Raw genomic sequence first — 56,771 nt, 5'->3', positions numbered from 1 at the left:
ACATCCTGTGCTACCAGATTCCCACACCCTTCTGCAGGACCTGACATACAAACTTGCAGCAACACATCCAAGATTTCTCTATTCAATGACCCTAAATGCAGCTGTTTTGGGTGAGAGATATGGAAGACCCCAAAACAAAGGAGAGGAAAGACACTGCCAGGAATCTGCCACTAGCAGTCTTTAACTTGAAAAATCTTACAGGAAAACTGGGACCTGCTACCAACCTCTCAGGATGGTGCCCTCCCCCCAGTTCAAGGCTGTCACAAGATCCAAATGGACTCAAAGACAAGGCACCATATGGCATTTGAAATTTTTCGATGAAAATTTGGCCTTTCTCCAGAGTCTCATCAGGTAATAAGCTGGAGTGGACACGGACTCCAGGGCTGCTCTTGTGATGAAAAGACAATAGTGCAACATTAAAACACTCTACTTTACCTGTACTCAGTAAAGTGAGATCTCACTCAATTCAATACTCACAAATTTACAAAAGTTTTTATTGCACATCCTCGAGTTAATTTACAATAAAAGGAACTGCAAGCTTTGATTTTCCCCATTTCTGCGGAACAAACATCTGCAAATAAACACAACTCAGCAAGACATATGCCAATAGGTGTATAAACAATATAGTTCTTAAATAGCTCTTTTATCCTGCTGGATCCTTCCCAGAAGTTTAACAGAAATAATTAAAAAGAACACAGCATTGAAATATCTTTTTTCTAGTATTTTGGCTTATAGGAAAAAGGGGTCTGTGCTTGGAAGAACAACTCAGGAGACCAGCCACTCCGCCTTTCCAATATATCTCCTGAATAATTTCCACTTGAAAGGCGATTCTTGCATTCTGAAGGGGAACAAGTTTCCAGGACTGTATCTTTCAAAAACAAGGCATTGGTGACACCTGCAGATAAAGGAGTTCTTACAATACTAGCTGTGTCCCCAGGGTTTAGTCTCTCATTTTGGGCAAGATTTTCATAATCTTCACTGTTCCCTCTGCTTTCAGGAACAGGGTCCCTGCCAGTGTGCCCACAGGTAGATTGCAAGTCAGTAGCCCAGCACATTCTTTTTAAATTTAAAGGCACAGTTGGATTATGCCTTTTGTTTGAAGAGGGAGGGATCCACTCCTCAAAGTTGGCAGGCAGTTGGCTGTTAAGGAACTGCTGTGAAGCAGAGCTACTACTTTCTTTCTCTTCCCTGCTACTTGGCCTCCCACGTTTCACTAACTTACCAGTAAGCTGCTGTAGCAGAGTGTTTTGAAAGGAAGACCTAGATCGCTTGCATTTGGAATGCACTTTAGTGGGATTTTTAGGGGTGAAGAGGGTGACAAAAGAGCTTCCTTCCCCCCCTGGCCACACTTTCTGTAGAGGTTTTGTCACAGGAGTTGACTGTGAATAAGGAACAAAGTCTTGAGCACTAACTGAACTGCATTCTGAGTCATGAAAGGAGCAAGCTATGGGCGTACTGTGCTTACTAAAAGCATGAGGGGACCTGTGTAGGGATGAGCTCAGTTTTGAACTGTTACAAGGAACACCTCCAGGACAAAGCACCAACTCAGGAGCTGTGACCTTCTCTGTCAAAGTATCTTCCTGTATTAAAGAATTACATGATTTATTTAGAAATTCTACAGGTTTTGATACCTCTCTTGCACTTGCATCAAAGAGATCAGCAGAAGCATTGTAGCTGCCTTCAGGGAAGACATTGCTCCATTGCACTTCCCGCCTTCTAACACTTTTGAAGGTATTATCTGACAGTATTGTCAATGGTTTTAATTCTCTTCTATATATCCTACTTGTATTGTGCGGAGTTGGTGGATCAGAGTCCCAGGCTCCTGTGAATGTAAGATCTGGTTTTTGGCTTGGTGTAGAAGAATAATTTTCTTTATTTTCACAAGCAGCTAAACAGCTATCATGTGCAGAATGCACACAGGTAGCTGCCTTGCTCCTTTTTAAAGAGGAGGTTTCTCCATGCAGGCTAATAAAAGACCAAGATGAATCTGAAGTGTCATTATCTGCTTCTTTGGACTGCACACATCCGCTCTCAGAAACAGAAGGCTCTGATGTAACTGGTGAGGACAGTGACACAAGAGGTAGATGGGGATTAGATATAAAGCAAGGTGATCCACATTCCTTAATGGTTGAAGAAAATACACCAGAGGAAGACTCACATTGTGACACCTCATCACTTGGAGGATTTGCATTCGACTGAAGACAAGCCAACAGTGTGTTCTCCCAACTATCCCAACTATCATTCTCTGCTGGTGGCAAGAACCTCCCTGAGATGCTCCTTGGCAAATCACCAGCCACTGGGGTTTGCCTGGGACATGATTTGTTAAGATTTACACTCAACTTTCTATGTTCAAGAAGGACATATCTGCCTGCATCAAGGCTGGGTGATGTTACAATATCCTTATTGTCTTCTATTCTGGCTAACAAATCATTTAGGCTTTCTGAGAATGGGAGCTCTTCCCAAAGCATAGAGTCCATCTGAGACACTCCAGCTATGGTTACATGATTAGGAGCTGAGGTACCTTTCTTGTAAACAAAGGAGTTGTGGAATTTTTCTGGGTAACAATAATTTCTACTATTAGTCTTCAGGCAAATGTGTTTTACCTCAGATTCCAAGGGATGTTGTAACAACCTGGAATACTTTCCTTGTGAACATTCACTCCTTGGAGAGGGTACTCTCTCCAATTTACCAGTTACAGAGATACTGTCAATCCAACTAAGCTGAGAACTTAATTCATTATCCTTCTCTTTATCTCCTTCCTTCACGGAAGACCTGCAAAACTGTGAATCCCAAAGAGTTTGATTGCTGAGGCTTACACTGCACAATTCTGCAGAGACAGGCCTCGCCTCTTCTGCATGCTGTTCACTCACCAGCTTTCCCACTTCCAGAGTGGGAAAGTCTTCCGCTGTTACCCAAGCAACAGATGAAGTCAGGCTGAAGGATTGTTGCCAGGACCCTAAAAAACTTTCTCTGCCACTAGACTGAACAAAACAGGAGTTTCTGTTCAGGCTAGACAAGCTGCTGAGCTCACTGAGAGGTTCATCCATTGGAGCTGATGATGCATCAGGTAAATATGAGGTGTTATTACCACTCCTGAGTTTTGCTGACTGCACGAGATGATCTAAGTAGCTGATAACAGTAAAGCCAGTAACAGCAGCATTTGGCAGGAAGATCTGGCAAGCTGTAAGGTTTTTCGTACTTCTATTAGTTCTGGAACAGTTTTGCAAGATGCTGCTGGCAGCAGAACACCCTCCATCTTCCCTTGCACAACTCTGGGGGGAAAAGAAAACAAAAAACCAACCAACTTAGAAAAAAAAAATTAACATGCCTTTTAAGTCAGGCTTAAATTTAGGTCTCACTTTTTCTCAGGATCTGCAGGGAAGAGAATACAAAACAGTCTGTCACACAACGCAGTCCCTGGGAAATAAGCACTGGCAAGGGCTATAAAGGGCATCACAGTGAGAGGTTCTTTGCTTGTTGCAATTACACAAAGTTTTGGAGCTGGAAAAAAACCCCAAGAATTGTAAGAAAGGACTTCACAGAAAACTTTTTCCTCCCTTTAGGGCACTGGATGCTTCCGGGCTTCTTCCAGCGCAGTTCAGTGCCAACAGCTCGCTGCCTCAGGCCAATGCTTTTATCCAGGAGGCACTGGGCAGCACTTGAAGCAAAGCACTCTTGTGCCAGATACTTGACTTGGCAGCTCAGCTATCAAAGCCAGCACAATATTTTCTATGCACTACCCCTGTGAAAGAGAAGTAAGCTATAATCTTTATCTTCTCAGATTTTTATGGAGAGTAGTGTTCCAGAGGAGCTTCAGCTGCAATACTTTATAAAACCTGCTTCTCTCTACACAGAAACTACAGATGGAAAATTACATTTAAAACAGAGGTAATTATCTAATATTTTAAGCGGATAAACCCTTTCTCATCTACCCCTCAAGGTCTGGCAAAGCCAGAGGCCAAAAAGCAAAACCAGTTATCTCCAACAACCCTCCTCCTCCCTGAATCTGTGTAAGGGTTGAGGCTGAAGGCTGTTAGCCAAGGACAACACCCTTCCAAGGCAAGTCTTAAAAAAGTGTGGTAAGCTGATTGAGTTTTATCTGAGAGGGTACAACTGTAGGCATAACTGAACACAACTACACAGAAATGTCTACAAACAAGGGCTGAGCAAATGGTCTTTGAATGTGTGTTCAGCCATTTGATATGGCTGTTGATATGTAAGATTTGTAAAGGCATCACATACAGAGACCTGGTGAAGGGTTCCAGGCAAGTAAAGTTAATCCATTAACTCCTCCAACTTCCACTAATTAAGATGCTGTGCATTAGGAAAATCTAAGTTCAGATACAAATCTCATGATACCTGTGGGAGAGGAAAAACCCCTGCCAGGTAGTATTTAGTTGACAGATTTCATAAAACGAATGACTCACACCAGCACCACTTGAAGAGAACTCAAAAGACTGTTTCTGTGGAAGGATTACTAAGAACTAATATTTCAAAGTCTGTTAAACACATAGAAGAGCCACACACGCAGATGTTGAACAGCTGTACTTTATCAACAATTTGAAACATGCTCTTAAATCCAAAAATATTAAAAGGGTGCAGGGGGATGTGTTTCTCCTTACATTTCAGACACTAGGAGACCACACAGCATGGGAAAGGTAGGGCAGTGCTTGGAAAGACAGTCTTGTTTCTTGCTCAAACCATACATGGTTTTTTACAGACTCCAAGCTGTTACTGATATGCACAGGATCTGGCACTGCTCAGGCTCTCTGAAAAGCACCCTGACAAGCTGTCAAGCTGACTACTGCCATTCAAGATGACTTTTAGATGTGACTCATCTGAAATAACACAGGAGTCTTGGGGAAAAGAAGCAGAAACCTTCTCATGTCCTAGCCTTAAATCTTCTCAAATTCCCAAGAGATGTTGTACATGATTCATTGATAACTCAGTCTATACTCCTCATTGGCTACAAAACATGGTGAAAAAAACTCATTAAAAGAGAGTAACATGGATTAAAATTACCTTCAATCCAAATATAAATCTTTTCCCAATGAAACAGGTTTCCACTGCTTGAACTAATAATCCTGTAGATGCCTCTGCATTTGTTTCTCCTGACAGCTGACTGAAGTCTTGAATATACCTTGAGTAAAAACATACAGAAGTATTGGACTGACAGAGGAAGCCTTACATAGCATTTGAGCTGTACTATAGTGCTAAAGAGGACACATATTAAGGAGAAAATTTTGTGGTATTTTAAAATAAACACGGAATAAAAACAGGAACCTATGAATTCGACTGCTTAGTTCACTCAAATTGTTAGTGAAATAGAAGCAAACAAAACAACCACTCTGAGTAGGTTTAATACACTCACAATTTTTGGGTGTTCCCTGCGTGGTTGTGATTTTTTGATGAACACAGTGACTGTATAAGGCTGTCAATATTCTGCTATTGTTTACACATCCTTCCTGCCCAGACCTTTACAGCACAGCAGTATCCATACATGGAAAAAACTGCTTTTCATGGCTGACAACAGTACAGTAGTGCAGGGCAGAATGCCTGCCATGAGTACGTTATTAATGCTGCTAATATGGGATTAAAAAAGCATTCGTCTTTGAGCCAGTGATAAAACAAGGCATTGGAAAATAACAAACTACAGAAAGAAGCAGGGAACGCATCTGAATATCCTATCCCAGCAGTTTCACATTTCAGAAAATCTGAAGCCTATAATGTGCATTGTCAGGCTCTGAGGACTAACAGGCTTTTTTAGAAATCCCCTCTCTCTAAAGGAAGATCTGATCATACTAAAGAAAAGTCACAAATGCATCCAAACTGTTAAAAAACCAAAACCCAGAGGCTCTATCTCAAATAAAGAAGAAAGGACACAAGGAAGAAGTCAAACCAACCAAACCGTGAAGCTCACTTAGCAGGTGGTAGCTGCCTACAACAGACAAGTGGAGGATTTCTTCTACTACCTAGAAGCAATCCATCTCAAGATGCAAAGGTTTTAGGGAAAAAAAATAAAATCAAATTTCAGCATTTTCTCAAGGTGATTGGTACTAAGGAAATGCTGGAACACTTCAGCAGCTTTTTCCCACTCGTCTCCCCACTATCTAGGCTCATCTCAATTTTTTTAGGCTGAATAAAAAAGCAGCAGCTATATGGTCAGACAGAATCCATTCCTTACCTCTGCAGATTTTCTGCGGTGACTCCAAAGAATGGATCTAAGCAACTTCCAAAAACAGTGATGTCAAACAAATCACTAGTGTCAGCAATCTTTAGGGACAATCTATATCTGTAGCTTGCATCTTTAGCTTCACCTGCGCAGCCACATTTTAGACAATTAAACCTGACAAAAGACAGTAAAAGGATAAAAAAGATTGAATACATGAACTTCTGTTAATTACTGCTGAGGTAAGAAGTTACCTGCAGTAGTACTACTATAATGTATCAAATATTCCATCAAAAGCTGTAAGATGTTTTTTCTTCTTCTGTACTTCTTGAGGCATTAATCTTACCAAAGGCTCAGAGCAAGGTGTCCGTATCATGACAGAATGCCTCTGGCTTCTTTTACTAATGTATTAAATGCTACCCTCTTGTGAAATTGGAGAGTCGGTGGGCTTTGAGTGACTGTTGGAGTGTAATTTTCAATTCCCTGCACTCTGATTTTTCAAGGTTCATTCTGGGTTGGGATTTTTCATCCTGCAGCATTAGTATAAATACCTAGGTTTAAAAAAAATCATCAGGACCCAGCACTGTTACCTTGTACATCAGCATTTGAAACAAGAGATATCCCTGCTTTACAAAGTCAGCTCCTTCCACTCAGTGCTGACATTCATTGATTTACTGTTCTTCACCCAACACTGCAATTAGAAAGGAAAGCTCACACATTTCTGGACACACAGTCAGCGGAAGAGTCATACAGGACTACCTGGTGGGTTGCACATATAGAATGAGATGAAAAAAACCAAATCAGAATTTCATTTAGAGGGGCTTTCAGTCAATGCTTTCCAACTTAAGAACAGCATAGAGGGACTGGACAGACTGTAGGAGATGCACTTGGAATCCATTAACACACATCATTTATTCTGCTAAACTGTTCTTTGATACTGCATGGCACTGAATGCAATAGAATTCTCAGTCCACAATGATCTCCAAGGTGCTACTGGAATACAAAGAGATTCAAATAGTGATAAGCAACATAAATATCTGAAATCAGCACTTTTTTCTACAACAGCTGGATTTTCATCAATTTCTTTCAACTTGTGTTCAGCTAACAGAGATTCCCAAGTTAATGGAAAACAGTTAATGATCCCCAAAACAGGACATACCTCCTAGAATCCAGTACCAGCCTAGATAAGCAGTTTTGACAGGCAGGATAGATGAAGCAGGAATTTTGGATGGAAATCACAGAGGCAGCCAAAAGTCCCTTCACACTACTCATGTTCTCACAGCATCACCTGAAATGAGTAAGTCAAAATGATTTGAAGAGTTCTCATTTTATGAGATGTTAATATTAACTGCTTTGAGTTGGGTTGCTCGAACACTTTGAAAAGCAGCCCTCAGGAAAAAAATGACCATTGTTTGAATAATAACTCAATTAAAGTAACATCTATTATTACCCCTAATTAACTCTTTAAAAAGAGAAAAAAAAAAAAAGGATGAAGCTATGTAATAAGAAGGAAGCGTTCACGGTGTTGCACACTATTGCAGACAGATCATCCAAACTCTCATTCGTATTTAGGGAATCTTTAGTCTAACTAACCTTGAATGCAGCACTACAGCAAATCATTTTCCGATTTTTTTCCTTAATTTAGAGTGAAGTCACAACATGAGGTTAAAAACTGAAATGATTCTACACTTGTAATTCTGCAAACACTGGTTTTCAAGTCAGAACTAGAGAAACAAAGCCTACATTTTTTTTTTACCTGCACTTTTAAAAGGCATTAGAAAAAACCAAAAACGCATCCCAAAAAGCAGAAAACACTGCAAATATTCCATTGAAATACGAGGGATATAACGCAGCGTGTAAGTGCTCGCGCAGGTTCTGGCAAGGGCAAAGAGACTCAAGATCTGTAGCTCTATTCCTCTTTGGAAGAAATACAAAACTCGTTGTCTGGACACAAGTTAAAAGAGCACAGTACAAACAGATCTGTTTTACTTTAATTTTTTGTAATAAACAAACCAACCCAAACCTCAGCGCTCGGCCGGGGAACCACGAGCCCTCCAGGTGCTCCCGCCGCGCTCGCTGCCTCTCGGCAGCCCGGCTCTCCCCGCGGCTCCCGCCGGTGCCTGGTGCCCTCTAGTGATCCTGCCGCCTCGCCTTCTCCCTGAGGAAAAGTAAAACACGAGTCGCTAACACGTCTCACACCCAGTTTTCCCCCCTGAGCCTCCCTGCACGGGCCGAGGGGCGGGGCGGGGCGGAGCCGGGGCTAAGATCGGTGCCCCCGGCTTGCCCCGGCACAGGCCACGGCGGAAGGGCGGAAGTGCGGGCTGCTGCGGGCCCCCGTGGGGGCGGGACGAGGCGGCGCTCAGCCAATCGTGACTCAGTGCGACGGCAGGGCGACCCGCCTCGCCCAATCACAACGCACGGAGGGGTCAGCGCGCCTCCACAAAACACGCAACGCCGAGGTGGGCGGATCACGTGCTCCGCGCAGCCAATCGTTGTCCCCTCGAGGGAAGTCGCTCGCCCGAAACACCTGTTGAAGTGGCCTCAGCCAACCGCGAACGGGCGCGCGAGTTCATCCCCGACTGCTCAGCCAATCGGAAGGCTCCGCTGCTCAGTGCCCGCCCCTGCACGTGCCGGGCTGGCCCCGCCCCCCACCGGGTCCCGCTCGGGGCAGCCCCGGCCGGGAGCGGGGCCAGGATAAAGCGCTGATCCTTCTCCTTCTCGTCCTCCTTCTCCTTCTTCTCCTCCTTCTGCCCGCGGCGATGCTGCGGCTCCTCCTGGTTCTCCCGCTCCTCGGCGCGGCCGGCGCCCTGCCCGCCCCTCCCCGCCTCCGCAGGGGCGCCGCTCCGGCAGCTGGACCGTACCTGACGCGCTACCTGAGCCAGCCGGTACCTGGGAGCCGGGGGCGGGCGGCAGAGGGTTTTCGTGGGCATGCGGATGGCATTGTCCACTGTCACTAGCCTCACTTGAGCCACAGGCGGGACAGGACTATCCGCAGGTTTCTGAGTGTATTGGAACACTCCATTACTAATTATTTTAAAAAAAAACCACTCAGGGCTCAGTCGCTTTGGTAAAATGCTCCAAGCCTTGAATATTCCGTTTAAAAGTGCAACTGTTTAAAGTGTTAGGTAGTCTGCCCTCTTGCGTGTCTGTACACTGTATCCTGACCGCGGGGTCCGTATTCCAGCACATCCTGCTCGGCAGCGAGGGGCCGGGGACCGCGGCTGTGCCCTGGTGATGTTTGCAAACGTCAGCTGTGTGATTTATTTTGTTTTCCTTATCACAGAATGGTTCGGGTTGGAAGGAACCTTAAAGATCATGTAGTTCTAACCCTTCTCCCAACCCTGGGCAGGGACGCCTTTCACTAGATGAAATATGGAAGAGATTTCTGTTACTAACCTGATCTTTGTCATCCTGTCTGTTCTCACAATTTGTTCGCAAAATCCATAGCTCACAGACAGAACACAGGGCTCTGCAACACTGGCTTCAAGTGTTGGTGTGGTTTCCTTGGGTAAGACTTGAAGCCCTGCTTGTTCATAGATTTTCACAAAAACAGTCAACAGATCCTTTGATGTGTTGAGGAAGATCTGTGTTGTCACCTCTGCTGTACCTGGTTTTCACCGGGGAGGTAATGGTTCCTTGTACTGGGAGGTACAGTAAGGGAAGAGGATGTTTTTCTAGTATTCTCTTGATTTGTTTAGAATCAGGCTTGTAGCGTGCATCTAAATTTCATGCTCTGGTCTACATAGGGAGTGGTGGGAAGGTGTTTAATTCACAGGCATGGAATCACTTGTTAACCCAGCACTACCACGTTTGCCACTAACCACGTCTCTAAGTGCCACGTCTACACTCCTTTAAACACCTCTAGGGTGGTTGATTCAACCACTTCCCTGTGCACCCTGTTCCAATGCTTGATAACTATGTCAGTGAATAATTTTTTGTTAATATCTTACGTAAACCTCTGCTGGTGCAACTTGTGGCTGGGCATCTTGGGTGATATGTGGATTGAATATCTCCTATTTCAGCTTTGTAGGAGGTGAACTTAATGATGGAGTGAGCAAGATGGGAAGATTACACTTTCAGAGATAACAGACATGAAGAAAACAGAGAAACCTTTTAAGGTTATCCTGAATAGCTATGGAATAATTTGAGAATCAAGGTCCCTGTTATTTGAGATGAGAGATAGATTGGCAACAATTTTAGTGAGAAATCCATCCTTTGAGGTTATAACCTTCTGCAGACAGTGTTACTGGTTTGGGAATGCTCCTGTTCCGGTGATCTCCCTGCATAAATCATGGAATTTCTGTGTCTTGAAAACATCTCTATCTAATGCTTACTCAGGTAGTGATTTGAGTCAATTAACCCTTCTAACAGCACTATTTTTGTAACATACTGCAAATACCTTCCACAGCGTGTGGTCAGCCTTGGCCAGGATGTCAATCCTGTAGTGATGGTGTAACTCTAATTGTTCTGGCACACCGGTTGTTACACATTGTTAGCATGGTATCAGTGATTCTAATTCCGTGCTGTGGTCTGAACCGCCCTTTGTCACCATGCTGTGACACCTCTGTCCTCATCTCCTCCCCGGCTTGTGGTGTCACCTGGTTTTTCTCCTCAGCTCTCAACAGAGACAGCCTACGTGCCTTCCAGTTGCCACCAAAGTGGCAGAGGGGCTGTGTAGCTAGTGTGGATTTTGGGGCATAGGTAGGTATTGAGAGAAGGGAGGAAAGTGCCACAGTAACATGGTGTCGTAAAGTTGATGCCACACGCTGTTCCCTTCAGTCTCTTCCTTGTTCTCTTCCTCTCATGCTTCAAGCAAAATCATGTCGGCTGAGAGTGGCTGCTGCAGGAAAGAGGGAGCCTATGTGCAGGCCTTGACATCCTTGTTGTCCTTGTCAGAAAACGTACTAGTATTGTTGAACAGGGTGGGAGGTGTGTATATGTTAATGTATTTTTCATATTCACCAAAGATTTGATTGCTGCTGCCTGGCACTTGGAAGATACAGAGGTAGCATGAGAGGTCTGATCACACAGGGGGTGTAAGACTACTCTTTATCAACATAGTGTGTAGAGCTGATAGGCATTCTCTCCTTATGAAACATGCACTGAAAGCTGCTGTCTGGGAATTTGTAATTACATTGTTATTCTGTAGTGGAACATAAATACTATGATTAACATGTTAAATAGGGGTGGTGATACTTTGCCACCTCTCAGTATTATTGAGGTTTAATTATTTACATTATATTTACTTAGAGCTCATGAATGAATCATTTGCTTGTGTTCCATGCTGCTAAGTCTATCTTCTTAGCTAAGGATCCTGTTTTGATTCTTGTTTCTCTCTTTGATGGTTTTCATTATAAGTTGAAATAATTTATATAAAACCATTCAATATAAAAAATACTTTATAAAATGGCAAAATGTTATGCTCACAAAGGAAACATTTTTATACCTATTTATATTAAAATATATCTAAATAGAGTCTTTAAATATTTTATATTTCTACAAAAGAAAACGTTAAAAGTCTAAACAGATTCTGTGCATGAATTTTGTTGCTTAAAAAGTTACCTCCTGAGCACTGTGAACAATTTATTAATGTTGCACGTTGGAGAACTGAGGCATGAAGGGCTATAGACCTGTAGCAGTGCTTGAGGGTCAGCTTTTACTGAGAATCAATGATGTTTAAGTCTACTTTTATAAAAATGGAGAAATTACATGGTCAGAATTCAGCTCAATGCTGATTTGCATTGAACTTCCTCCTGTTTACAGTTTTAAGTGTCAGACATCCCTGATGACGGGGCTAAAAGTCTAGAATATTGAGAAATAGGTCAAGCAATGCCTGTGTCAGTGTGATTAGTGCCTTTGCTTGCTTGCTGGCCTGTCTGTCCTTAACAACCCTTATCAGTAGATGGCCCTTGAAGCAGAAACTCTGCAATCACCCTCATCTTTACATCAACAAATTGTATCTATGTTGGCGACATTGATATTGGTCTCTTTTTGAGTGCTGATGCACTAGTGTGACTTCTGCATGCAAGTCTGTTCTCACTTCCACTTTGGTATTTTGCTTGCTTGCTAAAAGATTGCTTGTGATTTGTGTGTTAAATTAATCCATCCAAAACTGAGCTTTACAGAGAGCGTAGGAAGTATAGAGCTGCAGAAAGACCATTACAGTCTGGATGGTTTCTTTGTAAGTAGCTGTGTCTGTGATCATGGTTCAAATTTATTGGAAGCATTTGATGAGGCATCCAAGAACCATCTACTTCTCTTTACCCAAGTAGAAATAATCTTAGAGCATACTGGGGAGGGTCTTGAGTCAGGCAGCTGCTCTGACCTTTGGGTGGCCTTGTTTTGTACTTCTCTATCACTGTCTTTAGCACAAATACCAGTGTTACAAAAACCGTAGCCTGAGAGCTTGTGGTGGTTTATGTGCGGTACCACTGAGAGAATGAAGCCTTAAATTTCATGATATTTGAAGGCTTCTCAGTGATCAACTGTCATTTTAGAAAAGAGAGTGGACGAGGTATCTCTTCACTCAATTTGATAATTGATGGCTGCATGAGCCTTAATGTGCTCTTAGACCCTTCACCCCAATCACACTTTGTAAGCGCACACTTTGTGAACTGCTATGAATTTGTCTGAGAACCAATGTAACAAGTACAAAGTAATTTTTGTTCAGCAACTTAGTGAGCCTGGTCCTTCAATCAGATTGAACTAATACATGTCAATTGTGTCATCCTTTCCAAAAGAAGAGTTCTGATTGCATTTAATAACCTCCTATATTTCACACCTATGTCAGTATTTCATAGCTTAGTCAATTCACATGCAAGGCTTTGTGCTCTGAAATGCATCTACACTTCATATTGTGTGTACATAAAAGGAAGCTATCTTGAAGCTTCAAAGTAATGCAGTTGAAAAAGTAATGCAATTTGATCCTTTCTGGCTATATCAGGAGTCTTTAATACCCTATTTTGTGTTACAGGCTGAAGTTCTGAAGCATAGAAAATGAAAGCTTTGATTGAAAATGCGAAAATTAGAACACACGTTTAAAGCTAGAAAAGAATTTGAGGACTATAAAGGGGAAGACATATTTTTTTCAGACATGATTCTTTCTATTTTACAGAAAGGACCAATTAGAAGGAAGTGCATGAATAAAAGAATTTTCCTGCTCTAATTAGAAATAAGTACTACATAAAAAATCAATTTGATGTCTTAATTTGTCAAATTAATCAAAACTAAGGGTGCAGTTTTTCTCTTTAAAAAATGTTCCGTCTCTTGTACTCACAAGAAGGAATTTTGCGTTTATGGAACAACATATCCTTCATCCAATTCAGCATTTTTCAGTATTTGAAATTTTAACTGTTGTTGGTAAAAGTGGCACTAAAAACGTGTATACAACAGTTATATATAAATGTTTTTAAAGTTAAGGGAGTAGTTTTCAACCACAGGTCTAAAACTTGCTTAAAAAGGGATTGAGATGGATTGAGATGGATTGAGGTTATCATTTTTAATTGTGGTTAGCAGCTTTTTTAGCATTTTACTGTGACTCAGGTTGGTGTCTCAGAATAGTAACAGATGTCGGGAATGGTTAAGATGGGTTTGTTTTTCATGCCTGGCACCATAATACAATAGCAGTTTTGACTTCTGGTGAAGGAAAAAACAAAGTGCTTTTTACAGAGCCCCTTGGTACCAATTAAAAGTTATGCTGGTGTTTAGAGAAGAAGTGATGCTGATGTTTGTCTCTGAGGTGAATTACTTGGAGTATATGTTTTAATCATCAAGCAGTACAAGAGTACTTGGCAGCTCTTACTCTGTGATTTCATAGCGTGATTTAAAACAGGAGCTGTAAGCTATAAACCAGGTCCATAAGCAGAAACAATAGCTCTTATTCAGTGGACAGGAAAACAGGGAAGTACTTGTTAAAGCTTGTCAGTGAATTTTTATTTTTATGCACTACTTATCTGTGGGGTCACAATGCAGACATCAGCTTCTCAAATTAAGCAGGAAATAATTTCCTCACTACTTGCAGCCTTTTCCTTCAAGTGAGCAGTTAATACTAGTGACTACAAAAAACATCGCTGATCACTACTCTCCCTCTGAAATTGAGCATTTCTTAGCTCACTAGCTTTAATCATTAAAAGCGGTAATAGTCCACTGAAAGATTTCTGGTAGACTGTCTAGATTACAGAAAGTCTAAAGAACAAAACAATAAGCAGAAGTGCATATGACTGAAGTAGCAAGCTGTTTATAAGCCAGATGTGCATGAGAACTCCTGTTAACTTCATTGAATTTGGACTTGTACCAGGAGCTTCTAGAAGTTGAAGTAAAGTCTTAAGAGCTGATTTTTTTTTTTTTTTTCTTGAAGAGGGGACTGAGTGGGGATATATGGAGGAAAATGAAGTAAAATATATAATGAAGGAAAATGGAACTTGATGCTAATGAGTTCTGTATCTGTTTCTTCATCTGACTTTGAGGAGATCAAGACCAGCCATCAGCATAAGAAATTGTGGTAGACCATACAGATAATTTGTAGCATTATGCCAATTTGGTTAGAGACCAGGGATCAGACTTGACTATTTCATTTTAAGCCTTCAAAAACTGAAGAAATAGCTTGATTTATTTAATCAATTCTGGAATATTTGGATTTTATATCTAAAGTAGTGAAACTTATAAGAAATTTAATGGGGTAAACCAGGCTGTACTCAGTCATCTTACAAATATTCTGTGAAAATGGTTAATTTCTTTGTTTTCCAGGCATGTGAATTCAGAGAATTAAATACAGATAGAAGAATGGGCATTGCATTTCTTTTCAACACAGTCAGTAGATACTCCTTGCCTGTGGCGTAGGGGGATAATTTTCTTTTTTATTTTAAATTTTTAATTGCTGTCTCCTATGCTTTAGTTCAGCTCTAGCATGCATGTGTAGTATTTTCTGACACTCAGTGCTGTTATAGTGCTACTGCCAAGTGGCATTAGTGGTCAGTTGTGCTGTGGTGTGGTTGTTGTTCTCTAAACTAACATAGTGAGCAAAGAACAAAACTTCTGATACTTGTGGGCTGTTATTTCTAACTTCAAGTTGATGTAAGAGCTTTTTCCATTATTCACTCCTACAGCGAAGATACAGGGTTTATGTACAAGTTCACCCTTGTGTCAGGCTTAAAGCTAGAGTGATTATGTGAAGATTATCTGGAAAAGGTGTTTGTAGAGTAAAATTTCAGAAGTGTCTCTTTCCTGAAGAGAAGAGGGTTCACTGAAAATCCCACCTCCATGGGATAGCAGGGAGCTATGATACTATGTGATGTCTTCTCCCTCTGACTGCTGATTCAGACACACTTAATGGTGCATCTGTTTTCATTCCTAGTTCATTTATAATGTTTCCAAACAGAATAAGTTTTTCTGTCATTGTGAAGTAAAAAACCTTTTTAAAAAGCATCCACAAAGGGACTTAGTATGGAAAAAAAACCTGAGAAAACAAACTGGCCAAAACCAGTCAGAGGTAGGTTTAGATGGTAGCTGCCATTCAGGAACTTCCTTTCAAGACAACGGGAACAGAAAGTGATGGGCATCAGGCCCCTTGGCTTTGGCTGGGGTCCAAGTCCTGCTAGAGTGAACTAGGGGAAGTGGGTGAAAGCAAAACTAGCATGAACAAAACATTTGATGTGTTCCTGAAAGCAACAGCTTGCTTTGCCCTGCTGTGTGACTCCCTGAAAACGAAGTCTTCCACAAAAGCTGTTCAGAACCACATGCTGCTCTGGAAGTGCTGGCTTTTCTGTGGTGCTTCCTACACAGTGATAAATGGCTGGCCACCTACAAGTGTGCAGTTTTCAGTCCTGCAAGTCAGTGCTAGTGGGGAGGGGAATGTAGAGTTCCCTAGACTCCCGAGTAGGAGTTTCTGTTCTATAAGATGATGGAAAATGGCTTTTAGCAATGTCTGTGGAATTCTTCAGAGTCTGTTCTGAACAGGGTAGTTTGTAACAAAATGCTCATGTTTTTTAAGTGGAAAAAGGAAAGTAGAAATGGAAATAAAAAAAGCTTTTGGGATGAAAATCTGAGTGCTTCTGTTTAGATGAGAAAACTGTTACTTTGCTATAAGAAGAAAAGCATCTGTGGTCTGGCTTGATTCTGGGTGCTAACTACTCTGGTATGAAGACTTTTCATTTATCCATACGTTTGCTAGAGCTTTTCAGCCTCTGGAGAACTTTTCTAATAGTTATGACAATAGATCTAGATGTTTCTGTTGTTAAGTAGAGCAATTTCTTTGTAGAAAAACTTTTCACTTGTGAGGAGCTGTGGGTGTTATTTCCCTGAATGCTGCTGATTCCCTTGTCATCCTGTCTACCAACATCTCACAGCCCTGAAAGCAGAAGTTGTTCTTCAGTGTTCAGATATGTTGCAAGCTTGCCAAAGCAGAAGTTGCTATGTGGTATTTTTGCTATTGCATCAGGGCTGTATGAGTAATTGCTGCTTTGCTTTGTTTTCTGAAATTTTCCCCCCCACCTCACCTTGATGCTCATCAGAATTGGTGGCTTTTAAATACATGATCCACAGTGGCACATGTAAAATACATAACCTTTTAATAGTGATAAATTGCCATCCCTGCACTGACCTTTTGTAATTTTGTCCATGCTTTGCCGAATTAGAAGACAGAAGACTACCTGGATGGATGACAGGACAGTTTACCTGTTTGCTTTCACTGTCTGTCTCTTCTTCCTTGGATCCTCTGTCTTCTTGTAGGACTAGCTGTAGAAAAAAATAAAAATAATAGTAGTTGAACTATGGCAGGGAGAATGATTAAGTTGTAGTTCTGAAAACCTGGGAAGTAAAACAATTGCAGCCTGAATTAAACCTTTTAAAAATATTTGACAAAGTAGAAAGTTCTAGCCCTTTTTGGGCTAGGAATACGGGTGTTTTAAATATGTAATTTCACTAAATAAAAATATTATCTTTAATCTGAAATGCTTTTATTCTCCGTGTCTTCGTTAAAAAAAAAGAATTGAGGAAGCCTTTCAAATGAAAACTGTGTTGATCAGAGAAGATGAAACTTTGTAAAGTCTTTTGTTTAAACAGTTAGTCCTCCTCAAAACTTGAGGACACTCCTAGCAAAACTGGAATGTTTTAATGCTACTTTGTCTGTGACATATTGAAGCTTCATGTCCAGTTTTTTCCTCTCCTCTGAAGTTAATCCTCCAAATGTGATGGATTTGTAATTCAATCTGGAAGGCACATGGAAAAAATTAGTGGCCTTTGCCTGTTAGGGGTGTGAGAGACCTTGCACAGGGGTAACTTTGTTCTTGCTGGTGCTTTTTTCAGCCTTGCAAATTACTGCACCTTGGGTAATACAGCTCTGACCTGGTTGTTCCCTGTCCCTTGCCCCATCCCATGTCCTATGGAAGAATTTCACCAGGGTAATAATGCCTTGAATGGAAGCATCAATGGTGTGAACATCTGGAGTGTTTATTGCCATAATAGTTTGTTACAGATTTATGTAGCTGGTGAATTCTGAGTGGCACAAGGCCCTCCATTGCTTGGAGAAGAACCAGGGGAATGTGTGGTTAGGGAGTGTCAGTAGTAAAGCTGATTGAAGAGATTCCTGCCATCTTCTGCCTTGGTTACCCACCCATTCTCCCACTTGTACTGGAGCTCTGTGACTCTCAAGTCTGGGACAGAAAACGCTGGGATGGCCTGTGGGACCTGTCCTTTCAGCTGGAGGTGTTTTAACAGGGAATAGCGTCCTCACTGTGACTGCTGGGAGATTTTACATATAAGTAATTAAAGCCTAAATGTGTTTATGGACTTCATTTTTACATGGTAAGCAGAATCTGGAGATTCAATTGCAGCATAAACCTACTAATGGTTTGTGGAAGTTGAAACTAATTTGTTTGTGTTCTCATTAGCTGCTCAGGTTTCCGACATAAAAATAACCTTTTATCATGTACTGTTTGTTTCTAACAAGGGCTGACCCGAGTACCCTGGGGCTTTCCTACAGCATATCCTGTAACTGTTTAAATGTTCTTTGGTCTTTTCAAGTGCCTGTCCAAACTGTGTGACTCAGGGCAGGGGTAGAGTTCCTGTTGGAAGCTTTCCTTGTCAGTGTGTTTTAATCACTGAAGAGATAAATGAGTGCTAAAAATCAGACTACCTTAAATGGCATCCCAAGAGCAGGTGATGTGACTTCTGTAGCATAAGAGAATCTTCAGTAAGATACATGAAGTGTAGAATCATGGACTTATTTAGGTTGGAAAAGGCCTTTAAGAACATCAAGCCCAAATGTAAACATAATGCTGCCAAGTTCATCACTAAACCATGTGTTTAGTCAAAGGTCAGTGTGTTCTCAAGGACAATGTTGGAATGATAGACATCCTTCTATTACTAGGATCCTAAGCCTGCATTTGCTTTGGGGGGCATATTTGGCTGAAAGCTGATTCTAATCATGGAAAACTTGGTGACAGTTGCTCTAGACCATCTCAATAGTTGAATAGAAGTTGGAAACAATTAATAGGCAAAAAGCATATATATTGTTGTTTGTATGTTTTGGTAAATGTGACGGATTAACAAATAAATCTGGTAAGCAAAACCTCTGTATTATGGGGCATGTGGAAAATGACAATGACATCAAGTCAGTCTTGGCTTGATGAGTGTACTCTTTGCTGGGTAGAAAATTGGCTGGATCACTAAGCCCAGAGAATGGTGGTGAATGGAGGTAAATCCAGCTGCTGGCCAGTTCCAAGTGAGGTTCCCCAGGGCTCAGCACTGGGACCAGTCCTGTTTAATATCTTTATCAACGATCTTGGTGATGGGATTGAGGGCACCATCAGTCAGCTTGCACATCACACAAAGTTGGCGTAGAGCGTTGCTCTGCTGGAGGGCAGGAAGGCTCTGCAGAGGGATCTGGACAGGCTGGGTTAATGATCTGAGGCCAATTGTATGAAGTCCAACAAGGCAGAATGCCAGGTACACTTGGGTCACAACAACCCCATGCATCGCTACAGGCTTGGGGAAGAATGGCTGGAAAGCTGCCCAGGGTAAAAGGACTTGGGAGTGTTGGTCAACAGCAGCTGACCATGATCCAGAAGTGTGCCCAGGTGGCCAAGAAGGCCCAGTGGCATCCTGACTTGTATCAGAATTAGCGTGGCAACAGGACCAGGGCAGTGATTGTCCCCCTGTACTCAGCACCGGTGAGGCTGCTTGTCGAGTCCTGTGTTCAGTTCTGGGCCCCTCAGTAAACAAAAGACACTGAGGTGCTGGAGTGTGTCCAGAGAAAGGCAATGGAGCTGATGAAGGGTCTGGAACACAAATCCTATGAGGTGCAATTGAGGGAGCTCTGCTTATTTAGCCTGGAGAAAAGGAGACTCTTGAATATGATGTTATGCAAAGATGACAAGGGAATCCCTGGCCTCATGAACTTAAAATTTGGATGGAGGAAGCAAAGATTATAAGAGGAAACAAAATTAATAGGGCCAGCTGACTGAACTGTAGTCTCACAGCCTGACAGGAGTAAAAGCAGGAATCGAAACACATCAGTGAAATCCCAAGGAGATTAGGACATCTATTCATTAGGACACTGCTATTCATGCAGGAGGATATCCTCAGACTATCCTGTATCTTCCTGTCCCCAGGAAATAATTCAGACAGGATGAGCACTCAAAACAACTCCATGAACATGTGGAGAGTGAAGCATGACTCTTAAAATCCCCTGGCTTCTCACCAGTAAAACAACTGGCTTGATTTCACAGGGAATATCCAATTTGGAAAAATAAAGCTGTCGCACAGAGGATTGAAATTCAAGGCGTGACAGAAAGGCTTTCAGGTGCTCACAGTCTTGCCAGAAATTCAAAAGCATAAAACCATCAGGTGCTGATTTACCATCTCAAATGATATCAAATGCTTTTGCTTAGAAACTGCCCTGTGAATTATAGTCTTTTTTTGGTAAAGGCTTGGTTTTGCTTCCCTGTCTCTGTAATCACTGATGACCTTAGGTGCTGCTGAGAAGGAAGTGGGTTTTAGCCCACATGTCCTGTTTTGTCTTTGTACTCTACTCATTGCTATAGCTCCTGAATACTTCCAGAAGTCCATTAAACAGGCTAACATCTGTACAATAACATCTGCTGTGCCTTTTTTGTCTCCTCCCCAGGGGAAATGTGTGGCAGAGTGGCTTGTTCTATTTTAAATGGATTTCCAAAACAACAAAAAAGCACATTAAAAAAGCCCCACTCTAAGTCATCTTTGAGAGCTTAACAAAAGCATGTGAGAAGTGTGCACTTATAAGGTAAAGAGATAGAAATGTGCTGTATATTTCAAACAGCAAGGTGGGTTTTGGCCCTTCCTTCCAGTATGAGTTTGTTCAATAAACCAGTCTAGAGAAGGTTCTTTCTCCTGAGCTGAGTTGCTCTTCTCTGTAGAAAGTTTCTCTGAGCTAAAGGATCAAAGCTGCTGACTTGAGCCTTCAGTCTGGAGCTGTATTATTTAGCCTTGTGGGCAGAATGCCCTGTGCTGCCTACTGCTGTTTGAAATCCAACTCCAGGAGTGCAGTTTCCAGCTGCTGTGCTGCAGGTAGTGGCTGCAGTCTTCCAACAGAGCAATATGCCTCTCAAACTTTCTCAAAGACAGTGCAGGAAAATACAAGGCTTTCTTAATCAAACAGTATTCACAAAGGTTTTTGTACATGTAACTGAAACTTTATTGTTTGCTTTCCTATCCTGCCTGCCTCATCTGAAGAGAGTTTCTCTTAAACTTATTAATAATTTACCACTTTCAGAGCTTCTTTTTCTAATTTTATCCTTCCTTTTGTCAGTATCAGAATGATTGTTTCTGTGTCAGTAGATCGTATTTTCATTTGTAAAACATTGCTGTTGCATCACAGGTGATGACTGTGTTCTTAGTTCTAGCCAAACTTGCTAGGTAGTCACACGTATAGAAACTTAAAACTTTCGGCTGAGTGACTGTTTTGGGTTAATCCTAGAGTAGCTTACCTTTGGAAGGGAACTTTGCATGTCATCTCATCGAACCTCCCACTCAAACCAGGGCTGATTTCAGAGTTATATTAGGTTGCTCTGGACCTTGTACTGACATCCTGACCATAGTTGTAATTACGAAGTTTGTATTTAGAAAAACCATGTATATGCTAGTATATCATTATCATTGTTTTAACCAGCAGTTAAGGTATTGTACTAAACCACTTTTTTTCTTTTGCTTTGTGGTCTGTTCTAATTAAGTCTGGTTGCAAAAGTCATTGCCTTTATCTTGCTCATTTTGAATAAGTGTGTGTGTGGGGGGGGGGGAAAACCTTTGTGGTTCAGCTTTTTAATGAAATCTGACCTAAGGAGGAAAAAAAAAAATCCAAAAAACTATCTGGTTGGTTTGTATTGTACAGTATACTTCACGCAGGTACTGGGGTTTATTTCCTGTTTGTATACCTCTTCGATAAAGAATGGTGAAAGCAAGCTCTTCTTTGAATGAGACCCAACAGCTCCTGTGTGCAGCTCTGCATCTCACTTCGGCTACACGACAGCTCCATCTGCTGTTCCTGAACTACAGCTTTCCTTGTGTGTCCAAACCTTTCACTTCAAGATTTGATATTGATTCTTGTGCTTCTTCCCTCTGACTTGGCACATTTTCACACAGTTTTTACTCTTGTGAGGAGATACTCCTTGGGGACACCATGATTTTGACGTTCTGGATTCAGCATTTCTTTGAATAACCAGCAGTCGTGGTTTGCTCTGCAGTCTGTCTGCTTTACAATCATTAGATTTGGTGTTTTTTTTTTCTTTTTACTTGTGTTATGTGTCTTACCTTTGCAAACACAAGTTACTACCAGGTATAAAGCCCCATCATGTAGCAATAAAGGAGTTTCTGCTCTTCAGTTGAGTAATAGGTACTTGTGATTTTTTTATTTTGGTTGGTTGGTTGGCTTTTTGTCTGGAGAAGCCTGGACTTGTGACTGTGCTGCCAGGGATCTTACATGTGTCCATGTTTTGATGTGCTATGAATATGATGAACAGAGGCAGTTTATTGCTACGGGACTATCAAATTTTTACAGACCAAGGGAGAATAGGAAAGTATAACACGGCTGATGGCAATGAGCGTGTTAGAGTCAAGACAGAGAAACATGGCACTTTGATCTATGTGGTAACTAAAAAAGAACTTAAATACCTGTACTTTTCTCCCTCTCAGTATTGAGAGGCAGACTCATTAGAGCATTTGGCTTTTAGGGTTTGTTTTGGGGAAGTAGATTGACAGATCACATCAAAGAAAAACACAGTAAATCATATCTTTAAAGAAAAGTAGCCTTAATTTGGGAAAATTTATGCATATCAGAGTATCACTATCCTAATTTTCCAGTACCTGTGGAAAGGAACAGTAAAATGGGCTTTAGAATCTGTTCTGCGCAATACCTCACTGGATAAGCTCAGCCTGGTGCCAAAATTTTTTTTCTCTCTGGTTCTTTGTGTGGGTTTGTTTGTGTTTTTTGGTTGTGTTTTTGTTTGTTTTTTGTTTTGGTTGGTGGAGGTGGGTTTGTTTGTTTTGGGGGTTTTGTTTGCTTTGTTTAGTTTTCCCCCTCCACTCTTTTTTTTTTTTTTTTCTGTTGCACAGTTGAATACTTTTTGGGGTGTGATTTTGTAGTTAGCACTCTGGCTGCAGGCAGGAAGGATGCAGAATCAAGTTTTTAAACTAAATGTTTAATTTTAGAGGATTCCATTAAAGGCAAACAGAACACATGAGCTTGTTTTTCCTATCTCTGGCTAGCAGCCTAAGAAGAAAATTTAAATAGAAAAAGAGACTTCTCCCCTTTACAAACAGACCTGGAACAAAATATGTATTAGTTGCACTTTCTAATAGTGTTGGAGTGTATTAAACTATACTTTGACTTTTTAGATGTGCCCTAACTGATTCTTTTTAATCATCCCAAGGTCTTGACCAAAGATTTTTTTTATTTGCTGACCGTGTTCTGCCTTTCTACATCTAATCACTCTTGATTGTGATTGATGTAGAAAATGAAACTAAAATTAATAATAACTGTGCAAATGGAAAAGAAGCAGGTGAGTTGTCAGTGTAAAATAATCCCAGCATATGTTGTCAGCACTTGAGTTCAGTGAAAGAGCCCTTTAACGGTAACGTCAGCATGTACTTGTGAGTAAGAGTAAATGGTCCTGTTGAGGAAAACTATAGAACATATATAAATTACTTTTGCTTGGGTCTGGAAGCAGTCAATGAAGATACTTACTGGGGCCAAAGACCTTGTCTCTCGTGTGTTCAGACTATGCACAGACATCTGACTGCTCCTGCTGTTGTAGCAGTGAGCTGTGGCACGTGGCTTCCCACTTCAGTCCAAAAGAGAGTTAGCTTTGAAAGAATTTAGAAGAGACATTCTGCAGCAGATTGTATATCTGAAATAAGTTCATGTGGTCTCTTTGACCCAAAGCAAATATAAGTACATGGTGTGGAGTAGCTGGATCCTGCAGATCAAGAGTTAGGCTTTCCTGAGCTGTCTGGAAGAATCTGCCTAGCAGACAGGTCACTACAAAGCAGCAAGTGTGATTTGCTGCTTCTCAACATTACTTTGCAGATTTTTCCAAAACAAGGAATGTGAAAGGTTGGTTCCTGGAACATGTGTGAGATTTGACAGAATTGTGGGTGTAAAGGCGGATGGGTGGTTGAGCAGAGATCCTCAAGCCAGCAGATGTCAGGCTGTTACTGCCGGCAAGAGCTAGGAAAGGAAAAGGTGAACGTGTGCTGATGGAAGTCAAAACTGGGAAGCTACAGGTCATCTTTAGCTGATGAATAAAAGCAGTGATGACCTATGGTAATTAAGTAGCATAGGTCTTCTGGAGTAGTTCTGTGGTTTGATTTGATTTTTTTTATTTTTTTTTTTAATATTTTATGGTAAAGGCCTGCATGGGTATTCCAGAATAAGATTATACCCATGTGGGGAGTTACCTTGTAAAAGAAATTGATAAACTTTCCGATATAGATGAATGCCTGGGGAAGGGTTGAGGGGGATAGTGAATACAAAGTAGTGTGAGTAGAAGTTGAAAAACTGATGTTAGAAATTGAATTTCTAATGAGGAAATAAAGCTAACACTGTGGGGTTTGGGTAAAGGGATATGATGTATAGGCCTGCAATATTTGTAGGGCAAAGAATTGGGGAGGTTATATGGACTAGTGAAAACTGCAATGAGGAAAAGGAGAAGTGCTCCACAAAACTATCTGAAACATGTGCCAAGAGTACAAGAACTACAGAGAAATAGTGTTTTCTAAGATTAAAAACCCCAAATAAATAAACTCCCAAAAAGCCAAACAAAGAAACAAACAAAAAAAGCAACCAAAACTCATTTTCTAAAAGAATCTGTTTAAATTTCATGCTTATGGAGAATGAAATTATCCAAAGGAAGGAGAGAAGGAAGAGGTGGGATTTTAGTTGGTTGTGGGTTGATGTTTTGGTGTTTGTTTGTTCATTTGTTTTTTAGGGCTTTAGGGTTTTTTTTCAGGTTTTTGGTTTTTTGTTTTTTTTTTTGAATAACAAGACTAGGCTAGTAAGGTTTTCCTAAGATTCAAAACATTGTGGGAAGATTTTTTTTTTTTTGGTTGATACAGTTTTGTTGCATGAGGAACTTTGTGACCTCTTAGCAGATTGGTCCATCTTTCTAAATATATTAGAATGTCTCACGTTAAGTATGATACTATAAAAAGGGCATGATTTTTTTTATTAATGGCTGAAATTAGCATTTCTCCTTCAGTATATACACCTGTAATTTTTGCTGTTTTTCTTGATAAAGCAGAAGAATGTTGATGTATAAGGAATATAAATGCATTCAATTTTTTTTTTTAATTTTAGTAAAACTTTTGCCTTTTTTTTGCTTTGCTTCATTTTCCATCTGCAAAGTGACTGTCGACACTCCCAGTGGACTCCAGGATCAGTTCTAGCTTTCTGAACACGTTGTTCCTTATTCTTACAGATTGATCACTTTGGATTTGATGAAAATCGTACATTCCAGCAGCGGTATCTAGTAGCAGATCAGCACTGGAAGAAAGACAATGGACCAATACTATTTTATACAGGCAACGAAGGAGACATCACGTGGTTCTGCAACAACACGGTATGTAGAATATAAATTCTTGAATTACAGTCCTTTCTTCCAGTAATGATTGTTCTGATTGTTATAGGAGGAAGAGGAAGCAGAACAGAAGTACAGAAAAAGTTTTAGGGAGTTCAGGGTGTTGTTTGAAGCCCAAAGAAACCAAAGGGATTCACTGTGTTAACTTCATGGAGTAGCGAAGAAAATTTCAAGAGGAAACACCATTAGGTGCTTTGAGCTAAGAATTCAGAATTTTGGACAGACTTAAACTTATCCTAGTACTTTAGATTCCCCAAGTAAAATGGGAGGTTTTGCTGTTTGTTATCACTATTAAGAGGAGTGTGAAGTGAAATGAAAGAGGCTGGAAATCAAGGGGGCTGGATGATTCTTGTTCTCTGCAATACCTGTGGAAGTTTTTACTTCCCTGGCTGATACAAATGCAGAATGGAGTGTGTGAGTATTTTTCAGCCTTTCAGTACAAAGTCCAGTAACACAACAAGACCGAGCTCAAAGCAACCAAGGTCTGCTTACACACTTTGTTCTATCAGCAGGCAATCTGTGTCTGCCTGCTTCCATAACTGGTGGTAACACGCTGTTATCAATGAGTACCATCATGTTGTACTTATTTATTAGTTGAAAATAAGTGTATTGCAATGCTCTAGATTATTGCTTATTGCCAAACAAGTTTTATGTTTTCTGTAATGTAGTCCTAACTCAAATGCATGCTTTTCTCCTGTAGCCTTTTTTATTTGCTGTGGATGAAGCTCATGTCATAGCAATTCTGTCAGGATTGCTTGTGCGTAACCACAAAACAATTCTGCTTAATGTTTTGCAGCATTAAAATATACATACTTTCTTTACATGTATCACCTTCTCTGTATGGGTATCTGTTTTATGTGTTTTCTTACTTCAGTGATACTTTAAAACCAAATTGCACTCTCTGGTATTTTGATAGTGCCATCTTTCTAATCCAAGAATAAGAGTTGAAATACACTAGACCGAAAGTAGAGACTTTTAAACAAGTCGAATCAATTATTTTCAATGTCTGTTTTCCTTCAACCAGGGTTTTATGTGGGATGTGGCTGAAGAACTTAATGCTATGTTGGTGTTTGCTGAACACAGATATTATGGAGAATCTTTGCCCTTTGGGAATGAGTCTTTCAGCGTAAGTGTCGTCCTTTGTCTTCCTTATAGATGTGTTCTATACGAACATAATTCTGCATGTTGTAATCCTTGCCAGGGCAATTAGTGTTAACTTGAGTAAGATGTGAATGTGCTAGAAGAACACAACTATCCCATTTTTGTAACTCTCAATTCTAGGATTAAAAAGAAAAATATGAGATTTGGTTTTTTAGTGCTTCAAGGGACACCTGCAAAGAATATTTTATTTGTTATCAGGCATAGATTTAAACCTCTGCAGCTGCTGTGGGGAATAGAAGGGCTGCTGCTGAAAGTCTCTCGTGCTGTATATAACCTACTTTCTTTCCTCTCAGGATTCCAAGCATCTGAATTACCTGACATCAGAACAAGCTCTGGCAGATTTTGCAGTACTAGTTGACTACTTAAAGATGACTATTGCAGGAGCCCGTCACAGTCCAGTCATAGCTATAGGAGGATCTTATGGAGGAATGCTTGCAGCCTGGTTTAGGATGAAATATCCCCATGTGGTAGTTGGGTGAGTGTACTCATCCTGCTTAAACAGAGCAGGCATTTGTTACTTCCATGCTATAAATATTACAGCTCTGGGAGAAGTACCATAATTCAAGCTGGCTTGAATTTTTCACTACTGGGAGAAGGAATCAAGTTACTTAGAATTTGGGAAGAGGCACATTTGCCTAATAGAGGCAACTGTAGGTCAGCAGGTACTGGATTATGTATATTTTCAGAGCTATCTGTTAGATTTGTGAAAACAGCACATGAACGCTCACTTGGCACCTAATTTTTTTTAGCATCTCCAGACTTCCCAATGACTTTAGGCAGGTCTTTAATCTCTTCAATGCCCTAGTTACCCTCTTGGAAAAAAGAATAGTAATTCTCCAACTTTTTCTGCTAGAGAGTATATTTTTGTGGACAGTGGCTCTCTTCATTTGAGTTTACACAGTGTCTAGTGAGAAAGACCTAGTTGCTAGATACGAATGAAAAACAATAAACTAATCGAGTCTGAATTTTTACTTCATATATTTACTGATATCTTTGTATTAGTATCCAAGACTTATATCCTTCAGCAGCCTCTGCATGCAGACCTATGGAATAGTTTTGCAGCATTATGGTTAGTTCACCTAGAGCGCAGTGTCCAAATGCTACTTAGATAGTGGCTGTGGGGAGGGTATTGACTGGAGGATGGAAGTTCACTTTGCAGAGGTTCAGGATCTTTTTGTGTCCCTTTGCAGAGCTGTGGCAGCCTCCGCCCCAATCTGGCAGTTTGGTGATTTGGTTCCGTGCGGCGCTTTTTTCAGCATAGTGACCAATGATTTCAAAAAGAGTGGGACGGGCTGCTCAGAAAGCATCCGGAATTCCTGGAATGCTATTAACCACCTTTCCTCAACAGGTAATACCTCACCAATACTTTTTTCAAAGAATAGTAATATTCGGGGTTGTGTTATGGCTTTCACTTGTGTATGTATTGGGTTTCTTGAAACTATATGCCTAGTACTGAAAACTGTCAAGTGAACTTAGCGGTTTTTTTTTTTTAAATGCCTGGGTTTTTGTATCACAAGCTTCTTTCAGACCTGGTGGGATGCAGAATCCGGGTCCAAACATCCCTAAGATCAGACAAAAGCGGACTTCAGAACCTCAAGGCTTGTATTCCTTTCTGACAAAATAGGCCTGATAGTCATTACTATAAAAAAAAAGTTTGTTTACTAACTGAGACACTCAGGTAGAGAAAATGACCGCAGTGCTTATGGACTCACTGATAGGGACAGACAGGGACTCAGTTGGACTTGAAGATTTTGAAGATCTCTTCCAACCTAAGTGATTCTGTGAGTCTACAACTACCTGAAAGGAGGTTGTAGTCAGGTGCTGACTAATATTTGATCTGCTATACTTGTATGTATATGGAATAATTTCACTAAATTAGTTATACTAAATGAAAATATTTTTTAGCAGCAGAACAAATGACCTATGTGTTAATATTTAGTGTATTGTACCATTATTTTATCTATTTCTTTTTATTAAAGATGCAGGTTTGCAGTGGCTTTCCAGCACATTTCATTTGTGCAGCCCATTAAAAAATCTGCAGGATGCTGCTGTATTGAAAAATTGGCTGAGTGAAACATGGGTAAACTTGGCTATGGTGAATTATCCTTATAAAGCTGACTTCTTGCAGCCTCTGCCAGCTTGGCCTATACAGGTAATTCAGAACTAATATCTTGTAGAATTGACCATTTAGTTTAACTAATTCTCTCCTTCTCTCCTAGCTTGCACCTTTTCCTTTATTTTTTTAGCTCTGTAGAACCAAATTGACCGAGAAAACACAACCAGGGTAACATCTTTGTGTGCATGACCTGGTTGGTTGACTAACTGCCACTTGTAGGACTAATAGGTTGTATCAAGAGCCTAGAAGAAGAAAAGTGTCAGGGATGATTGAAAAGCTTCAGCTGTGCTGCGGATCTGCTCTTGAGTAGCAGAAATGCTGCAGAAAAAAGCACATGAAATTAGGGATTCTGGTGCGAGGCTTAGCTGACAGAGCTTGCAACTGAAGAGAAAGTTTTGAGCCTCTGTCCTTTTTGATGTGAGAAAACTAGTGAGACAAAATGTGGATCTCCACAAATGTATTCCTTGCAGGGTCACTTCTCAAAGCAGAACCTCTTCACACTTGTAAACCTTCACTTGTGCAGTTCTGTTTATCCATAGTGCTCTCTCCAAGATTTCCATTTTCTTGGAGTGTTTTTATTCATTAAGACCCTGGCTGAATTTCCCTGCAGGACTTTGTGTTACTGTGTAAGGTAGGTAAGACAGATAAGATAATTAGTATTTCAGGCTACTAAGCAGCAGTTAATTATAAAACAAAAATTTTCATTTGTGTAAAGCTGCCTGATGGAGGAGAGAGGGACGTTCATCTGTCCACGTGGCTGTCTGCAAAGGGCAGTATAAACACCTTGAAAATTAGTTCTGCTTTGTTGTCAGTCTGACAGAACCTGAGAAACAGGCTCACCTCCACCACTGTCCATGTTATCTCTGACTGAGGTATAAATCTAAAATAGAAAAGGCTACTATTCATCTGGACAGTACTAATGTATGAAATCTGAGTTATTTAAGCTGTTCAGATACTCTTTTTTTCTGAAACAGAAGCTCTAATATGACTCTGAGGATGACAAAGGGGGGAAAATGTGGACTAGATGATCTTGGATGTGTTTTCCAACCTTAATGATTCTGTGTGTTTTGAGTAGCTGGATATATGTGTATCTTGCTTAATCTGTTCTCTGCTGTGAGCTGCCTACATCAAATTGCAGGGAACCCCATTCTATACCTGGAGCTTCTTTGTTATACATTTGTATGTGTTGTCTTTCATTACAGAGGAGCTAAATACTATTCGTTAAATATAATCTATTTTAAAGTATGGTAAATGGATTGAAAAATTTGGTAAATGAAATATTAAGGTGGCACTGGGTCTTTTTTTCAGTTTTTTAGTCAGGAAATATAGAGTTTCAGCTTCCTGGTAGTAGCATGCACTACACAAATGCGATTTGTCTATACTTTTAGTGATAATGCTCAGGATATATCATCACATATAAAGATGTTTTCTGGAATTGCTCTGACTGTACTTGGACAAGAAATTAATATCCTAGCAGGTATCATGTCCTAATATTTAATACCTATAGATTTAGACTTCCCCTTCTCTCTTTGTTGCAGGAAGTCTGCAAGTTCTTGAAGGATCCCAGGCTCTCTGACAAATTGTTACTGCAGAATGTTTTCCAGGCAGTAAATTTATATTACAATTATACAGGAGAAGCCTTATGCTTAGATGTGTCTGAAACTGCAACAAAGAATCTGGGCCAAACGGGTTGGTACTATCAGGTATGCACAGTAGCCTTTCTAAATTGCAACTCACTGAGGTTTTTTTGAGCTAGAGCGGGTAAGAGTTGTCAAGTCATTTACCTGTCAATATATTGTGCCAGATGTATTGATGTACTGATGAGAAATATAGTGACAAACCAAGTATGATTGTAGTGGTGAGGGCAAGGCAGAAAAGAGAAGCAGGTTTAGGTTGTGTCTTCATTATCTAGCTAGTTGTTGAGTTTCTGCTCTTCATATAGACTGGAAAACTACGTACAGCAGCCAACTGTTTGAGGCTCAACAAGGCCAAGTGCTGGGTCCTGCATTTGAGTCACAACAACCCCAGGCAGCGCTACAGGCTGGGGGAAGAGTGGCTGGAAAGCTGCCCAGAGGAAAACTACCCAGGTGTGCTGGTTGACAGCAGCTGACTATGATTCAGCAGTGTGCTCAGGTGGCCAAGAAGGCCCAGTGGCATCCTGGCTCGTATCAGCAATAGTGTGGCCAGCAAGACCAGGGCAGCGATTATCCTCCTGTACTTGGCACTGGTGAGGCCACGCCTTGAATCCTGTGTTCAGTTTTGGGCCCCTCACTACAAGAAGGACATTGAAATGCTGGAGCATGTCCAGAGAAGGGGAACAGAGCCGGGGAAGGGTTTGGAGCACAAATCCTATGAGGACCACCTGAGGGAACTGAGGGTGTTCAGTCTGGAGAGGAGGAGGCTGAGGAATGACCTTAATGTTCTCTGCAACTACCTGAGAGGAAATTGTAGCAAGGTGGGGGTCAGTCTCTTAAGTAACAAGCAATAGAATGAGAAGAGATGGCTTCAAGTTGCACCTGGAGATCTTTAGATTGAATATTAAGATTGAATATTCAAGCATTGAAACAGGCTACCCAGGAAAGTCCTGGAGTCACCATCCCTGGAGGTATTTAAAAGACACTATGCACTTAGGTACACAGTTTAGTGGTGGACTTGGCAGTTTTAGGTTTGTGGTTCAACTCAGCCTTAAAGGGTCTTTTCCAACCTAAATGATTCTGTGGTAGTTTGATAGTAATTACTGATCAAATGCTGTTTGAGCTTTCTTTTTTAAATACTGCACTAACAGCTATTGGACAGTCTCCTGGGAATACATCTTATTGACCTGCCCTTTTTCTTTCAGGCTTGCACTGAGATGGTGATGCCCTTCTGCACAGATGGTGTCCATGACATGTTTGAACCTGAGAAATGGGATTTTGATGCATTTTCAGAAGAGTGTTACAGACTGTGGGGAGTGAGGCCTCGCCCCTCTTGGATTCTTTCTATGTATGGAGGAAAAAACATCAGTTCACACAGCAACATCATCTTCAGGTGAGCCCTGTTTCATCTTATAGTGTAGAGTCTTCCACCAGTTTGGGTTGTCAGTGAAAAGAAACTTGGCCTAAGTAGCAAAAGGATCTGTCTACAGCACTCCAGCTGAATAAATTATGGGAATGCTTTGTGTTGCTACTGAGAGTAAAATGGTCAATCTGCAGCAGCTAAAGAAGCCAACTGTTCTGTTACTGCCTCTGTGACTCGAAAAGAAGAATCTGGATTGAGATTCTGCCAAATACAATCTTCTTCCCATGTGGAGTCCTTCTTACCTTGTGGCCAAAATCCAGGTTTCCCATGCTGGTAAATTCATCTAGCTTTCACGAACCCAAAGCACTGTCACTTCCACAGAAAAGGAAAGTCTAAACAAGCTCTAGCTATAACACAGAATCTCAGTACCAAAATTATTGCTCTGAGTGACAGCCTTGTGGAGGGGCTGGAATGACATTCCTTATCCCTTTGATACAGGAAAGAGAGGCAAGTAACTTGGGGAGTTTCTATTACTGCCAGTAGCCCTTTTCTTTTAGTGGTATTTAGGCAAGTTTCAACACAGTTGTATAAGATGCAAATACGAAGACATTTCCATTTTAGTAAGTCATACTGGTAATACAACAAAAGTTTGTTCTGAAACACCTTTATATGTGGACAAAAAGTGAAAGAAATTTTTCAGTCTAGTTCAAAAAACTGGGGCTTGCTGCTTGCTCTCTATTCAGCCTTCACTTTCCTTATTTTTAAGATTAAACTCTGCTATCTTTAGAGGAAGGTTCATATAGTTGTACTTCTGCTGTGTGGTGATACAGATGAGTGCTGTCTGTTCATCAGGTGCTTATGTGGTAGGGAGGTGTTCAGTACACCCATTGAGGCCTGTGCTTCAGGAGTCCTGACTTGCTGTACCGATTGCCCACTGTGGGAAGCTCCTGGATATATATTTCTCTGTGCTCTGGTTAAAATTGTGCAAGGCCTTCTCACAAAAAACCCTGCCACTTCTATAAAGCAAGATCAGAGTTAGTCTTTTGGACTTGGTAGATTGGTGTGCATTTTAACAGTATGAAGTTCTCACTTAAATTAGGGGTTATTTTCTGGATTGCAGCTCTTAACATCGGTCTGTTTGGCTCCAAAGGCCTGTTGCTTTCCTCTTGTATGCCTCTTGCTGTTTCTGTCCTAGCAGAATATCTGCTCTGGAGTGAGAAATTCCACCCTCTTTTGGAAAACTTTTTTAATAAAAGAAGTTTGTTGGTTTAACTTAATTTCTGTGGAGTGTTGCTTATTTCCAAGGTCTCACAGCTCTGTGCAGTAGAAATCTGCTTTGTAAGTGATAGACAAGCAAACAAATCTAAGTGTTTAAGAATTTATGCCAGCTGAAGGAGCTGGAAATGAGAAAAGCCTGAAAGCAACCAAATGAGCGTAGAAGTTAGTGCTGTACACACAAAGCTTTTGGATCTCAAGCTGGGATGTTTCTCTTCAAACAAATACATTGTCAACATTGTACATTTTATATAAGAGCCTTTTATCCTCAAACACTGAAGAGTGCTTTACAAAAAATATCCCAGTGTTTACCTGGGATGTGGCTCCCTCTGGGCTGAAAAGAACTGTGTTTCAAGTGACAGGCAACTTGCACAACAGTGTAGCACAGGAAGGGAAAACTACATCTGAAGAGAACTACTGTAGGGTGGATTTATCCAGGTGCAGTGAGATTTGGCCAGAATGCTTAAACTGGTGTTGCTGCTTCTCCCTCTGCGAGCAGTACATCACTCTGCAGAGTCAGTCTTGAATGGACTGTATGGTATTAATGCAGGAAACTCCATTGCTACTTTGGTACCTTCCTGGATGTATGCAGTATGTGAGTGGTTTAGGCTGTGCACAGGTGTTGCTTGCCTGTCCTAGACAGCACATCTTTATTAAAACTTGTTTGAGGAAATTGGGGTTTTCAGAACACTGTTTCCCCTTTCTTTTCCAGCGATTTTTACTCCTCTTACTGGTACATGCTGTGTACTTGGTATGGAAGTGCTGTGCAGTGGTGGGAAGTGATATTTTAACACTGTTCATGAATGCAGTGGCAAAGAGCCTGTAGCATTTATAGTGTCTCATCATCAGTGTACTATGGTAGTCAAAATCAGCCCAGGTTATATCAGACAGTACGAAATTTGGTGTGCACAATCTAAAAATGAGTATTTTTCAGTCTGGATGGATCACACCTAGGTTGTATACATCCTTCTGAGTTAGGGCACCCACCTACCCAGTTCTGCACAGGGAGAGGCCAAAAATGAAGACTCTGTTTTGAGAAGTACTGGAGTTCTGTACAGAAGGGAGAATAGTTAGCACAAAAGGAGGGAATTGGTGGCAATGAAGAGAAGGTACAACTATGCCAGACTGAAGAGAAAAGGAGAGAGAATAAAGTTAATAAAAGGAAACATTGCAGTTGTGGAGAGCCAGCATGTTTATAAAGGATGCACAGACAGTGCTGCTAAGATTGTGTAAAACTCAGGGCTGCAGGGCTGAGGAGACTGAAGAGAATATAGGAAAGGGATTGCTGTGAGATAGGCAGAACCCTATGTATGCTATGAAGGAAGTATAGCAATTGAAAACAGGACTAGAATGCTCATATTTTTCATTAGGTTTTTTTGTTTGTTTGTTTGTTTTGTTTTTTCTGAAGTCCTACTTGCCTGGCCACTGCTAGAAAGGAATGGCTGATTTTTTTATTCTTTACCTTCTTTTACTTCTTTGGTTCACATTGGGAAATTCCTGTCCTGTGAGATGGGCAACTGAGTACTTACATGCATGCTTAGTTTTAACACATAAGTAATTCATTCTAGTTGGTACTGAATTATGTTATTCTATAGAAACTGTTAAGACTTATGATTTTGTGGTGAGCCCTCCATCCCCCCTCCTCTCAGCAAGTCTCACTTGCCAAACTGCGTCAGTGCCTCTAGTGCCATCATTTGGCAGAGGACACAGCCAACAGCTTGCAGAAAAGCCGGAGGCTGTGTTGTTTCCTTGTGGCATGCTTAGTTTCCACATGACTAGGACCAAAAGATCCAAGTTCATGTACATCATGGGTCTCTCAGCAACTCATCCCCCTGTTGCCAAGGTGCTCTGCTGATTCAGGTGACCTTTTAAATCCAATGCATTTGGTTTATTGGGCAGCTCTTTATGCTTTTTGTTTTGCAGATACAAAATGTTTCTCTTGTCTGAAGTCATATTTAGAATCACTGGAAGTAAAGAACTACAGAGACTCAAGATACTTGGGGGTTTTTTTCAGTGTGAAACAAGTAAAGTATTAGTTCAGACCCCATCAGGTTTTTACTTTTAATTATTTCTAAAAAACCTCTTTTTTTACTCCTTATTTTTCCGGGTTGTGGTTTTTTTTGTTGTTGTTTGTTTGGTTTTTTTTTTTTTAGTGCTGCCATTGCGGTATTTTTCTAGCTGCATATTTCTTAACGTCCAAGGATATTTTAATTTCTTAGATCTATCTAGAATTTTACCCTTGTATACCATAGCCCATCTCTGACATTTCCTTTTTTGGGCAGGTCCAGTGTTCTGAGTGAGGAACAGATCTAGATTTGCATAGTTCCACAATTATATGGATGTTTTCTTTGAGCAGAAAGATGGACCATGTGTGGGAAGAGCATTGCAGTAAAGGAAAATAAAATGTAGTAGGGATTATTGGATCAAGTCCAATGCTAGGAATGAGAGATGGAAAACTGTCTCCCCAGCTGAGCTATTGACTTGCTCTAGGGTCTATTATTTGGAACCATATCTGTAGTGCAAGGAATCCTTTCAAATGATTTGGGGTGAGGAAGGAGGGGGAGTAAATGGCATTAAATTGTCCTATTACAGAGGAAGAGTCATTTTAGACAGTTTTTTGGGAGATAAAAGCTTAATTTTAATATGGTTATTTTTAGAAATAAGTGGACTAACGGACTGTCCAAGCATTTCTTTGCAAAACCAGGCTGGCACCCAGCTGAGACAGCAACTGTAGAACTTCCTGAAAGTTCAGCTCTAAAGGGGTTCAGTAGGTTATTTGTTTACGGCAGACTGTGAAGAAGGAAAGTGAAGTGCTTTGATTTGGGAATTTGGAGATGTCTTGTTTACAGGGGAACGTGAACCTTTTATGATGATTACTGGTGGCAGTAGATTTATCTCCAGAGACTTTGGCATTGTTATAGATTATTATCTGAATTAGCAGATAATTGTGAAGTGTAGCCTACCTTAAGATGCAGATAGCTCCATACCTCTGTCAAAAAGGCTTCTCTCAGCAGAGGGGTGGGCACAAGACATTGAGACAGGGCTGAGGTCTGTTTCTGTTGCTGCATATGCAAAACTGGTTGAAAGTTGGGTGAATATGTTGATGTGAAGCTGCAGCTTCAGTGATGATTGCCATGCACATGTATCCTGATGAAATACTCTTTCTTTATAGCAATGGGAACCTGGACCCGTGGTCTGCAGGTGGGGTGACCCAGAACATCACCAATTCCCTTGTGGCAGTTGTGATCCCAGATGGAGCCCATCACCTAGACCTACGTAGCCGTAACCCTTTGGACCCCAAATCTGTACAGCAAGCTCGAGCCTTGGAAATCTACCACATGAAGCAATGGATTGAAGAGGCCAGGCACAGTCACTGAAGTAGTACTGCAACAACTGTGGCTATCATACCTCTATTGGCTTTGCTGGGAGTAGGACCAGGCCTTACAATGTGGTCATTTGAGCATTTCCCTCCTGCTTCCTCACCTGCATTGCAGTGCTCACCATTGCTTGTGCCCATGAGAGAAGCAGGCAGCAGGGGGATGGAGAGCGTTCTCGGATGATAAACTTCAGTCCAAGTTCATGGATTGAGCTGCCTGCTCTGCCTTGCTTTCCTCTTCTGCTCTTCTCAAACGCTGTATTTTACCATGTAGTAACAGGTTCCTGTTCTAGGCTTGATGCTTTGCTCCTCACTGAGCTGAGTGATTGTTCCAACTGCTGGTACGTACAATGGATTAAATGGCAGTGGTGTTGATGAAACTCCTGCTGCCTCCAGTGGGATTGAATTTCAGACATCCTCAGCTGGTGGAGATAATGGGGGAACAGAAATTACATCTTACTGTGATGTTTGGTGGAGAGGCAGGGAAGGCATGGGGAAGCTGGCTGTGCTGTTTGTAAGGAAACTAAACAGCCCTTGCCCTTTGGAATCAGTTCAGGAATAGAAATAAATATATAATTTTTTTCTCCATAGTTTTCCTGTGGCTTATTAATCAGGTGGCTTTTGTATTCTGTGCTGTACTGAATGGTCAGGGCTGGGCCCAGACTCACTCTGCTGATAAATGGCTGAGCATGCACAATCTGCATCGGAGTTTTATTTTTTCCTTTGCTATTTGTCCTAATGCTGAAAGATCTGTCACTGTGATGATGGCTGCCAAAGAAAACTGAGTATATTTTGTATGTGTGTATATGTGTGTCTCCCCCAGAAACACTTAGCTTTTTAAATCAGGAAGCTTTTGAAGCTATTCTCTTGAAGAGCAAATGTGACACTTGTGCTGGCTAGATCTTATGAAGTGACAAATAATTGGGGCTGTGCCTTGTGTGAGTTCCTCCCTCCCCCTCATTCTGTGTATTGTTCAAATTCTACATGATCTGTTTGCTGATGGCTCTTCAATAAAAGCCTTTTTTAAAAAAAAATTGTTTGCTGGACAAACTATTGAAAACACAGAATGCAGCTATCCCCTTGGATCAGCCTAAAGCCTGATGCTGAGCTCACCAAGCCAGGTGCACTGGGCTTTCTGTAAGGATTCCAAACCAGACAAACTGCCCTGATTCATGAGACAGCATATTTGACATTAATAAATGGCTGGGGCAGTCCCCTCATTTTCCAGCTTTGGCTTCATTCACACTGCAGCCCTTCTTCAGAAAGGATTCTTTGCGGTTTAAAGGACAACTCCATTTTAGAACGACTCAGGCTAGGCTTCGTGTCCCAAAACTCTTAAAATTCCATTTCTGTTGAAAAGTTTTCTCAGCTTTGATGATATGCCTGATAGTTGAGTATTTTCCTAAGACACCAGGTGGCCTTTTCTGTTTCTAGTCTCCTCCTATCCTCTGCGAACAAAGCGAACCCAACACTGAATTTTTATCTTTTCAAACACTCCTGTGTATCTTCTTTTCAACACAACATCTTTTTCCTTGTCTTGTGTTAAACATGTAATTTATGTTCAGACTCTGCAATCTGAACCTCTCATGCTTTTGAGCAAGGTAATTACTTAGAAAAACTATAGAGAACAAGACCAGAGAAGAAGCACAGGGCTGAAGGAAGAACTATGTAGGATTTGCCTGAAAGCTGTTGGTGATTACTTTTCCAATAGTTCCAGTTTTTACTTCAAATATTCTCCCACTCATGGACTTTATAGGAACATGATGTCCTTGATCTTTTTTGAAACTAATAAAAATTATTGGTTTTTTAATTAGGTGCATTACAGTGAAGTTCGTAGAAATACTATTGTATCTTCTGACATGTTAATTGATGTCCTGGTTTACTGCAAACCAAGGAATGAATCTGGTAAAAGTAAATATAAATTTGGGGATCAGAAATGATTTAATTGAGCAAGCAAGAGCCTGGTCCAACTGTTCCCATGAATTGCTCAGAGTGCTACTCCAAGTGCAAATTTTGGGATAAGCATTTTCATGTTATATGGATAAAGACATGGGGATATTCATGCACTGGGCTGTGAACAAATTAACTCTATATTGTTAATCAGCTTGTGTCTTCTCTCTTCCCTGCTAGTGAACTTACCGTCTCAGGAAATAGCTGCTGCTTTGTCTTTTGGAAAGCACTTTTTAGTTTCAAGCAGCATAAGTAATTTAGAATTTCATTCCTCTCTTCTTTCTCTTTTCACTCCTTTCATAAGCCAAAAAAGTTACCTTCAGTAACACTTAAAACAACATGCAATTTTTCAACTTTTAGTTCTGTGAAATGACATTTAAAAGAAAAAATAGGTTATGGTTTTTTTGTTTATTTGTGTTTTTTAAAATAATCTTACTATGCCATTCAGTTTCTGTCTGTGAGACTGATTTAGGTGCCTTTGGATCACGTTCTTACTGCTTGGACCAGCCTTTAAATTACGTGCCTTGTTTTTGTTATTTTTAATTGATCCTACTTTTTACTTTTTTTCCCATCAAACTGAGTAGTTGAAACTTTAGGTCTTATTTATCTCAAACATTCAGACTTCATCTTAAAATCCATGTACACATCCCTGAATGCTACCAAGATTTGTGGTTTGGCTACTTCAGCTAAATGTTAGCTCTCCTGTGTGTTTCGTACAGGTAAGAACAGGTTGGGCCATGGCAAATGGTTGATTTATCTTTCCAGTCGTATGATGATGAACCATACTTCATCTCAGGCTTATGTAAGTCAGAAATTATTGGAATTTAAAACTGTATGTTTCCCACTCACTGGGGAAAATGCAGAAGGAAAAAGAATGAATGCTTTCCCCCAAGCATGAATCTTACTGGTGAACCTGCAGTTTGTGTCGATAAAAATGCATTAGAATAATGGAATGTGGAGTATCTGGAACTGGATTTTGTTTTACAAAGCCATGGATTTTTATCCTTTGGCAGATTCAGAGTTCTGCAAGTGACATTGTCTTCTTTGCACTTGACTCTGTTGGAGCGGGAGGAAAACTAGTTACGGAAATCAGGAGTGGCAGGCAGGATGACAGGTGGTGAGGCTCTGCACTCCTTTGGTAGCTTCTTACTTCAGAGGTTTGGCTCTGTGAGGAGGAGCAGGTGTATGAGCTGGTTGTTTTCCGTAGGTGACCACAGTGAATGCAATCAAGCTACCTACAATGGGGAAAAGTCCAGTTTCACTTTGAAAGCTTATTTCAGTCCCAAGCAAACACGCACTTCCTACATGTCCATGATGAGGAAGGTTGTCAGGACAGATCTGTAATGCCCTCTGACCTGGCAAGGAGAGGTTTTAACTGAGCTGTGCAGCCCAAAGTGTTAACAGGGCAGGGCTAAGGCTGCAGAGTCTAGGGAGGAAGCTAAATATGTTCTGCAACTCACTTTGTTTATAGGGTAATTTTAATTTTGAAGATGATGAAATATTGCATCAACAAAGGAGAGTATAGAAGGGAAAGTCCCTCCTGGAGCATGGATTCTAAATTACAGGAAAAATGAGAATTGAGTTTTGTCTCCCATGCTGTCTACCCACAAAGGATGTTGCAGACAAGTGTCAGTATGCTTTAAGGATTTTTTTTTCACCTCTGCTCTTAGAAAGGGTATTTAGCTGTTGTAAATCTAATCTCTAAGGAATCATGAATGACCTAAAGAGTTTTCTATGTATTAAAGACTGCACGTAGATAGTCAGATATTTTAGCTCCTTGCAGGACTAATGGTGGAATCACTGTGCCTTTCTGACAGTCAGTAGGACACTATGAAACCACTAAACATGGGATGAAAGAGCACAGGAAATTCTATACTCCAAGCCTCCATTTTTCACTCTCCCCTGTTGATTCAGAATATCATTATTATACTGTAACTGGGGACATGCATCCATGCAACCCCATGGGGAAAAATGAAAGATTTTTATGGTCATTTGAGCTTAAAATATGCCTGAAGCTCTTCATACGTGTGACCCAATGATATTTGCGCTCACAGACATAACCAGCTTGAAGGAATGTACTAAAAGACCATGGTGGGTGCTGCTGGAATAATAAAATATGTCCTTGCAGAGCTGAGCAAGTAACACATTTGTCTCATCTTCCTGAAACAGGCTGCTGCTCCCTAAAATAGAAATAATTCTGGAGTTGAAACCATGCATATATGATTTTTACTCCATAGGAGCAATATATAAATGAACCTTTGGAGGGTTTGTTTGAATTCCATTCCACTTCTGTCTCTGTCATTTGCTGTGATAGTGCCACTGGTGTTGATGTTAAGCATATTACTGGGTGTTACTATTGCAGCCTCTAGGGTTTTTTGGGATTTTTAATAATCTAACCTCTTTGTCTATTTTTAAACCGATGTCTTGGTCTTACAAAAATGACTTTGCAAATCCAGCTTTTTTAAGACTGTTAAAAAAACCTAAAATGGTCTGTTTTGGCAGTGCTGGTTAGCAGAAAATGTGTTACCTTGTGTTACCTGAGCACTGAAATAATTGCAAAAGATATGAACCAAAGATGATATCTGGGGTAAATTCACAGTGCTTAAGTGCTTTTCAATTTTCCCCTTTTGTTGTTAAAAAATTCTGGTTTTATCATGTAAAGGTGCTGAGCATTGCAGCTTCTACTGGTCTGAGTAGACTTGTGCTCCTGTATTGTTTTGATTCCTCGATTTCACAGGACTGCTTCCAGCTGTACGAACATCAGTGTTGCAGCCCTAAGTCAGCCTTTTTTTTTTTTGTCCTCCCAGCCCAACTTATTTTACCAGCAAATCTGAAACTATTTGATCCACATGCTTTAGGGCAGTTTCCTTCTCTGTATCCTTTCAATAATACAGGTCCAATGAAGAAATTGCTTTACAACATTAGTTAGATTGCTGAAAGCTAATTTCATTGCTACCCTGGGCATTGCTGAGTTGGGGACCTGCTTTGTCCTCTCTGCAGCCCTGTGATGGTGGTCCCTGTAGTCCTGGGGTGTGATGCAGAGAGAGCAATGCCCACAGCAGGGAAGAGGGGGAATGTGCTCCTTTAGCATGGAGCACCTTATAGTTGTGCCCTCCAAGGCAGTAATAAGTTACATCAGCTGTTGCTTATCAGTTGGGTTTTGGGCGCCAGATATTCAGACCAGGGGTGCTTCAGGTGTAACCTGTGGGCCTCCCCATATGGAAAAATATATTTTCCATAGTCCTCAGTGCTATACCCAAGTGTTTCCTCAGTGGGGAGTGAGGGCTCCCCAGGGCGGGTGGGGGCTGCCCAGCTCTCCGGGACTTTTTCCCTCCACTGGTGATTTGCAAAATCTTTTCGTTCCATCCCCCAGTTTAGAAAGTAGGGGCAGCGAAACACTGAGACTGGGAATAGCAAATCCCTTCCGTTTGTCTTGTTGTTTTCTAATGTATGCGACCTCTCTGGGTGGTTTAAGCGGTTTAGGTACTTTCTATAAAAGGGATCTTTTAATGACAAAACTAATGTGATTATCTTACCAAGTGTGAGAGGCGTATTCAAGGTTTAAAGAAAATCTGTTAGAATAGCTGAATGTATCTGCTTAATCCTTTCTCTAATGTGGGTGGACAATGCTCTGGGAAGCAATTGGTCTTTCTTTCTTAGAGTAAATGCCTGGTCTCCAGAGGTAGGAACTTGTTTGCAGCTTTTTATACCCTTACGCTTCACCTTCTAGAGAATACAAAGGCGCAGGAGAGAGGCAGAGAGCTTTGAGAGGCCAAGTTTTACCTCAAATAACTGGGGGTGTAACCAATACAGGGCCAATTCTGACAGGCGGCTGAGCACTCTCTGCTCCCTTTGACTGCCACCTGAATAGAGGGTCCTCCTTTTTGCCCTCCTGCAAAACCACATTCCCTGCAACGTGAAATACAGCACCTCTTTCTCCTTTCTGAGCATGCGGTGAAGTTGCCAACAGTTACTTGGATGACAAGACCCTGTCTGGTTTCGTGCTTTGCGTGAGCAGTCCTTCCCACGTGGATCCATGGCTTTAGGAAATTCTCCAAAGGTCCTGTTTTCCATATTAAGCCCTTGGAAAGGTTTAGGTCTGTTGACAAGTTATTGCAGAGTGATACTTGAGCAGGAGTGAACACAGCTGTGCTTGGACGAGGAGGAGAGCACCAAGGGGTGGTGCTGTGGGATGCAGACACAGCTTGACCCCAGCTGGTACCTGTGCTGTTTGTAGGTCTGTGCTTGTGAATCTTTGATTTCTGCATATCCATGTAGATGCATAGTTCTTAGAAACATTAGGAAATCCTGTTGTCAGCAACAGTTGGCAAGATAGTTGGACCCCCCCCACCTTGCTGAAGAGTTTAACAAAGCAAAGGTGGCTCTGGGACTCTTTAGCACATGGATTTGGCTTTATAGCAGAGACAAATAAGTTGCATTTTGGTTTTTGTTATCTCAGCATCCTCAAAACAGCACATCAGGAGGAAAATTATGTGGAGCTATTGCCTTCCCAGTTGGAATGAAACACACTGTCTCCTCTTACCACCCAGTAGAACAACACAGGGAAATGAGGTACCTCAACATCAGTGTGTCTTCTTCACAGAGACAGGCACTCGGCTATAGTTCTAGGTGCTTCTCTGGCTATCTCAGCTGTCGAGTTGGCATTGGGTTCTCTGCTGTGGAAAGAATGTATTTAGAAACTTAGTGCACAATCTGAAAACTGGTCCCAGATTGTATCACACTGAGGTTTTGGAAGGAGGGAAAAGCAATTTGTACAAATCAGGCCTTGACATCTCCCCAGCACGTTGCTGTACAATCAGTAATTATAGTTCAGGTTGAAGGGATCTCAGTAGGTCTCTGGTCCCCCCTCCTGCTCAAGGCAGGGTCAGTTACAGGGTCAGACCAAGATGCTCAGTGATTTATCTATTTGGGTCCAGAAAATCTCCAAGGCTGGAGTCTGCACAGCCTCTCTGAGCATCTTGCTCATCTGTCCACATGATGGAAAGGTTTAAACTTAAACTTAAACCCCTTGTTTAAGTTTACATGTGTTTCTATCCTCCCACCATCCACCATTACGAAGAGTCCTTTGTGTCTTCTCAATCAGCCCTGTAGGCACTGGAGGCTTCTGTTAGGTGTCCCTAAAGCTGTTCCTTTTCCAGGCTGAATGAGTCCAGGTCCCCTCATCCTCTCCTCACATGTCAAGTGTTCTAGACCCAGCCATCTCAGTGGTCCTCCACTGAACTTGCTCCAGTTCATCAACAACTTCTACTGAGAGGCCCCAAACTGGCTGTGGTGTTTGAGTTTTGGCCACCAAGCACCAGTTAGAGGGAGATGATCCATTCACTGGATCTCCTGGCCCTGCTCCTCTTCGTATGGCCCAGAAGGCTCTTGGTCTTTGCTGCCAGGACACACAGCTGGCTCATGCCCAGTTTGATGTGCAACAGGACCCCCAAGACCTTTTCCACAGAGCTGCTCCACAGGTTGTCAGTGCCCAGCCTGACACCATAATGAGTCCTTCATTTCCAAAGGGACAGGACTTTGTGCGTGCTCTTGTTTAATTCCATGAGGTTCTTGTCTCTTTCTTTCAGCCCATCTGTCTGAATGGCCATCCTTTCTTGAATGTATCAATGCTTCCCTTTAACTTGGCATCATCTGCAAGACTAAGAAACCTGAGAACAACGTAGCTTTTCTTTTGTCTCTGTTATAGAAGACATGCTTCGACTAGTTTTTGAAAGCACTTGTTCTCTTAAGTTTTTGCAGCATTGAAAGGTTGACATCTTTCCTGACCACCTTCTTGCTACCTGCATCCCCATATCAGTTTTGCCATGGATTCTGCATCTGAGCTCAGAGCAGCTGCCAGGACAAGGGAGGAAACACGTATGCTGCTCTGAGCTTTAGAAGTGATGCTCAGTCCCCACAGCTTCCTTGCTGCAATGAAAACAGAACCCAGTAATTTCTGAAAGAAACTATGGGACAGGTCTAACAGTTAATCACTGTCCAAGCAACTGGGATGAGGAAGAGGAGTGGTCTGGGCTGCCTCCATACAACGAGCAAGGGATTTCTTTTGGAGGGTGGTTCATAGGATCAAACGAACCTGAGAGAACTATGCACCAGATCTCCAGTGTTTCCTCACAGGTACTACGTAAGCGTTTAGTAAGTAGGAATTTTGGACCAGAATAAGACCAAAGAGGTCTTGACTGTTTTTCTTCAAGAGGAATTATAAACTTTTTAATGTGATATCATTGCCCTAATCTTAAGTGGTGCTCAGCATTCCCAGGGAAGCTATCCAGTACATCTGGGCAGATGCTGAGGAGTCATCAGGAGTGATGGCAGGCACAGTTCAGTGTGTCACTATTTCCAACACTGGGCTTCCCTCAGCACCCAGAGCTCTGTTTCCACACCTGCACGTGCATCAGTCTGATAGGAAGCAACCCAACTTCTTGCAGTGTCCAAAGCCCCTTGGTGTTCCTCCAAACATCTCACAGATCCACTGTCTGCCCTTAGCTTCTTGCCTGAGGCAGGCTCTGGTGATGTGAGTCCCATTCCTTGGTCTGAGGGGAGAATGGTAGGTTCCTCCCCATGAAATATGCATATATGTGTGAGCATGCATGGGGAAAAATCGTGTTCCTCCTCCAGAAGGAAAGGAATTAACTTCTTCTCCCGCCTTGCAGCCTGCAGATGTGTCTAGCCTCACAAACTGGGCTCTCCAGCTGCCCTATAACATTTCAGTGTGTGCCAGAGAAGACAGGAGAGGAAGCGAAGGATATAATTTCCTTGTGGAGACCAGTACCCAAGGCTCAATCACCACAAATGAGGCCATTAAAAAGGGCCAGGCCCTCCCAGGTCATGCTGGAGGATAGCAGAGGCTCCCAACTTTCCTCCCAACAGATGAAGTCAGTGCTTGCTAGGCAAACTAGACTAATAAATGTCAGGGCAGCGGGAGGTGAGTGCAATCAACTGCGAGAGCCTGAGTTATAGCGGTAACCTGCTGAATTCCTGGGTCACAAAGTAATTTACAGAACAACCCTAATGTCATTCAATAATTATTCTGATAGCCCAGACCCCGGGGGGCACAGCCTCCTGCCGTGGGTGTTATTAATACCATCAACAAGCAGCAGGATGTTGGTGTGAAGAAAAGAACTACAACGCAAGCGTGTGAACCTAAGGAACAAATGGAAAGTGGTATTAATAGGATATTGTATCTAACAAGTAAAAAAAAAATTGATCTGTCTATCTTGTTCTAGCAGGTCATTCAGCAAAATATGAATGTCTCCCCTGTGACAGTGGAAATCGCTGATGGCAGTTTGCAACAGAAGGGGAGGAAGATCAGTGTGTCAGTGGCTGCTCATTTATATCTCCGAGCCTCTGTGATAGTCCCCATGGAGACTGAAGGGGAAGGGGGGAGGAGGTGGTTTCCAAGCACCCCCAGAATAATTTAAATTAATATCCATTGAACAATGTAAACCTTCCCTTTGACGTGGCGTGGGAATAGGCAGTCACAGCGCTCGAACTGGGTCAGCTGAAAGGGAAGGTAATGCCACAGCCCAGGATTTGATCAGTGGAGTAAGCCAGGGGCTCGACCTCTGCTATCTCAGTTTCTCCCTTCCCCTCCCAACCCCCATCCTCCAGAACATGAAGAAATGGAAGCAGAAATGTCTTTTTGTGAATGGAAAATTCCTGGATAAAAAGGATGCATGTAAAACCTGAGAGTGGGTGCAGAGGACAGCATCTTCTGCAATGTTTACGGATCCTGGCACATGGGTGTCAGGAAATGCAAGTGTTGACAGGGTAGCATCGGCACAGCTGCAATTTTAAATCGTTTTACAGCACCACTTTGGGTTTTGTGACCCTTCCCCTCTCAGCTGAAGCTCTATGAGGTCTTAAGGTGGCTGCAAAGGTGCAATAAGGAATTATATGGGCAAAGCCTGAGGGGAATCAAACCTGAAGTAACCTGTGAGTTGTTTCACAGCTGAGAAATGACAGTGGAGGGCTACTTGTAACATTGCTTTGATCTGGTACACACTGATAACAAACAACCAAAGCCCCCCTGATTTTGATCCTTCCTCATGCAGAAGAGCACATAGTTTATTTAAACGTGGGGGGAAATGTTTCTCAAGGGCATTTAAAGCATCAGGGAAGGTTTCCTGGCCATTATTTCAGGAATAAATAGCAGATGTTGGCCTATAGCAGAAGATATTTAGCCCCAGGGCTGTTCCTGTAACACAGTAATAGAGCTGTCACAGCTGTGGCCAATTCACTGCTTTTTCATAGCTTCAGTAGAATCCAGATATCTGTTTAACTAAACCAGAATTAAGCAGAGGTCCAGCAGCTGATAGATGTCCATCTGCCCAGGACAGGTGTCCCTGAACCTGCAAAGCTACTAGGCTGAGAGAAGCCCAGCAGGCACGCATTTTATGATTTGGGCAATGCAGGGATGGGCAGTCCTATGGCTGTGTGGAAGCCTCATGCCTAGAAGTGTTCAAGGTCTGGTTGGGTGGGGCTTTGAGCAACCTGATCTAGAGAAAGATGATTGTGTTCATGGCAAGGGGGAATGGACTAGGTGCTCTTTAAATGTCTCTTCCAACCCAACCGATCTGATCTATGGAAACACATGTAAATGGGATTTCTGACTGGAAATCAGGGAGGACTAGGATGAGTGTGTCCTATACCCATGGTGAGCAGGCACAGTCTAATGTTTAAGCAGCAGCTCAGTCATACAACTTGTTTCACTGGCCACAAATCACTCTTTTTCTTGTAGCCTTTTTCAATGTTTGACCAGTGCTCTTCTTTAATTTTCAGTTTTGCTTTGCTTTTATGCTGCCAGCGCCCAGCAGGCAGGCAGGGGGACCACAGAGCACTGCAAGCATTGATGATGACAAGAAGTATGAGGGCACTCTGATATTAATATTGGACTTTGGGCCCTTCCTTTTGTTCACAGTTTAGCAATAAATTGCTAGTGACCTCCACTCCCTGTCTAATCTCCCTCCTTGACTTCTCCGAAGTGCGCCACTGCCAGAAGTTACTGTAATTTTGTGCCAGTGCTGCTTTTCCTGAAGAGATCCAGGAAAAAAACTTGAGAGGTGTTATTCTGATGTTATCACTGTTGCTGCCTAAGAACAGGATTACCAAAATACTTCTATTTCCCCTTTTGTGCTCATGCACGGATGTTGCTACTGATATTCCCTGAATTCCCCTGAAAAATAAAGAGTGTTTTATCTGTATTCCCCAAGTGCCCGATACAAATGCAAATCAGCTCTGGGCCCTTGGTTTGTTGTTTTTGTTTGTTTTTTTTTTCCTGTCTGGCCAGCGTGGTTTGGCAGGTCTTTTCTCACTCTTTCTTTTCCTTCCCTTCCTTTAGCCAGTGTGTCCAAAGGGAGGTCCCTGGGAGGGTCAGAGACCTGCTCCATTCCCACATCTCTGCCCTCCTATTCCTCTTCCTCCTGTTGCCCAACTTGTGTCTTTGTTAACTCTTGTGCAAAAAGATCTGAAGGGCTAAAAATAAACCAGGACTCACACAAATTCCCTGAAGTTAATGGTCAGGTGGTCGCATCGGTTCCAAAGAAGAACATTTGGGCCCTTATGTTCCTGCTTTTTTGTCTCTCTACACAGTTGATCTCTTGGACAAAATCTCTTGGACATTATGTCTGATCAGAGGGAGGAAGGACTGTGAACTTTCCCATCACTTTAAATAAATAAGTCAGTGTTCTTTAGATAATAAAATACCTAAATGAGTGACTCCTAAACCCCATAAGTGGGATTTGAACAAGGGGGATTTTTAACTAGTGAGGCTGGTGAGAATAGCCAGTGCTCTAAACCCTCAGGCCAAAGCAGGTTTCTACTCACTTAGAAAATTCATGCACAATTTTTTAAAAAGAATGAATATTCAGTAAACTAGGCTACCAGGTTCAATCCATGCCTGCCATTTCTTTCCCATTTGGCACATTTTATTATGTGCCCAATTTTCAGTCTAATGCCAATTCTTTAAGCCCTCAGAGTCTCTTGCCTTTTTTAAAGAACATTATTTTTAATTGTATTTAAAGCTACAGCTGAACATATTTACAGGTTATGTCAAATGCACACAGGATTACTGCAAGGAAAAGTTAAAAATGAGACAGCATCAAAGTTCAGCTCCAGCAATCCAACAAAAGGCAGCCTGATAGTCCTGTGGTTCTGGGTTAAGCACCACCGCCAGGGGCAGCCACAGACTTGGTCAGGATCCTTCCCTTCCTCCCATGAGCTTCAGATCAACCAAGCACTTAAATACTCTGACTTCTAGTACATGAGAAGCTCTCGCCCACCAAAATGGGCTTGCAATGGACTTAACATTTAAGACACTCTTAAACCCCAGAGAAGGGCTGGTGAAGTCCATGTGGGGCTAAGGATGCAGCTTCTTTCCCTGCTTGGGTCCACCAAGGGGCTCAAGGTCCCATGAATCTGCTGAGCCTGTGGGCCTGGCTCTATGCCGTGGTGTTGGGGCCCATGAGATAACCAAGAGCTGTCTGCTGGGGGTGACTGAATTTGGGCGGGAAACACGGGGGACCCAATACAACCAATACCTCCCCCTGCATTTCTTTGTTGCCATCTCCCATCTGCCGGTCGCTGATACTGAACAGCCTGTTCTGCACTCAATGCTGCAGCTGAGCCTGTTCCTAAAAAAAACCCTCAGAGGGAAAAAATTCATTTGTGTGGGTTTCCTTCTTCCCTTTTCATCTTCTTTCCTGCTGCTATTCATTTAGCATGAAATAACCTTCCAAATCAATCCGGAAGAGATCATTTGAAACTGTTGCTGTTTTCACATCGCTAATTGCTGGTTTGAAATCCTGTTGGAATTGCCCTGAATACACAGTCCAGTGTTCCTAAGCTAAGTGCCTACCAGGTATTTTTCTCGATGGGCTTTTATTTTCTTGTAAAAATACCCCAAAACAACCCAGTCCTGGATTGCTGGTTAGATTTAATGGGACAATAGCATCTCCACAGTACATCTTGTTTCCAAAGCAGAGCAGTGTTTTGGCAGGAACCGACTGCTGCTGAGTTTCACAGGCCTGGCGGTGCATTTTGGTACTCGCAGACCCAGAAGTGAAGCAGTTAATTGCCCTACTGGGAAGGAGGAAATTTCTTGTAAAAATCCAGAATCTGGTTGAACAATGTGGCCTTTTATTTTTCAGCCTTGGAATCAAGCCTGGCTGCCCTTGTAAACAAAGAAAAGAAAGAATCACTGAACCAACTCAACACATAAAAACTGACCACGTCTGTCTTTGAAGTTCCCTTTATGTTGTTTGGAAAACTTAGGATTATAGAGGGCTTTTTCTTTTTTTTTTTTTTTTCTTTTTTTTCCTTTTTTTTTTTTTTAAGAAAAGGAGGGATGTAAGTTAAGGGAAACTTTTTCTTAAACAGAGCAAAAGTCATTAATTAAGTATCCCATTCATCCCCGAGGCACCGGCTCATCAATCAGATTTCTTATTAGCATTCTGATGACCCGCCTGACCCCCTGTCTCTGTACTGTCTGCATGACGACACAGAAAACCAGACCACACACCGAAAGGAGGAGGATTATTCGACACTTTTCCTTACTCCAGAAGGGGGGGCGAGCTGGGAAGAGGAATGATGACGGACATTGTTGTTTTGGGTTTAGGCGAGTCAATAAATGTCTCCTGAAGAAACAGCCCTGAGAGCCTGGGAGGGTGACATAAGTGATGTCCTGCTGCATGCATAGGCCTACTCTGGGGCTGGGACCTGTGGCTTGGTGCTGTCACAGAGTCTCTGCTCCCACCATGGTCACAGTAGGCTTAAATACAGAGTGAAGGACAGGATTTTAGCAATTTAGGTAATCCTTAGGTAACGGTGGTCTGGAAATCTTTAGATCCTGAAAATGTGCTCATGGCTTTGAGCTCCCTGAGTCGGTTGTGTCCTCAAGATGGGTAAGAGTCCCACCTTACCAGTTCTCCAGGCCTTTCTACTTCCAGGTTATCCCAGTTGCAAGTAATTAGCTGATTACATCTTTACACAACTGCTTTTGGGCAAGTTTTTTTGTGGAAAAAAAAGAGGATAGTGAGAGCAGCAAGTTGTGAGGTGTGCACATCTTTCCTTGAGAGAAAGTCCCTTGCTTAGCATGGGAATTTACACATGCACACACATGCACAGAGCATGCAGCCAGGATGGACTGAAGGAGTGTTCATTTAGATTAGATGTAAGAAATAAGATTTTTACAATGAGGGTATAGAGACACCGGCACAGGTTGTCCAGAGAGGTGGTGGATGCCCCATCCCCGGAAACGTTCAAGGCCAGGTTGGACAGGGGTCTGAGCAGTCTACTCTAGTTGAAGATGTCCCTGCTCATTGCAGGGGGATTGGACTAGATGGCCTTTAATAGTCTCTTCCAACCCAAACTATTCCATGATTCTATGATTCCATGATAACCCTGACCCGTAAAGCAGTGGCCAGTGGAGGGAGGCAGCATGAGCGGCTCTCTCTGACCATTGCAGTGATGTTCTGCAGAGCTGCATGTCAAGGAGGAAGAAAGGCAGCATGAATGATGTACCATGCCACAGGGATGGACCCAGGAAGATGGCACTACTCTTAGAGCAGCTTGTTACCAAAAGCTGGCTGAAACTTCTAAATGAGATTGTTCTTACCAAGTGTTCTCAAAATAAACATTTTGACTATTTCTTTTTAAGCTGGGGAGGCTGTTTTCCTATTTCTTTCAAGCCCACCCCTCCCTGGATATTCCTAGTAATTTGGACTGTGATGAGAACTTGAGATAAGATAAAGGGGCCTTCCCTCACCACCCTGGGCTTCCCTTGAGAGCTCCAGACTGCAACCATCACTTCAACAAGACCACTGAGAAAACCATAAGAAGAAGATCAACAGGACGCCATCAGAATCCATGGAGTGGTGATATTTTTCCTACTTAACCTGTCTGTCACTCTCTTCCTCTCCCCCCCTGACTCTTTTTCTTATTTGTTTCTGTCTCTCTCTTCCTCACATTTACTGTTAAATAAAAATCCATACTATTGACTTCAGCATATGGTCTTGTTTGCATGTTAATTCAGGCACAGGCACCTCTCTAATAATTTTAGTAACCGCATCATAACGGGGATACAAGTCAACTTCTGCACTGTGTTCCTAAATTAGTATTCTGTTGTGTTTTAACCTCAGCCAGCAACTCAGCCCCACACAGCTGTGCACTCACTCCCCCACGCCCAGCAGCAGGGGGAAGAGAACGGGAAGGGTAGAAGTGCGAAAACTCATGGGTTGAGATAAAGGTAGTTTAATAGGTGAAGAAAAAGCTGCACATGCAAGCAGAGCAAAACAAGGAGTCCATTCCCCACTTCCCATGGGCAGGCAAGTGCCTGCCATCTGCAGAAAAGCAGGGCTCCATCACACATGGTGTGTGATGGTGACTTGGGAAGACAAATGCCATCACTCCTAACATCCCAAGCAGACTCTGTGGCCCCAAGTGCCCAACTGTGACTAATGTTATAGAGGCATAACCATCCCCTCCTTGGCCAGTAACTGTGGAGCGGGGCCAGTTGGATCAACTGGGGCAAGGATAAGGACAAGCCAGATATGAGACTATAAGTCAAAGTGGCTGGAAACCAGTTCCCTGGACTACCAACACAGACATATCTTCCATGTGCTCAGAAAGGGACCTGTGTGTCCCAGACGCTTTAAAAAAGGCCATATTTTTTCTTGGTGATGGGAAGAGTTCCTAGACAGGCAACTCTTAATGTCATGCTGATGGTGCCTTACCCAGGAAATCCTCACAAAGTCACCTCTGGTCTCAGAGACCTAAAGAGCAGTACCTGTTGGTTATTGTTGGACTTTTCTACACAGCCCTTCATGTCATGGTGGAAATCATGGACAGGGGGCATCAGACTGTGAGGGTCATTGCCATGCCTCTATCACAGCCTATTATTGATGTGTATTCTGCAGCTGCGAAACACAGAAAGGAATTAAGCCCATCACTTACTGAAATGTTAAGGGTATGGTTTAGATATTGAAAAATGAAATCTAGTTTCCATGGCTCTTGTTAACCAAAGTACTGCTTGAGCTGGTTCGTCCCTGAAGTATCTGCTATGGCCTGTCTGTAAGTTCTGTTTGTGTCCTGTGCAAACATGGAACGTATTTTGAATTTAGATCAGCTGAAATGTCAGATCATTCTTTGATGATGTATTTTTTTCCAACACAGTGGCCTGGGAAGCAGCAAGTGAAAAAAATAACCAGAGAGGGAAGAAGGGTAGATACTGCCACAAACAGAGATCAAGTGGGGAGAGACTTGCTCTGTGGAAGACCAAAAAGTGCACAAGGAGTTCATCTCTCTCAGGTGCAGCAAATGAGGAGGTGAGTTTGACTGAGTACCAGTTTGGTGGCTGTTCTTATGCTGGACCATCTGACACAGCAATCAGACATGGTTTAAAAAGATGGCAGAAATTAAATTCCATGTACACAGAAAAAATTTAAACAGGATCTCTGGTGCCAGCAGCTCCTCTTATCACTTTGTAGCCTGTTCGCATTCCCTGGCAGATAATCACCATGACTAACATTTATCTGACGCAGCCAATTTTGCAACCAAAATCTGTTTTCCGACCTTAACTGACTATTCACAGACATGACAGCTTCCCCCATAATGGTATAAATGCTGATAAAGCTCTCCTAGGAAATAGATGGGTTTTGTGGACACTACAAAATCAAAATAGGATGTAATGAGTACTCCAGAGAGCTAGGTGGATGGGCTGACTGCCTTTGGTTTCTTCGTTTTAATATAAATGGTAGTTTCCTTCATCTGATTTATTTCTCTTGCTGTTGTGTGTTGCATCTTTGGATATAGGAAGGCTTTATGCAGTTGGATGGCCACGCTGGAGAATGACTTGCCTGCCATACTCTTCATGCCAACTTGACTTCTGGTGTTTCTTCCTTTGGGATTTCCTATTCTGTATTTCAAAGAGCTCTGTAAGGTAGGAAAAGCTGGTACAAGTGTTTGGCAATGTAGTGAAGGGCACTGGGGAATCCATCAGTGTTCTGATGAACCTGTCAAGATTGAAAAAGGACAGGTTTATCAGCTCCTTGGGCTGTTCACCCTAGGGCTGTACATGATGCTGGCTACAGACAGTGGTGGGAGCTGGGCTTGAGACAGGAGAAGAAGGAAGGACTAAGGCTGTGGCTCATCAGTGTGTTTCTAATCTAACAAGGTTCTGCTGCCCAGACCAATTCCCTCTACTGACCCATGTTTCCATAGATCTTCACTCCAGTCATGTGCATTATAAATCCTCAGTTTATTCTCTGGGACACAGACTGGGAAAGAGGGCAAGGATCCCTTGCTGGATGGATATGGGAACACAATGACTTTTTAAGCACCTGATCTTTCTCAAGAACTGAATTCTTCAAGTGAATCTGCCCATTCCTTCCAAAACTTCCAAAACTACAAAATTCTGTTGATAGTGTTTTCTCTGAGTCCTTCTGCTCTCTTTCTCCTTCTAATTCTTCCTCCAAGAAGTCCCTACCATCCCATGAACCAATATGCTTCTAAGGAACATCCACCTTTAAATAGTGCATCTAAGCCATCATGTGTCTAAGCCATCTGCAGTGGTCCAGACCTAGTGGTCCTCACCTGGAAATCAGAGCTGAAGGCTCCAGGCTGCAGAGAGATGGCTCAAAGATGGTGTCTTGCACAAAAAATACCACCATATGCACTCCAAACAGGTCTAAATAAACTCTTCTGGGTAAAATTGAGTGCACAATGTTTGTTTTTCCATATCTTCATGTCTGGCTGTTTGTGAGGGTCCCAGGCTCAGAAGTGGCTTGAATCACTGGCAAAAGTGCCCACCCTGTCTGTGTCTCAGGATGTAGCCTGAATCCTCTCATTCCTCAGGGTTTTCCAGTGGTTTCTCTTCTTCCTCCCTGTAATGCCACCAGAAGACTGAATTTTGCCAATGTTGGTGAGTCTTCCCATCCAAATTAAATGATTACTCTGTATTCCCATTCAGATCCTTTTTAAAAGTCCCTTCCATAAGCCCATAAGAAATAACTGAAAGTTGTTTGGAAGATATTGACCTTCCTCACTTTCATTTTCCTAGAGCATCCAGCTGTATGAGCAAAGCTTAACACATCTGGCAACTATTTGTTATAGTGTCTGTACGTTCTTGACATTAGGCTAAATATGGATATTTTGATATCTTAATAAGCTTGTGAAGCCTAAAAATGGGAGTAGGAGGAATTAGATGACTTGGAGATTTTGGAGAGAGAGATGCTTTGTGTTTTTTCCCCTTTCATCTTTGGTTCCAGTCCACTTTAAACCTGCAATGAACAAAAGCAGTTACTGGATGGGAGTTTCTCCCCTCAAAAAGGAGTGCTGTGATCTCTGAATTTCTAAAAAGCATTTTCAGGACATTTTGGGCAACTGCCTGCTCTGGTTTGATGCTTGTAGCTCCAATGGATGTTGGGGCAAGTTGGCAGGTGCCCTGAGTTCTTCAGATCTGTTTGGGATTAGTTTGATTAGGTGGATTATACAGGCTCTCTTTCATTCTTCAGCAGGAAAACAGGGTCAGCAGGATCACTAAAACAGGGCAGAAAAGTTACTCTGGAGCTGCCTGTTTCTTCCCATGAATAAGAAGAGATAGAGGGTGAGAAGATCATGTAGGGTCCTCTTTGACAACCACGATCAGTAGCTTTGGGGTATTTTTTGACTGCTTGCCAATGTCTGTATTTGGCAATCTGGTGGGAAGCATCTTGTGGTCCTTATTGAGGTCCTTGCTAAGGTGGATTATGGCTGTGGGGATGGCAGCGCCCCTTCAGGCCATCATAGCTGGGCTCCTCCTGTTGCTCCTCGTGGAGGGAGCACTGACACCCTCACACAGGTCACCTGAGGACAGGTGGGCAGCAAATAAACCTTCCATCCTCCAGCTGGGAACACCCTGGGAGCACCAAAAGGAAGACAGGAGAATTAACCACAAAAAGGGCAAAGCTTGAATCTCATGGTCGAAATGCAAGCCATGGAGACTGGTCCTGCCAAAGACCACCTCCCACAAACTCCACAGCCCCCAGTGCACCCAGTGGCCCGGACAGGCTGAGCAGGAGCAGCCACATTCCCACCACCGGGTGCGCAGAGATATGACGTCGCACCAAAAGATCTTTGGGAGCTGGGGGGGGGGGGAATATCCTGGCATAGAATTTAAAATGTGCTCTAACCTTTTCTGCAAACTGAAAGCAAGAAAAATGCTCATAAAACTAGTCTTTGTGCACAGAAAGAAGTCCGTTTTTATACTGTTGCTAAGTTCCTTATTGTTTTCTGGCTGTTTTTTGTGTTTCTGTGGCAGCCTTTTCTGTGGGCCTCTTTCAGTGACTTAGCTATATTGGCCTGCAGATAATTAGATCAGTGCTATCATTTTCACTGTCCTTTTTCCTCTGGAGCTATTTGCATGATAATGAAAGTTTGTGCAACTCTCTCCCTCCGTCTCCCTCTCTCTTTTAACCAGACACCATTTCTAAACATGAAATAATTAAGGGAACAATCTGTGAGTGGCTCTGTTAAGAAAAGATTGAAAACATCTGGTTAAGAAAACATTTCTGGTAACCAAGAATCCAGCACTTGTGTTAGCGATAGCTTTAAAATAAAGACCTTTTCTTAACAGTTTTTTAGTCTATATAGAGTATTGGCTGTATGCAATGCTCCTAAACACAGTATACTCCCACTCTGGGTATAAATGTTTGTATACAATGATTTATTATGTATTTATCTAGAAAATTTATAGATAAATAAGATATTAGAATTTAAACGCTTAATGAATCCTGTGATAGATACCATTTAAAAGGTAGCTGTGCCCCACAAACTGGTTTTGAACCCCTCTTGCTGTGAACAAAGTCTATTGTTCCACAAGGTATGCCCAAATCTAAGCATGAGAGTAAACCTTTTGAAACACAGAGGTTGACCTGGGTGACTGACGCTCATGTTGTGTGGATTTAGGGTCTGGGGCTTTGCATGGGAGAACATATTGTGGCCAAGGCTGGGCCAAGGAAGCTCTTTGTGCAGGAACAGGGTCTCCTGCCGTACCCAAGTCCTGCAGACCAGTGGCCATCTCAGCCTCCAGACTGTGCTGTACCACTGAGAAGGTTATTTTTGCTGCAAGAAAGGGGTCTTGGGACCAATTTGTGCTCCTGACAAGATTAAATTCCCCACAGACGTATCTCAGCAGAGGAAAAAATAAATAGTGAAAAAAAATAGAGAGTTAATAAAATTTAGGCTGGTATCAGAAGAGCATGGAATTCATTTGGGATTTGGATTTCCCCACGGCAGCTCCATAAGGAGCATCAGCTGTCCTACACCTGATGATTTTTGACATATGGCAAAAACATGATCCTGGTCAAGCTCCAGATCTTGGAGGGCTCCTCAGAGCAGCCCAGTGTTAGAGTGAATGGGTGGCAAGTCTGGAAGCAGAAAATCATATTTGTCTGTTCAGTTAAGCTTATTAAAAATGGCTCAAAATTTTCTACTGGGCAGTTTACAACAGGCAAAACTGGACACAGTTTGATACCATTTTCAATTAAAAAGAAAGCAACTAAAAATTCCCAATTGTCTTTTTTTTTTTTTCTTAACAAATAATATATTCTTGGAAAGAAACAGGATTTAATC

General features: G+C 41.9%; 2 protein-coding genes across 3 annotated transcripts; one reads left to right on the top strand and one right to left on the bottom strand.

Annotated features, from left to right (window-relative positions):
* Positions 1–479: 479 nt before the first annotated feature.
* DDIAS (DNA damage induced apoptosis suppressor) lies at positions 480–8,463 on the bottom strand. The gene is made up of 5 exons (XM_032679884.1): positions 8,193–8,463; positions 7,329–7,457; positions 6,185–6,346; positions 5,023–5,140; positions 480–3,272 (listed from the first exon to the last, which is right to left on the bottom strand). Exons 2-5 carry the CDS (start codon positions 7,439–7,441, stop codon positions 717–719), a joined length of 2,949 nt encoding a protein of 982 aa, XP_032535775.1. The 5' UTR covers positions 7,442–7,457; positions 8,193–8,463; the 3' UTR covers positions 480–716.
* Positions 8,464–8,792: 329 nt separating this feature from the next.
* Positions 8,793–51,136, top strand: PRCP (prolylcarboxypeptidase). Of its 2 annotated transcripts, none has more exons than XM_032679885.1 (9): positions 8,793–9,054; positions 25,114–25,254; positions 26,297–26,398; positions 26,727–26,908; positions 27,624–27,781; positions 28,413–28,585; positions 30,088–30,252; positions 31,389–31,576; positions 35,994–37,231. In XM_032679885.1, the coding sequence occupies exons 1-9, from the start codon at positions 8,929–8,931 to the stop codon at positions 36,196–36,198; spliced, it is 1,440 nt and encodes a 479-aa protein (XP_032535776.1). In that variant the 5' UTR covers positions 8,793–8,928; the 3' UTR covers positions 36,199–37,231. The 2 variants fall into 2 exon arrangements, with proteins under 2 accessions (XP_032535776.1, XP_032535777.1); XM_032679886.1 differs by lacking the exon at positions 35,994–37,231 and adding an exon at positions 50,821–51,136 and having other exon boundaries at positions 8,796–9,054.
* Positions 51,137–56,771: the final 5,635 nt, after the last annotated feature.

The sequence above is a fragment of the Chiroxiphia lanceolata genome, chromosome 2 (genome assembly GCF_009829145.1).
Source record: "Chiroxiphia lanceolata isolate bChiLan1 chromosome 2, bChiLan1.pri, whole genome shotgun sequence".
In the NCBI taxonomy this organism is placed as follows: domain Eukaryota; kingdom Metazoa; phylum Chordata; class Aves; order Passeriformes; family Pipridae; genus Chiroxiphia; species Chiroxiphia lanceolata.
This window is presented reverse-complemented; position numbering and strand designations above follow the sequence as displayed.

Coding starts and splice junctions, on each gene's coding strand:
- DDIAS (XM_032679884.1), bottom strand. CDS start 7,441: ATGAGTAGTGTGAAGGGACTTTTGGCTGCCTCTGTGATTTCCATCCAA. Junction 6,347..7,328: donor CTGGTACTGGATTCTAGGAG/GTATGTCCTGTT, acceptor GTCTTTTGTCAG/GTTTAATTGTCTAAAATGTG. Junction 3,273..5,022: donor GATTTATATTTGGATTGAAG/GTAATTTTAATC, acceptor TTTTCCCCCCAG/AGTTGTGCAAGGGAAGATGG.
- PRCP (XM_032679885.1), top strand. CDS start 8,929: ATGCTGCGGCTCCTCCTGGTTCTCCCGCTCCTCGGCGCGGCCGGCGCC. Junction 25,255..26,296: donor CGTGGTTCTGCAACAACACG/GTATGTAGAATA, acceptor TCCTTCAACCAG/GGTTTTATGTGGGATGTGGC. Junction 27,782..28,412: donor TAACCACCTTTCCTCAACAG/GTAATACCTCAC, acceptor TTTTTATTAAAG/ATGCAGGTTTGCAGTGGCTT.